We start from the raw sequence: 72089 nt of genomic DNA, 5'->3' as shown, positions 1-72089 counted from the left end.
CTAGCCATATTATGTTATTTTGTGGGTAATAACATGGTTAACCTCAGGATAGCTTAACTAGCCATATTATGTTATTTTGTGGGTAATAACATGGTTATCCTCAGTACAGCTTAACTAGACATATTATGTTATTATGTGGGTAATATCATGGTTACCCTGGGACAGCTTAACTAGCCATATTATGTTATTTTGTGGGTAATAACATGGTTAACCTCAGGATAGCTTAACTAGCCATATTATGTTATTTTGTGGGTAATAACATGGTTAACCTCAGTACAGCTTAACTAGCCATATTATGTTATTTTGTGGGTAATAACATGGTTAACCTCGGGATAGCTTAACTAACCGTATAATGTTATTTTGTGGGTAATAACATGGTTAACCTCAGTACAGTTTAACTAGCTATATTATGTTATTTTGTAGGTAATAACATGGTTAACCTCAGGATAGCTTAACTAGCCATATTATGTTATTTTGTGGGTAATAACATGGTTAACCTCAGGATAGCTTAACTAGCCATATTATGTTATTTTGTGGGTAATAACATGGTTAACCTCAGTACAGTTTAACAAGCTATATTATGTTATTATGTGGGTAATATCATGGTTACCCGGGGACAGCTTAAAACCATATTATAACCATATATGGGTAATAACATGGTTACCCGGGGCAGCTTAACTAGCCGTATTATGTTATTTTGGGGGTAATAACATGGTTAACCTCAGGACAGCTTAATTAGCCATATTATGTTATTTTGTGGGTAATAACATGGTTAACCTCAGGATAGCTTAACTAGCCATATTATGTTATTTTGTGGGTAATAACATGGTTAACCTCAAGATAGCTTAACTAGCCATATTATGTTATTTTGTGGGTAATAACATGGTTAACCTCAGTACAGTTTAACTAGCTATATTATGTTATTTTGTGGGTAATAACATGGTTAACCTCAGGATAGCTTAACTAGCCATATTATGTTATTTTGTGGGAAATAACATGGTTAACCTCAGGATAGCTTAACTAGCCATATTATGTTATTTTGTGGGTAATAACATGGTTAACCTCATGATAGCTTAACTAGCCATATTATGTTATTTTGTGGGTAATAACATGGTTAACCTCAGTACAGTTTAACAAGCTATATTATGTTATTTTGTGGGTAATAACATGGTTAACCTCAGGATAGCTTAACTAGCCATATTATGTTATTTTGTGGGTAATAACATAGTTAAGCTCAGTACAGCTTAACTAGCCATATTATGTTATTTTGTGGGTAATATCATGGTTAACCTCATGATAGCTTAACTAGCCATATTATGTTATTTTGTGGGTAATAACATGGTTAACCTCAGTACAGCTTAACTAGCCATATTATGTTATTTTGTGGGTAATAACATGGTTAACCTCGGGATAGCTTAACTAACCGCATAATGTTATTTTGTGGGTAATAACATGGTTAACCTCAGTACAGCTTAACTAACCATATTATGATATTTTGTGGGTAATAACATGGTTAACCTCAGTACAGCTTAACTAGCCATATTATATTATTTTGTGGGTAATAACATGGTTAACCTCAGTACAGCTTAACTAGCCATATTATGTTTTTTTGTGGGTAATAACATGGTTAACCTCAGTACAGCTTAACTAGCCATATTATTTTATTTTGTGGGTAATAACATGGTTAACCTCAGGATAGCTTAACTAGCCATATTATGTTATTTTGTGGGTAATAACATGGTTAACCTCAGTACAGCTTAACTAACCATATTATGTTATTTTGTGGGTAATAACATGGTTAAACTCAGTACAGCTTAACTAGCCATATTATTTTATTATTATGGGTAATATCATGGTTAACCTCAGTACAGCTTAACTAGCCATATTATTTTATTTTGTGGGTAATAACATGGTTAACCTCAGGATAGCTTAACTAACCATATTATGTTATTTTATGGGTAATAACATGGTTAACCTCAGTACAGCTTAACTAACCATATTATGTTATTCTGTGGGTAATAACATGGTTAAACTCAGTACAGCTTAACTAGCCATATTATTTTATTATTACGGGTAATATCATGGTTAACCTCAGTACAGCTTAACTAGCCGTATTATGTTATTTTGTGGGTAATAACATGGTTAACCTCAGTACAGCTTAACTAGTCATATTATGTTATTATGTGGGTAATATCATGGTTACCCGGGGACAGCTTAAAACCATATAATAAACATATATGGGTAATAACATGGTTTCCCGGGGCAGCTTAACTAGCCGTATTATGTTATTTTGTGGGTAATAACATGGTTAACCTCAGGATAGCTTAACTAGCCATATTATGTTATTTTGTGGGTAATAACATAGTTAACCTTAGTACAGCTTAACTAGTCGTATTACGTTATTTTGTGGGTAATAACATGGTTAACCTCAGGAGAGCTTTACTAGCCATATTATGTTATTATGTGGGTAATAACATGGTTACCCGGGTACAGCTTAAAACCATATTATAACCATATATATGTTAGTACAGCTTAACTAGCCATATTATGTTATTTTGTGGGTAATAACATGGTTTACCTCAGTACAGCTTAACTAGCCATATTATGTTATTTTGTGGGTAATAACATGGTTAACCTCAGTACAGCTTAACTAACCATACTATGTTATTTTGTGGGTAATAACATGGTTAACCTCAGTACAGCTTAACTAGCCATATTATATTATTTTGTGGGTAATAACATGGTTAACCTCAGTACAGCTTAACCCACCATATTATGTTATTTTGTGGGTAATAACATGGTTAACCTCAGTACAGCTTAACTAGCCATATTATGTTATTTTGTGGGTAATAACATGGTTAACCTCACGATAGCTTAACTAGCCATATTATGTTATTTTGTGGGCAATAACATGGTTAACCTCAGTACAGCTTAACTAACCATATTATGTTATTTTGTGAGTAATAACATGGTTAAACTCAGTACAGCTTAACTAGCCATATTATTTTATTATTATGGGTAATATCATGGTTAACCTCAGTACAGCTTAACTAGCCGTATTATGTTATTTTGTGGGTAATAACATGGTTAACCTCAGTACAGCTTAACTAGTCATATTATGTTATTATGTGGGTAATATCATGGTTACCCGGGGACAGCTTAAAACCATATAATAAACATATATGGGTAATAACATGGTTTCCCGGGGCAGCTTAACTAGCCGTATGATGTTATTTTGTGGGTAATAACATGGTTAACCTCAGGATAGCTTAACTAGCCATATTATGTTATTTTGTGGGTAATAACATGGTTAACCTCAGTACAGCTTAACTAGCCATATTATGTTATTTTGTGGGTAATAACATGGTTAACCTCAGTACAGCTTAACTAGCCATATTATGTTATATTGTGGGTAATAACATGGTTAAACTCAGGATAGCTTAACTAGCCGTATTATGTTATTTTTTAGGAAATAACATGGTTAACCTCAGTACAGCTTAACTAGCCGTATTATGTTATTTTGTGGGTAATAACATGGTTAACCTCAGTACAGCTTAACTAGCCATATTATGTTATTTTGTGGGTAATAACATGGTTAACCTCAGGATAGCTTAACTAGCCATATTATGTTATTTTGTGGGTAATAACATAGTTAACCTTAGTACAGCTTAACTAGTCGTATTATGTTATTTTGTGGGTAATAACATGGTTAACCTCAGGAGAGCTTTACTAGCCATATTATGTTATTATGTGGGTAATAACATGGTTACCCGGGTACAGCTTAAAACCATATTATAACCATATATAGGTAATAACTTGGTTACCCGGGGCAGCTTAACTAGCCGTATTATGTTATTATGTGGGTAATAACATGGTTATCCTGGGACAGCTTAACTAGCCATATTATGTTATTTTGTGGGTAATAACATGGTTAACCTCAGGATAGCTTAACTAGCCATATTATGTTATTTTGTGGGTAATAACATGGTTAACCTCAGTACAGCTTAACTAACCATATTATGTTATTTTGTGGGTAATAACATGGTTAAACTCAGTACAGCTTAACTAGCCATATTATTTTATTATTATGGGTAATATCATGGTTAACCTCAGTACAGCTTAACTAGCCGTATTATGTTATTTTGTGGGTAATAACATGGTTAACCTCAGTACAGCTTAACTAGTCATATTATGTTATTATGTGGGTAATATCATGATTACCCGGGGACAGCTTAAAACCATATAATAAACATATATGGGTAATAACATGGTTTCCCGGGGCAGCTTAACTAGCCGTATTATGTTATTTTGTGGGTAATAACATGGTTAACCTCAGGATAGCTTAACTAGCCATATTATGTTATTTTGTGGGTAATAACATGGTTAACCTCAGTACAGCTTAACTAGCCATATTATGTTATTTTGTGGGTAATAACATGGTTAACCTCAGTACAGCTTAACTAGCCATATTATGTTATATTGTGGGTAATAACATGGTTAACCTCAGGATAGCTTAACTAGCCGTATTATGTTATTTTTTAGGAAATAACATGGTTAACCTCAGTACAGCTTAACTAGCCGTATTATGTTATTTTGTGGGTAATAACATGGTTAACCTCAGTACAGCTTAACTAGCCATATTATGTTATTTTGTGGGTAATAACATGATTAACCTCAGGATAGCTTAACTAGCCATATTATGTTATTTTGTGGGTAATAACATAGTTAACCTTAGTACAGCTTAACTAGTCGTATTATGTTATTTTGTGGGTAATAACATGGTTAACCTCAGGAGAGCTTTACTAGCCATATTATGTTATTATGTGGGTAATAACATGGTTACCTGGGTACAGCTTAAAACCATATTATAACCATATATAGGTAATAACTTGGTTACCCGGGGCAGCTTAACTAGCCGTATTATGTTATTATGTGGGTAATAACATGGTTATCCTGGGACAGCTTAACTAGCCATATTATGTTATTTTGTGGGTAATAACATGGTTAACCTCAGGATAGCTTAACTAGCCATATTATGTTGTTTTGTGGGTAATAACATGGTTATCCTCAGTACAGCTTAACTAGACATATTATGTTATTATGTGGGTAATATCATGGTTACCCTGGGACAGCTTAACTAGCCATATTATGTTATTTTGTGGGTAATAACATGGTTAACCTCAGGATAGCTTAACTAGCCATATTATGTTATTTTGTGGGTAATAACATGGTTAACCTCAGTACAGCTTAACTAGCCATATTATGTTATTTTGTGGGTAATAACATGGTTAACCTCGGGATAGCTTAACTAACCGTATAATGTTATTTTGTGGGTAATAACATGGTTAACCTCAGTACAGTTTAACTAGCTATATTATGTTATTTTGTGGGTAATAACATGGTTAACCTCAGGATAGCTTAACTAGCCATATTATGTTATTTTGTGGGTAATAACATAGTTAAGCTCAGTACAGCTTAACTAGCCATATTATGTTATTTTGTGGGTAATATCATGGTTAACCTCATGATAGCTTAACTAGCCATATTATGTTATTTTGTGGGTAATAACATGGTTAACCTCAGTACAGCTTAACTAGCCATATTATGTTATTTTGTGGGTAATAACATGGTTAACCTCAGAATAGCTTAACTAGCCATATTATGTTATTTTGTGGGTAATAACATGGTTAACCTCATGATAGCTTAACTTGCCATATTATGTTATTTTGTGGGTAATAACATGGTTAACCTCATGATAGCTTAACTAGCCATATTATGCTATTTTGTGGGTAATAACATGGTTAACCTCAGTACAGCTTAACTAGCCATATTATGTTATTTTGTGGGTAATAACATGGTTATCCTGGGACAGCTTAACTAGCCATATTATGTTATTTTGTGGGTAATAACATGGTTAACCTCGGGATAGCTTAACTAGCCATATTATGTTATTTTGTGGGTAATAACATGGTTAACCTCAGTACAGCTTAACTAGCCACATTATGTTATTTTGTGGGTAATAACATGGTTAACCTCAGTACAGATTAACTAGCCATATTATGTTATTTTGTGGGTAATAACATGGTTAACCTCAGTACAGCTTAACTAGCCATATTATGTTATTTTGTGGGTAATAACATGGTTAACCTCAGTACAGCTTAACTAGCCATATTATGTTATTTTGTGGGTAATAATATGGTTAAACTCAGTACAGCTTAACTAGCCATATTATGTTATTTTGTGGGTAATAACATGGTTAACATCAGTACAGCTTAACTTGCCATATTATGTTATTTTGTGGGTAATAACATGGTTAACCTCAGGATAGCTTAACTAGCCATATTATGTTATTTTGTGGGTAATAACATGGTTAACCTCAATACAGCTTAACTAGCCATATTATGTTATTTTGTGGGTAATAACGTGGTTAACCTCAGGATAGCTTAACTAGCCGTATTATGTTATTTTGTAGGTAATAACATGGTTAACCTCAGTACAGCTTAACTAGCCGTATTATGTTATTTTGTGGGTAATAACATGGTTAACCTCAGTACAGCTTAACTATCCATATTATGTTATTTTGTGGGTAATAACATGGTTAACCTCAGTACAGCTTAACTAGCCATATTATGTTATTATGCAGGCAATATCATGGTTATCCGGGTACAGCTTAAAACCATATTATAACCATATATGGGTAATAACATGGTTACCCGGGGCAGCTTAACTAGCCGTATTATGTTATTATGTGGGTAATAACATGGTTATCCTGGGACAGCTTAACTAGCCATATTATGTTATTATGCAGGTAATATCATGGTTATCCGGGGACAGCTTAAAACCATATTATGTTATTATGCAGGTAATATCATGGTTATCCGGGGATAGCTTAAAACCATATTATAACCATATATGTGTAATAACATGGTTACCCGGGGCAGCTTAACTAGCCGTATTATGTTATTTTGTGGGTAATAAATAACATGGTTAACCTCAGTACAGCTTAACTAGCCATATTATGTTATTTTGTGGGTAATAACATGTTTAACCTCAGGATAGCTTAACTAGCCATATTATGTTATTTTGTGGGTAATAACATGTTTAACCTCAGGATAGCTTAACTAGCCATATTATGTTATTTTGTGGGTAATAACATGGTTAACCTCAGTACAGCTTAACTAGCTATATTATGTTATTTTGTGGGTAATAACATGGTTATCCGGGGACAGCTTAACTAGCCATATTATGTTATTATGCAGGTAATATCATGGTTATCCAGGGACAGCTTAAAACCATATTATGTTATTATGCGGGTAATATCATGGTTATCCGGGGACAGCTTAAAACCATATTATAACCATATATGTGTAATAACATGGTTACCCGGGGCAGCTTAACTAGCCGTATTATGTTATTTTGTGGGTAATAAATAACATGGTTAACCTCAGTACAGCTTAACTAGCCATATTATGTTATTTTGTGGGTAATAACATGTTTAACCTCAGGATAGCTTAACTAGCCATATTATGTTATTTTGTGGGTAATAACATGTTTAACCTCAGGATAGCTTAACTAGCCGTATTATGTTATTTTGTGGGTAATAACATGGTTAACCTCAGTACAGCTTAACTAGCCATATTATGTTATTTTGTGGGTAATAACATGGTTAACCTCAGGACAGCTTAACTAGCTATATTATGTTATTTTGTGGGTAATAACATGGTTAACCTCAGTACAGCTTAACTAGCCATATTATGTTATTATGTGGGTATTATCATGGTTACCCGGGGACAGCTTAAAATCATATTATGTCATTGTGTAAGTAATAACATGGTTACCATGTGGACAGCGTAACTAGCCAAATTATGTAATTGTGTGGGTAAAAACACGGTTAACCTGTGGACAGCTAAACTAGATATATTTTGTTACCAAAAATAAGTTGTGTTTGGGTTTTTTTAAATGTTTTACTGTTTTACGTGAATAACTATCGGCTAGTTTCAGAAACAAGTAATGTGATTGATTTTTTTGTACTGAAACTAGTGCCTCTGCTGAACCGAAATACATATCCAACAAATAATTATGAGTAACTAATATATATAACTAATAGCTAATATATAACTGTAGTGGTCCAACTTTACCTTTAACGATCATGTATATATAGATGTATCGTATATGTATATTAGTCTATTAAAAAGTTCGTTATGTCTCGTCGCAAGTGTAATCAAACTGATATCTCAGACTTTGTTTTATAGCTATCGCATCTCATATTTTTTTATTCAGCACTCAGTACATTTTATAATTCTGAAATGAAAACATTTGATGGCATTAGTGAATACATTATACGCTAATCCACAAATAGGTCTTCGTATCAGTATCACCTTTCATTTATCAGGCTCTCTCATTGCTGACACTCCACTCCAGCTACCGTTTAGTTATCACAGCGCCATGAACGCTGGTATGTATTTTACACTCAACACTGCTAGTACGATGTGCTGAATTTTTAAATTCTAACGCACTTGTCACGAGTAGTTTGTATGACACTTTTTTGAAAACAATGTGTGCGCAATCGTGAAGAAGTGTCAGAAGCGGCGCCGCGAAATTTTGCATGAGGGGCGAGATCTGCTCACCAACCTCGACCTTAGAAGTCCGGGGCATGCTCCCCTTACAATTTTTAAAATCTAGACTCACTGAAACGCTATTTTCTGCATTTTGAAGGACACATTTTGATGGCACAAAGAGTTTCAGCTTGATTTTGAACATTTGAATAACATATTTTTCGAGTGTCCCCCCCTGTACCGCCGCCACTGAGGGTACAAACTTGCAAGGCGACTGTTGTCTGTTGCGCAGAACACATCATACAACGAACACTGATGGATACGTGGCACTATCGACGGTTGAGTTGATATGTGGTTAGAACCAGTGAGCACGTGGCATCTACGCTATACCATGAATCCAAAAAGATTCAGCACCGAACACAGAATCCTAAGAGCTCATTGTCTTTTAATGACGTCATTCATTGGCGTTCAGTGCCCATGGGAATGCGACAAATTCTACCTAGTATTGATAAACTGGTCACCGTGATTGGCAGGGGAATCGGGACCGTCCATTTGCTAGAATGATGAGAGTTGTACCGAGGACAACAACCCATATTACTTCTATGCAGTATGTAAACACCAATGATCTTTCTTTGGGAAACGTTTCTCAACAGAATCAAACTCTAAATAAAAGTGTAAGACTTGTGTTAGAATTATGTCCAAGAACTCAATGTCATACATTCATATACATACAGTGAGGCGTAATATAACATGCACTGGCATGGTGTCATATCTAATTCGCGTCTCACGTTGGGAGGAATTGGTCCCGGATGCAAATGCGAAGCAAATAGGTAAGAGAGATTCAACGATTGTATGAGCCGTAATACAAAGTGAGTGACTATGAAACAATCTTAATCTAAAGCATTTCTTGTAAACCAGTCGGAATATCTTGATTTCAGGATGTTTATTTAATTTCATTTCATTTATTTGCTCATTATGATATAAATAATGTAGAATGCCACGTTTACGTCACATAGCAATCCTCCAAATGTTGACCGACATTTATTTCAAAATGATACTGCACCAATAAGAGGATGTATGGAAATGAGGGCCACCCTAATGATTTGTATTCGATATTCCAGAGAGCAGACAAACTTAATGATCCCGACGAGACAGTTTGGATAATGAACACTCAATAGTGATGTGCAAGTCCCTATTAAAACTACGCAATGAACACACTCACCAGTTGTGAGTCACGTACATTGCACTCCAGTGGCACATTCCAAGCATATATAATTTCTATGTTAACTTCACAATTCTAGAGACGGGACACAAACATAAGCTTGAGATAACAACGGTATGCGGCCAATGTAGCACATGTGTAAATAGTTTCATTGACGGAAGTAACGTCGCATCTCACGACAACGAAAGGGGGGTCAGTAACCATCTTTATGTGTTGCTACCTGCTGTTGCACATCTGCATTGTACCCAACTTGGGCCTCTATCGCTCGACAGTTCTATATAATGATTGCAACTCTCAGTGTCAACAATCTTTCTAATCATCTAGTTGATCATCTGATCATCGTCAGCGTATTTTAAAAATGAAAATATATAATTGGTGAAAGTTACATTATATTTTGGGTACGAGTGACAGTGCTTACAGAGTTTGTTTCTTCAGATAGATATAATCACTGAATTATTTGGCACATCAAATAAAACTTGTACGTATCATATTGCATTGTGGGAGAATCCCAAATGCTTATGTACAGATAAAGTTGTATTTTCCATGTGGGTCGCAAAAATGTAATTTAAGAAATAGAAATCATTGCGCTGGATTATTGAGAAGAAGAAATTTGTTTGCGGCTGCTCACACATACATTCAAACGAACAAACAATTACAGAGACCAGTCACAATCTTTTTATAGTCATTTGTCGTAAAAAGTAAAGTAAAAAAAGTATCAATACGACGTAGGAAGAATTACGACTTTAACAATCCAACATTCTTCATCCATGTACTAAATTGAGTTGCTTCTCATTCTGTAATTAAGTCTAAGCCTTAAAGAAAAGAAAATAAACACTCGAATAATGCCAAGCATCCGCGAAAAAATATGAATGCAGCAGACACGTTTACAGCTTGATATTGCTTCAACCGAGTTCGTTTCTTCAGATATATATTTACTGAACTAATTGGACACTTCAAAACAAGTATGTATCTTATTGCATTGTGGGAGAAACCCAAACACATTATGCATAAAGAAAGTGAAATTACCTGTTTGGCTAGCAGAGAAGCATGCTGGGAAATTGTGATCTCGTCACCCTGGATACCTATTTAAATCTTTGTGATGAATGATTTAGGAAGAAAGTTTGTTTATGGCTGATAGACATTCAAGCGTCGTTTATTTATCTTACTAATCGCCCCAGCCGACAAACAAACAATTACATTTTTGTATAGTCTACAGGTGATATCCGCTATGTCCTGTTGTTTTAGTGGCGGCAATATTTAGCGGTATTCGATCCACACCACTCTATGTATTTTGACCCCGTGTTATTTTTCACATATGGCGCAACTACAACTGGGGAGATAACACCCATCTTTATGCAACCTAACCAGTGTTCAAGTCGTCACTCACACACTTACGTAATCATATTAATATTGACAGCGAAATTAAACTATTCCGACTCGCGATAACTTGTTTTCTTCAAAGAACCAATGTTAAAAGAAGAGTCGGTGAGATGACGTCTTGTTTACTTTAGAACGTTCTATGATATGAGTATTGCGACAAAGAAAGTCATTTGATATCTAACAGTAATCCTCACATTAAATAATTTCACGACAACACGTCCCAGAGTGCACGCACTGTGCTCCCCGGGCCGTCACAGATGTCCGCTGCTCTCATAGTAAGCGCTGGCAGCGCTGCTACTTTTCACGCTTATGTTCTCTTTCGGTCAGTATCGTGATTGTCATTTCGGTAAGTATCGTGATTGTCATTTCGGTCAGTATCGTGATTGTCATTTCGGTCAGTATCGTGATTGTCATTTCGGTCAGTATCGTGATTGTCATTTCGGTCAGTATCGTGATTGTCATGCGGGTCAGTATCGTGATTGTCATTTCGGTCAGTATCGTGATTGTCATGCGGGTCAGTATCGTGATTGTCATGCGGGTTCAGTTGCACATATGATAAAGATTTGCTGTAATGTTTGAAATATTAATATTTTCTCGTGATGCTTCGATAACATATCAACATTGCTCCTCGTAATACCCCCCCCCTACGTTATCTCCGATATTAGAAGTGAATAACCTCTTAACATCCGCAATGAATATTAATACAGCAGACATTATTAAAATTATGGGATGGTTTTTACAAAGGTGTATTCATGTGGGTGGATATCTGAACTCCACTTTAATCACTTACATTTGCACATATAGGTCACGTGGTCAATGACGTATGATGTAAAAGTTTTATTCTAGTATAACACATAAATAGTTCATCACATTGAATACACCGATAGTTAGAAGTAACAAACAATACATGTTGTATTATCACTTGAGAGTAATTGATGCCGCACATCCTGTCTGTAGTGGTATCTTGACTGCAGGTTTTCTTTTGTAACGGTTCGTGCAATAAGAGAATGAAATTGCATCAGTATATTGATTACTTGCCGATGCGTCAATAAACGTTTGTCAGTTTTGTGCATGCGACTAAGTCCGTTCTGATAGTGTTCACAATTTATACAGTATACGTCCCTCTGCGTTGCAAATCATTTTCACTATCTTCTCATTGGCGTCGACGACGAATAATATCATGTCGGATAATCTCGCGATAAAAAGGTGTACATGCAGGTGGTTAAGGAGGTTGAAAATGTTATTCTATGTTCACGGATGGGTGACATCTCCGCTGCCCAACGGTATCTGTAATCGTGCTTCGGATAACATCATCAACTGTCTACCGAGACGACAATTCGAATACACTGCGACAATGTACTGTCTGTATCCCGCCTGAGTTTGCAACCTATATTGCATATCGAGAGATGCGCTCGCGTAACAATTTAAAACTGACGCAAAATGTGATCGTAATATTAGAAGAGGTGTTGCACTATTACGGCAGAACTAGTCACACTTCGTGTGCCGTATGTTGACTCGTGGTGTTAACGCTTGTTGTAGACATGCTAGTTTAGGTTCAGTAATGAATACATATTATTCACATTCCATATCTGCAACATGATTTATGTATCTAATTTACCGAGATTCACGTAAATTTAGCGGGAAAAAACTACTTCTGGAGCTATTTGTGATTTAAGATTATTTACTCCCAAAGCATTCAACGAAGATATTAGCACCTCCGGATCTTTTCAATTGCTTTTAAATATTTTGCTTTGATTTTTCGACTAAGGTTTTTGAATCGTGTTCAAATCAAACGGGCACGGATTCACCATTGTTCCGATTAACTGCGGTCCCACTCATTCACTAGGTGCTACGCATGTGAAATTGACACTGAAGTTGACATGGTAGCCTAGCGACAGAATATCTGTAACCCGTCAGTAAAATAATTTGGGAGGAAATTGGTTTAAAGACGCTGAACTAAATAGAACCTTAGAATATTTAGCAATCTATATGGACATTATACGAGAGATGTAGTACATAACAAATCACGCCATGACACAGTCCCCGTTAATGAATAGTGTACAAAACCCAAATAAGTCAGTCATTTTGAATCAGCACTTAATATCAATATGTGACACAGTGCATGTCAATATGTGACACAATGTAGTATGTAGGTTTAGAGTTTGACTGCAATCGGTCAAGGCATGTCAATCGCTGAATCGGGGACAACATTCGTTAAAACTAAATGGCCCTCAGTCGGCGGCCATTTTGAATTCGATGTCAACAAAAATGACGTGCATCAAGGTCCCATAATGTTCAATGTACCAAGATTGACCAGGCTCCGAAATTGCAGAAATGGCAGATTGTGATGATTTTCATTTAGGCGGACGGACGAACGTACACAAGTTCGCTTTCGGACTTATTCCGAACAGGGTAAAATAAGTTAGCGTATTAGATGTAGTTTCTCATTTGGGCATGTTATTGAATGTTGTCGACACTAAGGAGTTTACATTAAAATGCCGACCGGAATTACAACACAACTAATTGAACAAAAATGCAAGTTATCAATCAACCATTATTTTGGCCGAAACGTTCTAGCCAAATGCATTGTATATTATTAGTAATGCGTGTACATACGCAAGATATAGCGGGAAATGATGTCTCGATATAACTGACATTCCTACGTATTTGACAGGCAAACTTAAAGGTCTCAGTATGGGTTGTGTCAACACATGACCTATACTCTAGTGTTAGAGGATTGCTCATCATTACCCATCCGATAAGGTCAGTCAGGTATATAGGTATTTAATTGAATTTGATGATTTACTAAAACAACTGTTTAATGATACGGCCGCTGGTAAATCAATACAAAATGGCAATATTATTTGTGCTGTATGTAGGCTGGTGGAAATAATTACACAACTCGGCTGTCGTCGACTAAAGCATATAAATGACGCCCCAGGACATTCAATTTTAATCAGAGACGCCAGAAAAATCTCATAATATTCATGGTAATTTGAGTTGAGCGGCTTGTCTGTTGTGGAAACACACGCGGCACATTACCGTGGCATCTTTATAAGCTAGTTTTGAAATTTAACACCGTTCTTTACACACGATAAATGAACTACATTCATTATTTTCTATTAACGCTCATTTTGAAAATAATACCGCGATCAGAAATGAACAATCTACTGTCGTTTATTGCTAAATGGTCCGAAGTTTCTTCCATATTCAGGGAAATAGAAAAACTATCCGGGATTTTAAAATGCAGGTTATGATATTTCGTTAAATGAAAAAGGCGAATACAAATATGCCAGGATTTCTTAATTTAACCTAAGCGTTAATATTCGAAAATTGGTGTGTGTAACAGCAGTCCATTTAATTGATATAAACTACTGGTCGTTGGTCTGTGTTGGAATTTGTGGCGTTCTATCACGAAATGTTGATATTTGGCGTCACATTGTGCATATATATTTCCAGTAAGAGTTTCCTGTGACACCCCTTCCAACGTGACGACGACGGCGTCTTGATTACGCAAAACCGTAGATACAAAATAAACAAGAACCACAACACGTACGATCCAAAAAACGCCCATGAGTAATCTGTGTTGTTTTGGACCTGCTTTTTAATTGGGCAACATGTAAAAAAATTATAACCGATTGATGCGCCGGATAATCGTTACAATAGATAACAGTTTAATATCGCATTCGCTTATTATGTTTATCACAACATTCCAATTAATAAACAATTGGTTTGTGTGAATAGCTCGTTTAATCCATGCTTTCAAACTCTAGTATACACGGCAACTAAAAATAGCTTTGAGTGTTCTAATCTAGTTGGTCACAGTGCCCCTGTGGCCTGTGGCGTAGATTGACTATTGCTTCGTTGTTGCCATGGTCTGCCGCTCATCATCGTCAAGTTTTAAGTTATATCGATATTCAAAAGTTGGAGTATTCTTATTCAAAACATGCGTGTTTGACACGGAATTGCTGTACAGATCACGGCTACTATTCGTATCAATCGGTTCATTTGGGACATTTCTTGTAATTACTTGCTCGGACGTCATGCTCTTTTTCGAATGGTCATTACTCAGAGCGACTGTATTGGAAGCATGCTTTACACTTAATGCTTGTGACAGTTTATTAAAACAATCTCTGGGACTAGATTTAATCGGTGGCAGGGGTATTTTTGCCACCGGGCATAATTTCCCTTTGTCAAAACACTTCTCGGCAGTAATTTTTTGATGAAGTCGACGAGGGTTTTCCATTGAGCGCAACCCTTTATTTGGAGCATGGGTTTTCTTCAACGGCAAAAGACCAGCGTTTTCAGTTACTGAAAGTTTCGGTTCAAACATGTCAATCTTGTTAGATATTCTTATATATTTTAACTGCTTCTCGAGCGAAACGTCCTTGGTCTTCCATTCCAGTGGCTTCAGATAGTAGGGTTTCGCATGTACCCGACTTTTTAATTTCAGCAGGTGCTGTGCCTGTAAACAAAAAAATAATGTATACCGTGACCAAGTGTCACGTAGCTACCTATGAGTCTGGCTGGCACAGCAAGAACGGGGTGCACTAACATAATGGAATCACATTCCTTCGTAACTATTTTCACATTCGAGGGCATATGAACATCAAAAGAATGATGACATGTGGCAATTCCGTTGGAAAGTTTTATAAATAACGCCTACTTGTTGGCTTTAACGTACAAAATACATAATTTACATGCACCATACTTGATAGTACATCATTAATATATCACCAGCAAACGAATTGTTGTAATCCCACATAGTGTCCCTGGCTAAATCAAATCACACTCAAGAGGATAATTCTCTGGATCGCCAACAATTTCCAATTAATATCCAGAAAGGGAGCCTCCGGACACGAGAGGCCTTGTACAGATGTACTTGTGACTCAACAGCTTACGATAAGACCAAGCGTGCCGGGGGCGTGTATTACATGGTGGTATATCTAGCAGACGAGGCCAATTACACAGTGGTGTGTCGAATACCTCAATCAGTTGTGTAAAGGAATGCATGCGCGAGTATGATCAACTGGTTAGTCAGCAATAGCAGAACCGATCAACACAGGAAATGTCAAGCAGGGTCAAACGTTAACACCTATATCTACTTAATAAATCACAACATGGTTTAGTCAATATATGAACAGGTCGCCACCTTACCCTACGCACGGTTTTCTTAGTATGTCGGTTATGTAACGGCCAATAGACTAACCCAGTTATGCCAGTCTCTTGCACAGGAGGTGGCAGTTCGATGCTCAGCTTGTCAGTTAGTTTCTTTCTGGTTTGTATTCTCTGCTTTGCCTGCAACGATACACTGACTCAGTACCGATGTATATATTCATTCCATTTAATCTGGTGTACATCATATTTGAGTCATCCTGACCCACAATAATATAAAAGGGAGACACCGCACACATCTCACTTAATATCTATCACCCTGGAATCAACAGACTGTAACAATGTTAAAAGTGTATCAAACTTTCATACTAGAAATTATTACCGATATTAGAGATTTTAAGATATAGTACCACTGGAATCAGATTGCATCAACACGCAAAATGCACCCAGCTTCGGTACTTAGTCTAGAAGATATTACCACAACTATCGAAGCGGTAAATGTATTGGGCTCCTTGGAAACAGCAGACTGTTAATTTTTAACACTTTTTATTAACTTTGAGAGTATACGTCTGCTGATAATATTGGAGACTCCAATAATATCCAAAATTGAATATTATATACACTGTGTTCGATGTGTAATCATGAAAAACAGCAATGCACACTGTGGTGTTACCTCTCTATACGGGTATATGTCGTGGACACAAGTGCAAATAAATAACATAAATAACAAAAAGTATGATATAATTTACAAGGTATCGCATATCATCTTACCCTGCGTTTAAAAAAGTCCGTGTACGAAGTCAAAACGGTTGACGTCAGCCTTCCTTCCATTGATCGATCTACAGTGTACATACACAGAATAAAATGGATGTGTCACTGGTTATGAACATATAAAAATGAAATAACCATAACCGGAGCACAATGCAACGCGTCTGGTTTGTTGAGTGCACTGCTCTATTATGGTAACTATAACCAGATGTGTTCCTAGTAGGCCGTCATAATCAGAGACGACAATATCACAGCAACACAGCTAATTGCCTGTAACCCGGCATGGATTAATACCAGACCTAAGGCAACACGATTAATGGCAATCCGAAAATAAGGTTAATAAGTGTTGTTATAAGAGGTTTCTTTCAAACCCTTGATTCACAAGTCATTGAATAGAAAATAATGTTTGCTCAACAAACAACTGTATAAAAACCATGAACAGCAGCATATTAGATATTGATAAACGCCTTTCAATTTCAACAAAAATGGAACCGAATGACCGCATTGAGTTGTTTTTGATCATTATATGCTACAAATAATATCGATTCATCAGCAAGAGTATAAATCCCGAAATCCATAGCTGCCCAATGAATCGGTGTGGGTATACATATCAATCTGTTGTCAAAACAGGTCAGTGTAAACACCGTCCGTCAACACCTCAGCGACAGATGCATAAACAAATCATTACCCCGGTAAACAAGTGACACCTGGCGTACAAAAGATTTAAACGCTCGGTTTGTTATAATTCCGCCCAATAGGCATAAATATTTAGTCAAGAAGCTTTGTTGCCAGATCTGCGACAATCAACAGAAACCCGAAAAAGAAGAAAAGCATATATCAGCGAGTATACCATTAACTGCATTTTAAACTTGCACCCACAGGAAATAATAAGCATGTTGTTAAGCGGCATGCGACCCCTAGTGAACGTTATACAGTGTGTAGTTATATTTCAACAGGATGAGATGCCATAACATCAAGTGAAATGCACAATGTTGACACGCACGACCCTTTACTGCAGTTATCATAACAATTAATAATGAAACAAAAACAGTAAGGACTTGTTATTAGAATTGTCTGCATTGCTGTCACATCGCATGACTATCACAGCCATTGACGTATAAGTTCAAATACACTCACAGTGAAGCCCGCGTGTATATAATGACGTACTTATATTATTAAGTATAAGTTTCACCGTTCCCAAAGTATTGTTTGTTGTAGGGTTTCAGAATTAATAATTACGGTTCATAAACATACAATAAGTGATATAATAACAACTTTCCTTCAAGACCTGCCGGTATGGTGTACTACTACATAAAGCTTACATATATTAAAGATGAAATCAATATCGAAAAAATCAAGTACCAAGAGACCAGGTCTAACATTTGGAGGAGGGAGAGCTTACTATTAAGCTATGCTACCCGGAAAGCATATTGTGAATAGCTCGTTATAAGTGACTAATACAATGAAAAAAAGGGAATTCCGCCAGCTGCTTACTGCTAGTTTTGTCATTGATTTGATGTGACGTTCTTCTTCCGATCAATAACGCTTCACGCATGCTCGTGGGAACGGAACTAAGATGCCAATACATAAGAGTACGATGAATCAGCGCCCTGCTGGGACAAATTAATGGTTAAAAGAAATACCATTTACGTCTTATTGTGAAGGTTGTTTATGGTTATTCACAAATTAGTTTACTCCAGAACACAATTTCAATTATGTATGGTTCCATCAAAGTAAATTCTATCATAAGCAGTGCAAGCAGTCAAAGAAAACACACTACTGAAACTATTCAGACTCTGTAAACATATATGTATCTGATGAGATAATTTAACAAATGGAATTTCTTAATTAATACTCGTTGGAAAACATATTATTACACCCGTCACAACCATTAACCATTTGTCACGAGACAAATCGATTGTCAATTGTAGTCGGCCTCTGCTTCGTCCCACCGGCAATCAATATTGTATTTGCTTTACGTACTTAATGGAAAGTTGTTATGTCAATGCTGTCAAAGTGAGTCACTCATACTGCTTCTGTTCCTCGCTAACTTGATACGAACAAATATTATGGAGATAAAGAAAGAAAGTTGACATTAAATCTATTCATTACTATATCATTTATTTGATCAAGAATTATGGCATACTTAAATAATTTAATTAATAATCTAATTACTGCCACTGTGAGGTGTTTAATTTAACGTGTTATCACGTGTTGACTAACAATCAGATTGCATGTCATTCATAGCTACCTTGTGTCAACAAAACGTCATCAATCACTTCCGATACGAAGACGCTTAGACTAGATCTACTGATACATTCTTCAATAATTGTGAATTCATAATTGATAAACTTTTAATGGTGTATATGTCTATTTCACTTTTCTATGTATCATATTTCAAAATAATAGAGCAGTATTCATATCAAATGTATGGTTTTGTTTTATGTTTCTCCATGTAAATGATAATTTTATTGATAATTTTCCTTGTATATTTCAGTAAGTACACACACTTTATATTAGCAATATCATTGAGTGGGCGGTTTTGACATGTGGGAAGGAATTTAGGGATCTTATAGGATAAATTTCTATAATAATTTGACACAAGTTCATATGAGAATTGTTGTTAGGGTAAAGGGGCACTTGTTATTTGTACTTTACTGAGTCAAGGAAGCCTTTCACATTGAATTGTAGAGTTAAAGTTGACTGTTTACCTATTTATCATCATAAAACAACTAAGTATGATTTCCAATTCTAACTATAATACAATTAATATGGCAGAGGCAGAGTGATCAACTTTCAGATCACCTCAACCTTTCAACAAAATAAACTTCAGAAATAATGACTTTTCATGGTTGTAGATCTTCAAATAAATATTTATTTTATTTAACACAAAATTTAGTATGAATGAAAAAAACAAAACAATAAATCAATGACCAAGAAAAACAAAAAAAATACTAGTAGTCTAAACTAAAGCTTTGAAATCAAATCAATAAATGTTTCCAAGCAGTTGACAATGAACCTATCTTCAGTGATGAGCAAGCACTTCAATTTCCCTAGAGCTGATAACTTGCAAATGCTTCCATAGTCTGTAAGTTTTTCAATTGGCAATATTTCTTACACACAACCAGCAATTACATGCATATTATCTTGATTCGTACCACATTCGATGGTTTGTTGGGTTCGCATTTATGGATTCTACCTATTTTGTGAATGGTAACCTGAATGGTGACGGGTGTTGTGCATGAGATACATGCATGAGTCCCATATTAACAAAAATGCATGTCGACTTTGATTATTGCACAGACCAACACATACAAATTGGAGAAGCTACCGATTTAGTTTTAACTAAAGGCAATTCCTGTGGTGGTTGTAATGTATTGAATGACTTTAAGCAGTCACTATTTATTGCACACCAGTTCAAAACTCACATCCATACTTGCCATTCTTAAACAACAAAATCTTGCATATGCATGGTTTGACAACCACTGCCCTTGAATGAACAATGCAATTTTTTATTTTTTTATTTTATTTAAAAGAGTATTTAGAAGTGAGTATGAGGTGTTCATCTTGACAAGTAGTGACATTAGGAGCTATGAAATGAGTTAAATTAAAGTTTTGGACAGTAATTTACATGTTTAACTTCTTACTCCTTTATATGATTTCGTAATTCAGCAATACTTGTTTCTAGCTCGCAGGCTTCTTCATTCCACTGTTTATTCCTAACCTGTGCTTCTTTCACTTGACGCTTCAGTCTAGTAAGTTGGGCCTGGTTTCTCTTCTGTGTGGAAAGAAAGAATTAAAAATAAACAACTTAATTTGCCCAATGTGTCAAATTATGTTTTGTCAATTGTTTTTTAAACTATGCATCCCTACAATTATTCAATGTGTTTAAAAAGTAAAAGTAAGAATCAACGAAGATTTAAAATGAAATGACATATGCACTGAAATATGGTAATGGTTTCTGAAACTAGCCTGTAATATGTCTATATCCTGTTTTATTTTTGCTTCTCTGTCTTGGGTGACTTTCAGCTACAACAACAACATGGTGATTAGTACTGATGCATGAATGATTCAAATGTGTTATCAATAAATGTATAAAATTAAAATGATTTGAAGGATAAAAAATACCAAAGCTTTATGAATGCTGTAATATTCATAATGCACAATAGCTATAATCAATAATTTCATGATTTCACACAGAAATTCACATATGTTAGTATGCAAAACACACTTTAATTACATTACTGTATGTATGATATACAGTACCTTATACAATTCCGATTCCATATATATTTTTAATAAACTTTTTTCCATTTAATTACTTTTACTTACCTTTTCTTTCTTCTGCACGATTTCTTTATTTACCCTAATTTCTTTGGCTTTGAGTGCATTAATTTCACTTTGCAATATTCTTTCTGATTCACCAGTCAACATTTTTTCCGTGTGCTCAGAGTTAGTCTTCAGTTCTTGCACTTTAACAAGTAAAGTTTAAGATAAAAAGTTTCATAATAATAATAATAAGTATGCACTTATATAGCGCCATATATCCAAAATAAATGTTCATAGGCGCTTTACAAGACAAAAAATAAATAAAAATATTAAATCATGAATAAAACATTAATAGCAACAACAAAGAAAAACTACTGAGTTTCAAAAGTCTGTTTAAAAAGATGAGTTTTAAGTTTCTTCTTAAAAATGTCAATATTGTCAGATAGTTTGATATGTAGAGGTAGTTCATTCCATAAGGCAGGTGCAGCATGGCAGATGGCGCGTTGACCGTAAGATTTAGTATTAATTTTCGGAACGTTCAGGAGAAGATTATTAGTGGAGCGTAGACTGCGGGTAGGTTTGTAAGATGCAAACAGTTCACAAATGTATGATGGTAGGGTGTTGTGAATTGCACGAAAGGCGATTAACATGATCTTGAAATTAATGCGTTGTTGAACAGGAAGCCAGTGTAAGTTGTAAAGAACTTCAGTGATATGGTCAAATTTCTTGGTCCTTGTGATGAGGCGTGCCGCAGTATTTTGAACGAGTTGGAGCTTACGAATGTTCGTCTGGGCAATACCGAAGAGGAGACTGTTTCCATGGTCAATCCTTGATGTAACAAATGAATGTACTAAATGTTTTGTGGTTACATTAGTTAGGTACTTCCTGATGGAACTAATATTGCGTATATGAAAGTATGATGATTTACAAATACTATTCACACGATTTTCCATGGTCATATGCTTGTCGAACTCAATGCCAAGATCACGAGCAGATGTTGTTGGCACAATGGTACAACCCTCAATCTGTATAGATGGTAGATTTAACTTGGCCAGATTTGGTCGAGATCCAAAAAGTAACAGTTCCGTCTTGTCCGAGTTGAGTTTTAAGAAATTCGATGTTAACCAATTATGAATATCCTTGATCGCACTTTCCATATGTTGAATGTTGATGTCAATATCTTTGGTCTTGAAACATAAATATAGTTGTGTGTCGTCAGCATAGAGAAGAAAGTTAATGTTGTGATGCCGGATTACGTCACCAAGTGGTGATGTGTATACAGTGAAAAGGATAGGACCCAGTACAGATCCTTGGGGCACGCCATACTTTAGCTTGTGTATTGATGATACTGATCCACGGATGCAAACCTTTTGTTATCGATCTGAGAGATATGATTCAAACCAGGATAGCGCAGTATCTGCCACACCCATACCACTTGACATACGTTCTAGAAGAAGCGAATGGTCAACCGTATCGAAAGCGGCAGATAAGTCCAATAAAACAAGCATCACAATTTTCTGTTGATCAAGTGCCATGAGTATGTCATTTTGAACGCGTATTAGAGCTGTTTCTGTGCTGTGCGATTGTTTGTATGCTGATTGCATAGATTCAATAAGACTGTTGGAATGCAAGTGAGAGATCAATCTTTTAGAGACAACTTTCTCTGTGACTTTTGAGAGAAATGTAAGGTTTGAGACAGGGCGATAGTTCTTGAAGACATCAGGATCAAGGTGTGACTTCTTGAGAAGAGGAGAAACAAGAGCTAGTTTAAAAAGGGCTGGAACGTGACCTGTAGAAAGCGATGAATTGACAATAGTAGTGATACTTGGCAGTAGTACATCCAGGGATTTCTTAACGAGAAAAGTTGGTATAGAATCAAGTCCACATGATTTATTAGGTGAATTATTTACAATATCTTTAACTTCATCTCTGGTAGCAGGCTGGAAAGTTTTTAGTGGGCTGATGATTGTTCTGCATTGTTCTTGTTGTCTATTGTTTGGCTGACTCTTTTGCAGGTCGGTCCATATTGCCTGGATCTTCTGAGCAAAAAATGTAGCAAACCTATTTGTAAGTTTGTTTCATAATAACAATCACCTCTTAATATCAATATTTAAACACATATTGGTTAAAAAAGTGAAACCTCACATACAGTGTAATGTGTGAAAAGTGTGAGCCAAGCATCTACCTCAAAAATCAATATTAAAATGATTTGAAAAATTTAAAATACTGAATTTTCATAAATGACATTATTTTGAACTTAAATAAAATAAAGGATGATAAATAGAATTGGAAAACTCACATTGTTTTCGAAGTAGTTCGACTTGTTTTAGTTTTGTTGTTACCGCTATGTTGATGCGATATGAAGCCTCAATGTCTGCCACAGCATGCATATGTTTACCCATCTTTTCTCGATATTCAACATAGACTCTAAGGAAAAGAAAATAAAGACATTTGGATTGAAAATAATATGTTACAGCCTCTCTTTACTTGTATTTAAATGATAAATGAAGTGTCAGCAATATCAATGTATATGTGTGTTGATTACATTTGCTGTTATGTCCTATGCACAACAAATAATGAGCTAAAGAAAGCCTTTTATTTTTATGCAAATATTTCCATTCCACTGACAACAATGGAGCAAAGTAGTGTGTGTATTTATTTTCCAATTTCATCAGATATTTGTAGTATAAGTTGTTGATCACACCATGCAGCCGTGCATATAATTGAACAGTGAATATGAGACATATATATGTATACATGTGGAATGTTGCAAAAAAATTGAAAAAAATGCAGACTTTGTGAATCTTCGTGATTGCCAGTTACCATATTAAATTTGATTGTGAGTTAAGTCAACTGCCATTAATGTGCAAGAACACAATAGTCAGGGTATCAAATAAGTTTAAACAAAAAGGACACTGAATTTGAAATATGAAAAGAATTGTGCAAAAACGGGTTAAAATTGGTAATTAATAAAAATTGCTAATAATCGGCCTTCTTGAATTAGATCAATCAATATAAGTTAATTCTATAAGCAGCAATCATGTGTCTTAATTTAACTTGTGAGAAACTATTCTATATGAGTCTGATATTGAAATAGACAATAAAATATATTCATTTTTAAGAAGTGCAATTAATATAGTAATTAGCATTTTCAGTTCAGTGCACAATTCAAGACGTCATATACTAACTGTATGTTGTACTTCTTGACCCACATAGAACTATGGAAATAAACAATTCACAAACAATAGTACCAATTTAAAAGTTAACTTTTATGACTGTTACTGTGAACACATTACAATACATTTGTATAACAATGACGGCAATTTCAAGTAATTTTTTTTTTAAATCATTAATGCTGAACAACACAATAACATATGACCCATAGCATGTGGCATGACATTTTCAATATGTCTATGCACTCAAGCTGTGTCATTTGACATGCATTGAAAAATCCAAGATTTCCTGTTTCTCAATGAACTGTCATATTTGTTTATGTATGCTGCTAGTTTTAAGGTCAAAGCTAGAATAATCATTAAGAAAGTTTGTACAAATATTCAACATTTATATATACAGATATGGTACACATAATCTGTATCCATATGCATGAATACTAAATCAAAGAAAGTTCTTGTGTGCAGGCAAGAGAATTAAAAAAAACAAGCTTTTAGAAATGCACATTTGAGATAAAGAATTGAAGATACTACAAAATGAATAAATCAGACAAACTTGTAGTACCTATATATATAATATCAAAACAATCAAACTTTCAGTTTTTAACAAGAAGTTGAAAATATAATTTTTTACCACCTGTAGTGTATATATATATATTATCTAAGCAATCAGACTTGTGGTTTTCAACAAGAAGTCAAAAATATCACTTTTTACCAAGAAATTACAAAAATATTCATCAAAATTAGAGAATTGGAGATATCATCACAAAATGAACAAATAAGAGAGAAGTCCACATGTAGTACCTAGATATGTAATATCAAAGCAACTGGACTTGCAGTTTTTAACAAGAAGTCAAAAATATCACTTTTTACCAAAAATTACAAAAATATTCATCAAAATTAAAGAATTAAAGATATCATCATGAATCGAATAAATCTAATTGAGATCTATGTGAGGTACATATACACCAAGTATCAAAGCAATCAGATTTGTAGTTTTCAAGTAGATGTCAAAAAAGTAAAAAGTTGACACAAACAACGACAGAAAAAATCCGACAGTCACTCATATGATAAGCTCCGCCTGAAAAAAGTACACCTTAAAAATACCTCCCTGTTTAATAACAACTAATTGCTTTACATAGTCTGTGAGTTCTCCAGTTTAAAAATATATATAGTTTAAACAGTCAAAAATTGTCAGAGATATGGCTCAAAACTGCATCCACTATACTTAATTGCCACCAGTTTATTTCGAGTCTCATAAAGTTCAATGTACATATACAAAGTTTGAACAAAAATTAACAACTGCAATTCGGCCATCTTGAATCGGACAACCAAATGAATAAATATGCACATGCAATTTCAAATCCAACTCAAAAAACAATCAGACGTGCAACAGGGTCCCATATTGTCCAATGTTTGTAGCAAGTTGAAACAAAACATCCATACGTGACCAACGTGTGGTTCCGAATGGCAAATATGCTTTATTTTGATGAATTTTTAACATGAAAATGGCCACCTTCAGCCATCTTGAATTAAATTGTCAAATGAATACATGTGCTAAATGATGTATGATGCATATCTAAATTTTGAAAATGATTGATCAAAGCATGTCAGACTTATTGCTCTAGAACAGTATTTATTAAAATGGCAGAAGCACAACATGAGTTGTGTTAAAGAGCTACATGTATATGTGCGAAAAAAAAAATTAATACTTCTAAAACAACAGAAAGTACCTTGAAGGACACCTTAAACATACAAAACATGCTATTTTCACTGTATTTTCTGAACTGAGTAAGGTGACGCCCATATATTAAATAATTCATTTTTATCATGCTTGTCACATGATATATGAAAAAATGGCCTGTTGCTCAACGGCTATTGTACAAAAGATTAGTGCTGTATATGGCAAATACCCCAAAAGGCAGAGAGTGAGACAATAAAACATAATGCTAAAAGTGGAATTTTTTACATAAATAAAAAAATAAAAATAATAAAAAATATTCAATAAAATTAGAATCAAAGAAAGCTTAAAAAGAACTCCAGTGTGTAACATAACATAGTATTTGCAATTATCTGAATTCATAATACATGTATATACCAAGTTTTGTTGAAATATGTTGAATGGTTCTTGAAATAGCACCCAAATAGCTTGAATTTCACTAGCTGATATGCAAATTATCTAATTTGCATAAATTTCCACCGAAAAATAAATATATCTGGAAACTGCCCCAACACATCTATGCACCAAGTTTTATTAAAACATATTAAATTATTCTCAAGATATCACCAAAATAGCCTAAATATTGGTATGTAAATTAGGCAATTTGCATAATTTTCCACCAAAATCAATCATGTCTATACACATTTAAATATCTTGAGTGGTTATGTTTTCATTACAATCACATGAACCAATCAAAGAAAACTATGTGCTATGTGAGAATGAGAAACAGTTGACAGAATAAATAGGAAACATTACATATCTCCCTGTGAGCATATAATTTCAATATGGCATCATTCTATAATCTTCCCAAGACAACTGTAGTGCATTAAGGAGAAGGTAATAACAAAAATCATGAATTTTTGATAAATTTGGACACTTTTAGTGACTGGGTGAAGTGTCATCCAAGCTACAAGTGTACCAAGTATCAAAGAATTTGGACTACTGGTTTTGAAGAACAAGTCAAAAGTACTATTTTTGATGAAAAATGACAAAATATTTGCTGAAAATAGAAAATCGAAAATGTCAACAATTTGTACTTTTAAATGAAATATCGCCAAACAACCACACAAAGTTGTCAATGGAATAATAAACACATGTATGCCTAACACCAAAGCATTGGAAATAGTGGTTTGTTGAAAATTCCATTTTTAACCAAAATTGACAAAAATATTTGCCAAAATTAGAGAATTAAAGATATGGCCAAATGAACAAATCTTGTAGATGTCAACACAAGGTACATACACACCAAGTATCAAAGCATTCAGGCTACCGGTTTTGAAGAAGAAGTCGAAAATAGAATGTTTGACCAAAAATGACCATTTTAAAATATTCGCCAAAATTATGAAATTGAAAATTTCCTTACCAAATTAACAAAACTGATAGGGGACAACTCAAGGCACATGCACTAACAATATCAGCACTGTAGACCACTTAGTGTCATAGTAGCATAGAAGAAATTTTTGAGTTTTTGGGGGCTAATTTGCATAATTTTTGGCAGATCGACTTCTCATGAACAAATTACCATCTACACTCATCAAGGCATCCACACACCAAAAATCGAGTCAAACGGTTCGGCGTTTTTTTGAGAAGAAGTCGTGCACAGACAGATAGACAGACGGACGACAGACGCAGGACAGAAACCCATCCCATATTGTCCGTTGAGCCAAAAATAAAAAAAATTACAATTATGCTTACGTCTGTGTTGCATTCTACCATAAAGATATCTCACAGCTGTAGCATAAGCTTTAATTGGCTTCTTTTTGCTACAGCATCGCTTCAGCTTCTTGTAAACAAAGGGCAGTTTTGCTACTATATGGCATATGGCAAAATTGACCTAATAAATCACACCACACTCTTGCACTCCACTGACGCCAATTCTGAGCCCTCATATCTTACTTGACCATCTTACTTGGACCATCAGTACGTGTATATCACCGCTTTCATAAAAGCTAATATATTTGTGCAGTCACATTACGAATACCTGCATAAAGTATTATTATAGTAATTATCAGAAGTAGGAATTAGAATACCAGCGACCAGGATGCTGCTGCCTTGACAGGTCTTGATGAGATTTCTGTCAACAATCAATTTCTGTCTACAACAGCAAGATATAGTTCTGAGCATAGGTAATCCAGACCATCAAGTCCCAGTACATTAAAACTCTCACTAAGATTGAAACAGAAGACTGCAGGTGGTGTGGAAAACGGTGAAGCCAAATCGACGTTCAATGTTATGCAAATGAGTATAGTCAGACTCAAACCCAACATTGTATAAATGCAATTTTTTATTGTTCAATCCACAAAAGGCATATAATAATACACAAACAAATGGATTTTACATCCACAGGATCTAAATTCCAGTATTTTGTGAATAATCTCATATTATAATGATCATCCCAATTTTTTTACAACAATATTTTTAAACAAATATTCATTTTCATATATCACACTTACTTCAACTCCTTTTTCCATTCATCTTGAATGGCTTTCATTTTCTGATTCACAGCTAAGTTATCTGACACCAGTGTATAAACACCTGAAAGTAAATGTTTCATTTCAGACAAGATTAATTTACCTAAAATTCGCAAATTTATTTGTTATGAACTACCTGTTTTATCTTGATTAGGGATCCAGTTTTAGGGGCAAAGTTAATAAAACTGTTTTAAACACACAGGGAATTAAGTGTATTGTTCAAAGGGCACCAAGGCAAACTATTTGTGGCTTGACGACAGAGCTGTATTATATCAGGAAGCAAGTTGGACAAGCAGGTTCAATTTGCGGATAGCGCAACATCTCGTAGTATATAAACTTACCAAACACTGTTTATTCTCAATGGGATAAAGCTTGGAACAATACAAGAAACAACACTCTTGAGCTTGTGAGCTCGTGAAAACTACAAAAAGGATGGCCACTGAACAGTCATAAAGTTGGCGCCCTTAACTGATAGGCAGCCTCTTTCTGGTACCAGTCTCTGATTGGCCAGAGAAAATATTTAAAAGTCATATTCATCAATAATATTTGGTGTTCTTGCTGCATTCAGCGACACTATTAATAGGTCATTTTTCTGAACAAAATCTTATGTTTTTTCAATTGCTCAAGTGACATTTTTGCTGAACATAACACTATTTTTAAGAAAATTAAGAAGAAAATTACAAATATAATTGAGCTTGCAGTGTATTATACCATTCAATGCATATGGCGCAATATGACACTAACAATTAACTTATATTATTCCAAAATAATTGCCCATATTTGGAAAGTGCATTTACAATATTGCTAAATATTATCATACAATAAAGTATTACTTTATTGCATTGACATTGCCCTGAACTTACAATAATGTAATTACATTTAATTCCACAATAAATATTATAATGAATAAAATTGGCTAATTATTTGCGAATTTAAATATTTTTTGCAAATATTAATTCAAATTAATCAGCTCTGTAATCTAATAGGCAGTTCTTAAAACTTGACTTTGTTATATGCAAATTGAATAAAATATATGCACAGATTTTAACTCATCCCTGTGGATCATGTATGTAATCATGAATTATAATTAATATGCAAAATACACTGACTTCAATAAAAAACTAATCAACACAAAGCACCCATATACAACATTTCATTGAAATCCATTGATTGGTTCTTGGTACGCACATATATAGGGTGTATATATTAATGGTTCAAAATCTAGTAAAATTAAGATACAGGTAATAGATGCTGAAAAAATATTGCATGTATGATGTAGCTATTCAAAGACATTTAGCTAAACACGTCATTGTCAATGATACATGTTTTTAGTGACTTTGTCAAACAATGAAAAACATAGTTCCAATATGTTAAAATATTGGGATAGTACATTTAGCATATTAACACAATGCTTGATCAATAATCAACATGCACACTGGTGCCATCAAGTTCACATTACTTTCACTGATTGGTTATTTAGGATTCATAGAACATGATACTTGATCAATCATCAACATGCACACTGTGGTGCCATCAAGTTTACATCACTTTCACTGATTGATTATTTAGAATTCATAGAACACAATGCTTAATCAATAATCAACATGCACACTGTTGTGCCATCAGGCGTGCCCTAAAAACATTGGTCACTTGTTCAAATTTTGCAATTTTATTCGTCTTTCATAAAAATAATTAAAAACAACATTCAACCCATTATATCTTTCCTTTATACCAAATTTAAACCCAATCTGTACAATCAATTCTGTAAAATTTGCAGAACACTCAAAAACACAAAATACCCACCAGTCGGCTATTTTGAATTGAATCATGAAAACAATGACGTGCATCTGTAACCCACGTACTATGACTGATGTCAATGCCAAGTTTGAATGAAATCGGTCAAGGCATGACCAAGAAACGGTGGATGACATGTTCAAATGTCGATTTTTGGTGTTTTTTGGGACAAAAATAGTCGCCAGTCTATCAAAGGTCAACCAATTAAAATAAAATTGATGTCTTCCCTTATGACCTGCTTTTTACTAGCTTTGAAGAAAATCTGTCCAGGCGTCTCTGAGAAATGACGAAACACACAACGTCAGTTCAACAGGGACTAAATAAGGATAATACTCTGAACTCTATACAGCTGTGCCAATTTCATTAAAACATATATGAACATGTCGTGATGTACAGTATATATAGCATATCAAATTTAGACACCCTGTTTATCATGTCTGTGTGTTAATAGCTAATGATAAATAGATAAATATGAATTATAATACACTGAAATAAAATTAAAGTTTACCATTCTCTAGTTCTATACATGATTTGGACTTCAATGCAGCTTTCCCTTGAGTTAAGCAGACCTTTCTATTGACCTTACCAATTTCCTCCTGAATACATTCTTTTTGTAGTTTACCTGAAAGATGTATTGATAGTTGTATTAGTGATTATCAAGTGCAGTAAATCAGAATACATATATGTGTGGTTAATGGCTAAGTCTTCCTTCCTGCTTCCTGGTTGCTATATTCTGAACATTTAAATTAATGAATGCGAAATGACCACATAATTTGAAATAAGCAAACAGTCTGCACATTTCAAGCCATTTTAAATCTAATTTTTCCACACATTTAATTTTAACAGATAGTGTGACTTTAAATGAACAATATGTAGACTTGCTGTTTTCAACAAGAATTAAAAAATATCACTTTTCACCAAAAATGACAAAAATATTCACCAAAAATAGAGAATTACAGATATCATTACAAAATGAGCAAATCTGAGAAAGGTCCACATGTAGTACCTATATATGTAATATCAAAGCAATTGGACTTGCGGTTTTTAACAAGAAGTCGAAAATATCACTTTTTACCAAAAATAACAAAATATTCACCAAAATCAAAGAATTAAAGATATCATTACAAAATGAACAAATCTGAGAGAGGTCCACTTGTAGTACCTATATATTTAATATCAAAGCAATTGGACTTGTGGTTTTTAACAAGAAGTCGAAAAATATCACTTTTTACCAAAAATGACAAAAATATTCACCAAAATTAGAGAATTGAAGAAATCATCATGAAATGAACAAATCTAAGAGAGGTCTATTCAAGGTACATATAAACCAAGTATCAAAGCATTCAGGCTTATAGTTTTCAAGAAGAAGTCGAAAAAGAAAAAACATTGACACGGACGACGATGGTCTATCACTCAATTTCAAACCATTTTGCTTTTTGTCAGTGAAAAAAATTCTAGCTAAAACAAAACAATTCCCCATCAACAGATTTTCAAAATGATTTTAATATGAGCTATATATAATTGTCAAATATTTCAATAAAAATAGGAAAATTATTCCATGAATGTCAAAAAAAGCTATAAATAAATATATTTTGTATTATTTAAAATTTTGTTTGTGAAATTTTTTTTTAATCAAGAGCAAGAATGGTGACAACACCAGCCAAGACAATTATCGCCCAATAGCAATAACATTAGCGTTTTATAAAGTCTTGGAGCGAGTACTGCTTGTGATGTATGAATCCTACATTGACACTCTAGATAACCAATTTGGAAGAAGAAACACTCAACTGATTAGTGTATTCTTGTTCTCAAAGAAATTATTTGTCATTATAACACCATGGGAAGTAATATGTCTGTGTGTTTCCTAGATGCTTCCAAGGCTTTCGATAGAGTAAACCATTGGATGTTATTCAAAAAAAAAGTGCATGGGAAAATCCCTCCATTCATTACTCAACACGAACATTACACAGTAAATGGGGAAACAACCTGTCGCGGTTCTGTGAGGTTACCAATGGAGTTGGTCAAGGTGGTATTATGTCCCTGGCTCTGTTCAACCTTTATGTAGGTGACTTAGGTTGTGAATTATTAAAAGCTTGTATATGTTTGTCAGGTTTGTATCAAAATTGTTAATAATTTAAGCTATGCAGATGTGTCTCATTGCCCCCTCTATCAAAGGCCTACGCAAACTTTTAATAAAGTACATGTGAGTTATATACTAATAATCATGATGTATGTATTTTCCTAGCCATTATAAACTGAGTCATATACCATCAGTTTATTTATGTTGAGTTATTTAACTATTTGGGTCACAAAATTACTTCTGATCTCAAAGATGATTTTGACATTGATCACCAGACGTTTGTTTTGTGTTTGTGCCAATCTGTTGCAGCGAAAATTTGTGAATTGTAGCACTGTTAAGCAATTATTATTTAGAACTTAATGTTTTTATTGTTGTCAATTATGTTCATTTCGAGAAGCTACACTTAATGCCATGAGGGTTTCATATAACAATGCTTTTAGGAATATTTTGAGGATATTCATTTGATTGCAGTGTCAGTACAATGTGTGTTGTTAATCAAATATACACATTCTCTTGTTTTAATAGAAGTTAGTAGCGATATTTACTGAACGCGTTTATACCTCTACTAATGACAATGTCTCTGTAATATATAATAGTGACATACATGTAGGTTGTTGTAAGTCACAGTTGGTGCAGCACTGGAATAACTTGATTTTTTGATTTTGTAGCAAAAACTTAATGATTGTACTTTTTTTCATTTTCTCTCATTGTTTTGCAAGTTATTTTATATGGACTTTGTAATAATACTAAGCTTCATTGAAATGCAGTGTTTATAACAGTGATATGAGTATTCCAGACTGGATAACAACAATTTAATGTATACATGTACACCTCTCACAAAAAATGTTTCAACTTTATATATTTGTCATAATCAACTCATGGCGTTGTATATACATGTCCATGCACAGATCGATATGTACGTCAATGTTTTATGGCTACTATGTTCTATGTTACACACCAGCTGGTGCAGCTGAAGGTTTTGGATGTCAAAAGAGGCCAAAATGGACGGTATTACATGTACCTATCACGTACACACTGATGATATATCAGAATTACAATAATGTTGTTACAGTTGATTCTACGCTAAATAATGTGCTCACCATAAAATATTAACCTGGAAAAATTGGCTAATTATTCGCAAATTTAAAAATTACTAAACAAATATTAATTTAAAATCAAACTATAATCAGGTCTGGAATATCCGAAGACAATCATGTACCAAACTTAACTGAAACCTCAGTTCTATTTGTTTGGTCAAAAAACACATATTTTGAAGCAAAGAGACCACTTTAATAGACATTGATTGTGTAATTATGTCCATCAACATTTGTAATCTATTATGTATTACATGTACCTACACATATGAAGTTTAAATGAAATTGGGCAATGCAAGACAGAGAAAAAGTAAAAAAATCATTTTCACCCAATTTTTCTCACCAAAAAATAAATATTTTGACTCATAAAGAAGTTATGTCTATCAATATATATGTAATGTATTGCGCAATAGCTATATTTTTACAAAAATGACATACTTTGACCCAAAGTTTCTGAAATAGGCAGATTGTGAATTGTGTATATCAATATGTTATGTGAAGTTTGAATTCATTTGGTTCATCATTGTCCAACTGATGCACAGAACAAAAGATTTTAAGCCATAATAAAGCTTTAAAAACAAGACATGCATCAAGGTCCCATAATGTTCAAAGTATGTACAAAGTTTGAGCAAAATTCATCTATACACAACCAAGATGGGTTCTGGTGAATTTTTAACATTATAATTATGGCTGTCATTTGGCCATATTAAATCTGATCAGCAAACAAATGCATGTGTATATATGACATAATGTGTGATGTATATTGAAGTTTGATGGATGGGTCAAGGCATGTCAAAGATATGGCTCTGAAATTAAAAACAAAATCTGGAAAAATATGTACCCGGTATATACTAATTTTGAATGAAATCCATCTATACATAACTGAGATCTGGTTCCGGGGAAAAAGATGCTTGTATTTGTTGAATTTTTGACATTCATCCATCTTGAATTTAATGACCAAACCAAAATATATGCATTATCATGTACAGTACCTACCGTACAACAGTCAAAGCAAAACTAACTTCCAAGCTGGCTATTCACTGACTTTGCCTTTTCACAAAAACTTGCAATTTTCAATGTAAGTATATGAATCATTCTCATCAATAACTTAAATTTATTCTTTGTACATGTACTGACATAATTCATATTTTATAGTCAGATTACTCTAACAGATTACAATTTACATTTATGGTGATTTTTGAAAGCTAAATCAAGTCAAGGCATGTCAAAGATAGAGCTCTGGAACAGCATATTCAAAACAAAATAGTTGGCTATTAATGTGAACTAAAAAAGTCATTGAAAATGACACAGTCCCCGTTAAAGTTCTCTTTGTGCTCGTCATATTAAAGCGAAGAAGTTGTCGCGAGCGTGTCCTTGAAACTTGAGTTCCAAGTGACGTATACAACAGATTGTTTATTTACATCAAAACATGTGTTTCGTGTAGTAGTAATATGGCCAAAAATTATAACAGTCGTTATTCGGCCATCTTTGATCTGATTATGAAACACACTGATATGTATGATGTATGTAACAAATTTGAATGAAAATGGTACATAAATTGTGGAAATATAGTAGTAAGGCCAAAAAGTCAATCAGCCATCCTTGACCAGATTTTGAAACATATTGTCATGGACATGCATCCTAACATGTATAAAGCACGTCAGATACCGCATAAAAAAAAAAAAAGATGCCTGCCAGTTAACCATCTCTGATCCAATTGCGAAATAAATCGTCATGGACATGTATCCTAACATTTATAATCTATGTACCAAGTTTGAATGACAACTGACAAAGCCTGTCCAAAATACAACATTTTCAAAAAACAAGATGGCTGCCAGTCAGCCATTTTGAATCAAATCGCTAAACCACTGCATGTGCATATGTCCCACATAAAGTACTAGACATATGCAAAAAATGAACGGATTCGGCCCAAGAGATTCTGAAAAATGATTCAGGACAGACTGACACACGGACGGACGGACACACGGACGGACGGACACACTAAGGAACTTGCGAACAGTCAGGGACATGTATCCTAATATGTATGATCTATGTACTAAATTTGAATGACAACTGACAAAGCATGTCCAAAATACAACATTTTCAAAAAACAAGATGGCTGCCAGTCGGCCATTTTGAATCAAATCGCTAAACCACTGCATGTGCATATGTCCCACATAAAGTACTAGACATATGCAAAAAATGAACGAATTCAGCCCAAGGGATTCTGAAATATGAGTCTGGACAGACTGACACACAGACGGACGGACACACGAACAGACGGACACACTAAGGAACTTGCGAACAGTCAGGGATATGTATCCTAACATGTATGATCTATGTACTAAATTTGATTGACAACTGACAAAGCATGTCCAAAATACAACATTTTCAAAAAACAAAATGCTGCCAGTCGGCCATTTTGAATCCAATCGCTAAACCACTGCATGTGCATATGTCCCACATAAAGTACTAGACATATGCAAAAAATGAACGGATTCGGCCAAAGGGATTCTGAGATATGACTCTGGATGGACGCACGGACGCATGGGCGGACGGAGACCGAATTATAAGTCCCCGTTTTCGGACTTCGTCCGAACGGGGACTAACAAGCCATTGACAAATGAAATGTTAGCATTTATATTCTCCTAGAAGTGCATGTTCTGTAAACAAACTGCCAACAGGTATTCTAAGTTTGAACTAAATTGGCCAGCGCAACTTGAAAATATACTATACACACATAAAATGGATCAAATGTATGTTTGGGTTAAAGGCCCAATTCACTTGCCCCGGGCAAGTGTGAATTGGAGGTGTGGCTATGCTAATGAGTGTTGTTAATCACTTGCATAGCCTATGACGCATCCTGTTTCAGCGGTCCAACATCACGTGACTTTGATTGACAGTAGTTAATTATTCAAGATTAGTAGCGCGTCCCTTTCCCCGGTTCATGTTTTTGACTTATATTCGCCAAAATCTCAGCTCGTACACTATTTATTGTCATAAATACTACACACAGTCACTGCTGTGATATTCATTGTCACATCCATCCACTTTGGCACAACATAATCAAGTTTGAGAAAACATGTCTTTACCGGAGCTTAGCTGGAGCTGTTTACTACAGCGTGACAAGCAAGGAAATAATCCCCAGTGTATTTATAGTATACCTGGGTCTTTAAATATGGCAATTTTAAATCTGAACACACAAAAAAATATGGAGCAAATGTATCATGCATAATATGTACTAAAGTTTGAACCAAATCCAACCATACATGACATAGATTTGTTTCTGGAATGCTAGAAAGGTTTGATTTTGATGATTTTTAAGCACAAAAATAGTTGCAATTTTGCCATATTGAATCAAATCATGAACCAAATAGACATGTTATGTTACGTGTGAATGTAATTAACCCAGTTATGTCCAAGATACTAGGTGGGGATGCACACATGCATGGACAGATGGTCAAAGAGGTCAATCAATAAGTTCCCGTTTACAGACTCTGTACAAACGGAAACTACAATGAAATCTGCCTGTTAGTGACATGTTAAAATTTGGTGATTTTATTTTTTTTTTATAAAAATGACCAGCATTCAGTTAAATTTTTTACCAAATCCTGTAAAAACTAAAGTGAACTTGCAACTCATTATGTCTTGCCTTTGTACCAAATTTAATCAAAATCCATAAAAGCTAGTGCAACTGAAAAATGGAAAGCTTCAATAAAAGATCCCGACTTTGTGGTTTTAAATTGAAAAGATGAACCTTCACTTTTAGATTAGGAAGTGGCCTTTATTATGTATTTTACAGTATGTGTAATATTCCTCAGTTAATTTATTGTTATTGAACTAAATCCGCCAAATCTTGCATATATATGTTCTATAATAACAAACTTGAATTACTCAGCTTTGAAGGATATTAAAGCCTATTATGCATGTAATAATTATTCTAATTGTAATATTTAGCACACTTATAAGTAATATAAGTAGCTTTCAGAAAGAAAATCCTCAGTTCAGGCCTCAAATTAATCACAATGCATATTTTGTAAGCATGGCAGCTACCGGTAGTTTATAGCAGGCCACACTGAACCACAATTTACGATTTGCGATTTACGATTCGCAATTTATGTTATGGTTGATTAAAACACAACTATAGGGTTACGATTTTAATTGGAGTTTAATTACACTCAATTAAATTCCAACACTATATACATGTATGGTTGTGTTTTAATTGACTTAAATTCAAAGTAGTAGAAATAACGTCATATAAATTGTAACTTGATTTATAATGGTTTGTGAAGCTTAGGGTTAGGTAAGGTTCCTTACACTTTTCTAAAATTTTACGCCATGCAAACTTGGATTATATATTTTAATAAATACCAGTTTAGTGGTGGGCATGTATAGACTATATCTCTATAAGGCTTCAGTAATATTAATGTGCTAACCATGTTAAAAATAGCACATAACAAAAAAAATCGCATGACCTAGAGAGGTTGTTCAAAAAGTTTATTACTTAATTACTGCACACTGGTAATTAATATCAATGACATATGTTCACAGCAAGGTAACAAGAAAGTCATTGTCAATGACACATCCCCGTTCCGTTCATATTTGAGTGACATATACATTCAAAGCAGATCATGACCGAAATCTCAGACCACTTTTAGTGGTCTGATCCGAAATGCACCTGCATATGTACAACACATTGTACTAAATCTGAACAAAATCCACCCATGCATGACTGAGATCCGGTTCCGGAATTGTGAAAATACGTGATTTTGATGCATTTTCGGCCTTAAAATGGCCATCATTCAGTTATTATTAAGCGGATCATGAAACAAATGCACATATCTATTTGTGACATGATGTACCATGTGTGTGTGAAGTTTGAACTTGATCAATCCAGACATGTCTCAGATACGGATCCAGAACTGAATTCTTTAAAACAAAATGGCCACCAGTCGGCTATTTCAAACCCGATCCCAAAAAAAATGACATGCATCAAGGTCCTATTATGTTTAATGTATGTACTAAATTTGAACAAAATCCGTCCATGCATAACTGAGATCCGGGTCCGGAATGGTGAAAATGTGCGATTTTGATGCATTTTTGGCCTTAAAATGGCCGCTATTCGGCTATCGTTAATTGGATCATGAAAAAAATGCATGTGCATATGTCCCATATAATGTGTGATGTATGAGTGAAGTTTGAACTTAATCGGTCCATGCATGTTCGAAATACAGGTGATCACGGACGCACAGATGCATGGACGCACGGACGCACACAGGGCAAAACATAAGTCCCCGTTTTCGGTCTACATCCGAACGGGGACTAAAAACTATTTGCATAGTGCACAATATGATTCTGAGAAACTTAACTTTGTTCACTATCTACTGCATGCTAGTTTACAGAAGCAAAAATACAAGTGATTATTATATATCTAGCAACAAAACAATAGAAGTTGCCATTTTGTAAAAAGCCATATCAGCACTCATTTCAACAAGTCATGCATGGCACAGTCCCCGTTAGTTATCAAATCTAAGATGTATAGTTTTGTTTATAGTAATATAGTTGGAACATAAACATGTCATGACTTCTGAAGATGATGCTTGATTATGATGATTTTTTATCATTAAAATGATTGACATCTTGTATCTGATCGTCAAACATGTACTTGTCCATATTGAGAAATATTGCTCAGCAAGAGCATTCATTTAAACAAAATAGCCATCAGTCAGCCATTTTCAATCCGATCTGAAAAATAAAATGACGTGTATCAGGAACCCATCTCTAATGTATATACCAAGTTTGAAAAAAATCCATCCATAAATGCCAAGATCAAGTTCTGGAATGCCAGAAATGCTTGATTTTTGATGATTTTTAGCACTAAAATGGCTTCCATTTGGCCATTTTGAATAAGATAGTCAAACCAATATATTTAAATCATGATGTATAATGAATATATAATATTTGATCATAATCAGTCAAAGCATGGCAGAGATATGGCACTAGAACTGCATTTATTAAAACAAAATAACTGCCAGTCGGCCATTTTAATTTGGATCTGAAAAATAAAATGATGTGCATCAAGGTCCCATAATGTCCAACATATGTAACAAGTTTGAACAAAATCCATTCATAAACACCAATATCCAGTTCTGGAATGCCAGAAATGCTTAATTTTTGATGATTTTTTAGCACAAAAATGGCCACCAATCTTGAATCAGAACATGAAACAAATTGATGAGCATATGTATAATATTATGTATGGTGTATGTGTGAAGTTTGATTGTGATTGGTCCAGGCATGTCTAATATGCACGCACACACGCACGGACACATGGAAGCACAGATGCATGGACACACAAAAGTCAAAGTCCCCGTTTTCGGACTGTGTCCGAAAGAGTACTAAAAACATATCAGCACTTATTCGAATACAGATTTCCCTTATGTAGGGTAAACTATATCACTGACACATTTGCTACACGTCTGTCAATACGATTACAGTCATGCCTTTGTGAATACTTTGCAGTATTCTCCTGATAACCATATATTATATAATTTGTAATAATTGAAAACTGCTATCCACATTTCTCTGATATTTAGGATGATCCTTAAATCCCTTCAGAATTTCAGATAATGAAATCAAATTCTAAATTCTGTAAATGAATTATAGATGAGACAGCTGAGTTGTCTCAACCTCAGGTCTCTCGTATAGATTCTTATTAACCCTTTTCAATTTTAAAGTCACCTTTCACAAAATAAACCATCATGATTGTTTACAAGACCTGTAGCCAATGGTGACAAAGTATGTACATTGGGCTCTATATTTAAAAATTTAGCATCAAAGTATTAATTGTGCATTTAGTTGTCAAGTCTAATTTTGTCTTAACAATCAAGACTTATTTCTCATTCAAATACCATATTTTTAAATTTATTTTGAAATTATACTACAATCAACCTATCAGACTTATACTTTTCTATATTTTATTTTAAATAAATGACTTACATTGTCCTACTAGTTGATGAATTTATTGTGAGTTATAAGTATGTGCATGTGCACGTTAGGGCTGGTGTGTGGCATATGCACCATTTATTAGTCATATCTCATACTATACATTCTAGCACTGGTAGTGCTTAATACATTACAGTTATGCATAGTAATTAGTTCACACAATCATATATGGTAATCTGATATGTTATTTATATCTTTTGTCTAATGCCTCCATTATAGCACCAGTTGTATGTCTAGTGTTTGAGATTGCACTTAATAATTGCATATTAACGAGGTCATCTGAACACTTATAAATATTGCAACCATTATACTAGCCTGACAAGGTCGCGTAAGTTGTGCCCTCTGAGGTGCTCCAAACCCAACACACGCCTGAAAGAACGTTGTAGTATTTTACTTCCCCAGTGCTTTTGTCAGTACCAATCAAATTGCAGCTTTGATTGACGGTGTTACCATAACCACCAAAATGAATATCCATTGAAACTCATTGCAAGAGGGCGTGAACTTTACAAATTGGTCTGATGCCGTTCAGCCGACGAGGGCACCACTCACGCCTACTTGTCAGTATCCCACGAACTAATCAGGTTTGCACATTATTCCAGACCATTTATGCATTAAGTTTCACTGAAATCTGTGAGTTTTTGATAAAAAAACTAGAAGGCTTAAAATTGGCTAATTAATATGCAAATTAGTTACTTAATATGAATAAATGTCACCAAAAAACAATCATGTCTGAGCATTATCCCAGAGCATATATGTACCAGGTTTTATTGAAATTTGATAATTGGTTCTTGAGATATCAGGAGAACAGGCACATACACTCAGACAATGTAGTAACCGCAACGACCCCTATTGTGTGTGAACTACACAGGAGTCAAAAACATTTCAAATGGTTTTCAATAAATTCAATATTCATGCATATAACACAAGGGGTAGTGCTACTATTTTTTGTATATCAAAAATTAGGAAGAATGCAGGCCATTCTTATGTAATGCCATATCTAAATGGAACAAACTATCTACACATTTAAAAAATGTATTTGACAAATCCCATTTTACAAAAGCTATAATAAAAAATTATAAAAAAGATAAAATTAATATATGATATTATGAACAATTTTAAATAATCCATAAATAGAAATATTTAATTTTTTAATTAATTGTACCTTATTGTGTAACGTGTAACAGCATGTGTATGTATAATATATTTGCTGGCTGTTTTAAAGTACCATAAATTCTCTAAATTTGTTCTAAAATAGACGTCATGAACTGCAAATATTTCATTTTTTAATTAATTTTACATTATTGTGTAATGTAATTTGTAATGTGTTACAGCATATGTGTATGAATAATATATTTGTTAGCTGTTTTAAAGTACCATAAATTCTCTAATTTTGTTGAAAAATTAGTCAAAAAAATGTTGGTATTTCCAAATGATAACAAAAAATACTCAGTGATTCTAATGTATTACCGGTATGCATTGGTTTAAATTTTTAATAAAGCAAGCACAAATCCATTGCTTGAATCACGGTAGCATAATCAGTCATGAAGTGTTTCACAAGGGAATAACTTACTTGATTCAAGGTGTTGCAATTGTTGATTATTACTCAGTAAAAATTATAATAACATACAAAAAAAAAATGCAATAGATGTCATGAAAAACGGCATGGCTTATTTCAAAATTAGTAATTTTCGAAAGATAAAACTGAGCACTGAAGAACAATTTAACACTTTTCACGTATATACTCACTCACAGTATTGTCACAATAAACATTGTACTGTTGATTAGTGACAACAGTCAGTGACTACAAAATATTGAAATGTTGAAAAATGAAGCCTAAATTAGCGAATTTAGAGTATGTGGCTTTTGAGAACCCCACTGGAAATAAGTTGCTATATGCAACTTTCATGAGTTATCCTCAGTAGGCATGACCATCACTGTATTGTAAATTGCTTTGTAATTCAAGTTATTTCTTGCCATGTGTATGTGTGTATTATCATAGTGAGAAAAAAAATGGATATACTTACATGCTAATAATACTTCCTGCATATGATAGGACAGCATAGAAATAAAAAATATGGAGAAAGTAAAGAAAAAGTTAATTTAATTATATACGGTTAGCAATTTTTTTCTTATTAATAAATTCACTGTTTTTTTTTCTTACAATGAAATTTATTGTTTCACTTTTATATACAATAAATTTTCAACTTGAAAACATAAAATGTATTTACAGATATACAGTGACTGCAATTAGATATAATAGTATTTTTTACCTTTGCTTTATTCAGAAGTGATTGTTGTTTATTTATCTCAGCTGTCAAACACTTGTGTTTCAAGGCAACCTCCCCAACCTCTTCTGGAAGGCTCAGCACATTTTTTATACATTGGTCAACAATAGCGCCCTCATAGGCCAAACTAGAAACACCTGTAATAAAATTTTCTGGTACTGTAAAATCAGTATTAGAAACCGCGGCTTCTATCTCATGAATGCCATAAAATCATCCAATCGCAAAAATTCTTAGCAGCTAAAATTAGGCAGTTTACAGTATTCTACTTAAACATAACATGCACAATAACATATTTACATAACATGCACAATAACATATTTCTTTTGCACAATGGTGTACCTACACTTTTTTGAAAATAATATCTCTGATATTACACATGAATAAAGGAAGCTCACAGACAAACAAATTTATGTAAAAAGTATATATTTATGATGAATAAATTGCATTTTTCATATTTCGTCACCCGGGCCACATAAGAAACAATGCAAGTCTGTGACATAACTAGTATAAGTGCAAATATATACTAAAAGCTAGGATGTACAGACGCAAAGATGTGTCAGCAACTTTTGGTACATGTATTTGTGAGATATTCGGCTCATAAGTTATTACCACATGTTTTTCTAATCAACACGATTAAAAGTACAAAATGAAGCACAGTAATAGTTAGCTTCCATTAGGAATGGTTTGCAATTTGAATATAGAATTTATATATGTACTTTTTCATTTAAGGCAATGGATAGGACAAAATTTCACCCAGAAAAGCTAAAAACTTTGCACATTGTGTAGAAATCACTCCTATGCTTTTATTAAGTTATTTATACATACCTGCAACAGGTACTGCAGCTTCTGGTGCTTCATCATGTTGTGCAGAAATCATACTCGGAACATGAAATTGTGAGAGTTGACAAGTAGTTGAAGTATGTGGAAATGGTTCTGATGCATGGTGTACAGCCAAAGGAGTCACTACAGCTTTTGTTCCTGATAAGGACACTGTTCTTAGAGGTTTTGGAGGACTGTACCCGGTAATGCAAACACAAATCAGCTGAATCACACACAATGCTTAAATGATTAATTAATATAAATAATATATTCAAGCAACACAAACACATGGTTCTGGTATCCCCACCTATGCTTATTTTCTACCACTGGGCCTACACTTTTGGGATGATAATTGCCAAAAAAGCGATGAAATTAAGTCACTAAAACAAAATCAAACTACTGTGTGTTGAGGGTATTGAAGGCATTATGAAGTACAAAAAGAGAATATTTATATCAATCAACTATAAATTCAAGATTAGCCTTTAAAAACACCTATTGGCTAATAAAGCTCATCTGATCTTTGAGATGAACAATGTGAAAGCAATCTGACCTACAGTATTGAAGTTTATAATAAAAAAAACTTATTGTACAGTTGGTTTGCATTGTGTGGTTTATTTTTGAAGAAGTATGTACCAATAGATACACATACCAAGTTCAATTTAAATCTGTGGGAATTGAGATATCATTATATTTTAAAATTGTTTAATTTATGAAAATTAGATAAATAACATGGTTTCATCTGTAAAGTAAACAGGTCTTTGGATGGCCACCAGTCCACCATGACATGCATCAGTAACCTGCATGCTCAACCATCATATAAAATCTGAGAAACATTTATCAATCAATCAATTCAATCAGTATGGTCAAAAAAAAGTTTGGTAAAGCACTGTTATTATGATTAATCGTCATTTTGTATTCAGCCATTTGATCAAAAAGGGAACAATATGATCAAAACAAAAAGCTATTTTTAATTGAAAAAAGGAACATACAGCATGTTCGACCAGCAAATTTGAAACAAATTGGACAATGCGTGTCTGAAACAAATTTGAAGCAATACTGACTGAGGAAATTTAACAATCCATAAGCATTCTTTTAAAACACTTATTTTATAAGTAAAAAGTTATTGTATTGTTGAAAACAAACTAGCCAGTACAATCTGTTTGAATCATAAGAGTGGTATACTTGGCAAAACATTGGTGAGCAGAATATAATATTTATAAATCGTGAAACATACATCGAGGGATGTCAAATTTTGCAACATATATATCTTATATTATTCAATATTCAATATATTATTCCATGATATATTTTACATAGAAATTTTAGACTGTTTTTAGTTTTAATCCAATTGGAGAGCTACTTGAATATAAACAACAAACATGCAAAATTTAGTTTATTATGCAATTAATCATTTAATATACAACAATTAAAACAAAAATGCTGTCAGTCACCTATATTGTATCAAATTGCTTTTAAAACATATATTCAATATTATACGTCCTGTCTCTGTACCAACATTGAGCAAAATAGACAAGTTTGAGAAATGGTGTCAAATTTACACACACACGGATACAACAGGGACTGAAATATTATTGTTGGAACAGACTATACTCATAATGCAATTATTAGTGTCATAATTTTACAGAGAATGGACAAATATTGAGTACTATATCGTGATTGATGGAAAAACTGAAAGCTACTTCTGTGGAGGGCATTTACTAGCAAGTAAAATATAAAAGGGGTCATTGATATCTTACGATAATTTGTGATTGACATTTCCTATGATTAGACATGTCAGTGGGGACTCTTGAAATGTTTGTAAATGAAAAACTTATAATTTTCAAGGGCAGATTTTTAAATGAAATAAATGTTTCTTGAGTGAAATGTTGAAGTCAACACCACCCAGGGAGTTCTAAAGCTGATTTTATTCAGGTGTGAAATTTTGGGTGCACCAATATTTTCTATAGTGGCATTTTACAGAAAAGACAAATATAGTCAATGTAAAATTTCCAAGGTTCTACGTGTCATATACAAACAATGCAACAAAATAGAATGGTGAGCACATATTAAGCTTGCATACATGTATGGAAAGCAGAGTTCATTTCAACAAAATAGAATGGTGAGCACATATTAAGCTTGCATACATGTATGGAAAGCAGAGTTCATTTCAACAAAATAGCAGTAACTATTTTAGTTAGCTAAGAGGTCAGCCTCGTTAAATTTCATTGACTTGTTTGATCAATTATAGCAAGCGCAGCAAGAGTTGTCAAAGGCCAGTTGCTAAACAAGCGATAACATGTATTAGCATAAGAGAAAGTACGGAAGAAATGAGTGCATCCTAAGAGTTTGAAAATAGTGCATTGTTGGGTGGCTTTATTTTGTTTGTAGTTTCGCAAATTATGCATTTTATAATAGCGAGACAGCTCATTCTTGATAACATAATCTTCTGAAATATTTTTCAATGGTATGGCAATCATATTCTGGCAATAAACTGAACATAGTTTTAGCAGTCATGACACATGAGTCGTGCCTGGCACCATCTTAAAATCTGCTCAATTCATGTGTAAAACAAGCATTGATAATGCATAGTCCCTGTTAAGTATTAGCTGTAGTCGATTTAAATGTTCAGTACATGTAGAAATGAAAGATCAATGTTTTTTTAACACTAACACAGATTATAGATTGTGTTACTGTCTAGTACCTACGTGGAAACTTTGAACTGAATTGGACTATATCTTACAGAGGAAATAGCATGAAAGACAAACGCAGCCAGTCGGGTATTGTATCTTCAAAAGTATCTCCAAAAGAAACATGTCTTGCACCGTAACCTAATACGTAAGGTCATCATACAAAGTTTGATTGAAAATGCCCTATTCAACTTTGAACTGAATCAGGCCATATTGTCCTGTTCAGCTCCAAGAAACAGTTACGGACATGTTACAGAATGATATTTTACGTTTTTTTTGACAAAATGGCCACCATTTCAACCAATTTGATCAAATCTCAAGACAAAACATGTTGTTGTGTTACCTTGCAGTACACTACCTATGTACAAACTTTCAAGTGAATCAAGCCATATCTTTCAGAGGAATCGGCATGAAAACAAAATGGCCGCCAGTCGGCCATCTTGGATTGAATCTCCGAAAAAAAATTGACGTGCATCTATAACCCAATATGCATGATCACCATACAAAGTTTGATTGAAATCGATCTGTTCAGCTCCGAGAAATAGTTACGAACACGTTTAAATATCAGAATTTAGCAAATTTGAGGGACAAAATGGCTGCCAGTCAGCCATATTTAATCAAATCAAATCATAACGAAAAATGACATGCATATGTAGGTCATCATACATTGTCTGTATACCAAGTTTGAACGAGATCGGTCAAAGGGTGTGTGAGAAATGGCTCTGGACGGACACACGGATGCACAGATGCACGGAGCCAAAATTAATAGTCCTTGTTTTCGGACTTCCTTAGCTGCAGTTCTGTAGCTCACTTGGTTTCGCTGTCGGTTATTTCGTTCGTCGTGGTGTTAACACGAAACCATGGAGCTACAGTTCCATCCTATGCGAGTTACCAGCCGTAACAGCCGTTTTTTTTTAATTATTTTCGCCTCAAGTTTCTACTTTTCTACTGTTGATTGGTCCCGAAACAGTTTCATCAATTATTTTGAAGGCGATGGTCCGAAATTGGTCGATTTCACGCCGAAAACTGCGGGAAAACTACAGCGAAATCCCCGCGTTTGCCGCCATCTTGAATAAGTTATCGTGACGTCACAAGGCGTCACAGTTTTCCCATTTCACGCGGTTTTCGTCGTGAAAACGACCAATTTCGGACCATCGCCCTCAAAATAATTGATGAAATAGTTTCGGGACCCATCGACAGTAGAAAAGTAGAAACTTGAGGCAAAAATAATGAAAAAAAAATGGCTGTTACGGCCCGACCTGATTTCAGTTCGGTAAAATAGGGTAACTCGCATAGGATGGAACTGTAGCTCCATGGTTTCGCGTTAACACCACGATGAACAAAATAACCGACAGCGAAACCAAGTGAGCTATAGAAGTGCAGCTGGGACTTCCTCCGAACGATGACTAATGACTAATATTCAACTCTCGTGAGCAACAAATGTGTGATACCGTGACTGCTGTAAGTGTTAACCCCGACACTGTAAGTAATATACTAGTTAAATCACGGTTACTTATACTGCACATCTGCGTGCCATCGCCATCAGTGACCAGGATTTAAATGTATCACGGCTGTCTTGAATTGGTGATATGTGTTGGCGCCAACCGAACTGTTGTTATGAATTTGCGTGCATATTCGGATTTGTCGATTCTTTAGTTGCATGTAACACGCCGTAACCAGGTGACGGAATATAACAACAGAAATTATAGAACGCCCATTTTCCAATTCAAGACAGCCGTGATTACAAATAATAAAGTTGTCGAGTCCCTAATGGTGTACAGAATATAAATGAACTCGGTAATCTAGTGATTTCGTACAAACAACAAATCACTACTCCCAACTTCCTACCTGTTGAGAAAACTGTCCATCACTACATACGAATAGTCACCCAAGCGTATCGTAAGTATGTCTTGGGCTATTTATCTTGAACTTTACTCAGCAGACGACAGTCATGTGCAGCCGCCATGTTGTATATGTTTGGCCACACCGAAGAGAGCGCTCGTCTAAATTCTAAACAGGCGGCGCTGTCCATGAATCTAATCCTCGGGGCGGACATCCGGGCATTTTCACCGCCTGGCAACCCGCGGCGGTGAAAACAAAGGCCCAAAACTCGCAGAAAACGGTACTTTGGGATGATTGTTGAGACTCATCTGAACAGTGTAACAAGATTAGCCCTACGTGTGTAACATATATAAATTTGGTTGTTTGGGATTACTTCAAAGTTGAGTTTGTGTTGTTTTCTCGAATTTTCACCGGCTCGACCAGCGTTCCACAGCAGCGCGCACGAAGCCCATAGAAATGCATGTACAGTGGTGCGCGTCGTAGCAACGTGGAACGTCTTGTGATGTAGCTCCCCCCCCCCCCGAGGATACAAGTATGCTTTATTGGTGAGATGGTTTCTCAGCATCGCTGCGCCTTACATTTTTTAAAATTTGCAATAACGTTTACAAGTGAAGTACGCCACATACGTTAGAATGTTTGTTTTCTGTTTCGGATAGTACTTCGTCGATTATTTGTCATGTTCGACGTACTTTCATTATTATGATTCATGCAATCGGGATGTCGCGAAAATTAATATAAAAAAATGAGGTCACAATGTAATCTTTACAGAGAATGAACATTTTTAATCCTGTTATCCGTAAAAAAAACGGCCCATGTGTTTAGACAATTTCTAGAGAATAGGGATCGTGAATCTTGCTACCTGATCAGCCATGATAGAAAGATTTAAAAGCGGCTTGCAGTCCAAACAGATTGCAGCCAGTTATCTGAAATTCGTAGCGAATTTGTTTGAACATCTTGACTAAAGAACGATGTAAAGCTGTTGATCTCATTAGTCATCTCATTTGTGTCCACCAGCATTCCTATATTTGACGCTCATGCTCTTAGACGAAACGTGTTTTTTTTTCACTCTATACGCGTCTAACTAAAAGTGATAATAGGATCGTTGCAGTGTTTTCATCTTCTAACACGCATTTATGTTCTGTTCGCCACAGCTACATGCACGCTCGAACAATGAATTTATAAGTCAAATATTGTTATATATTTGTTTTTTCTCTTAGTTTGTTTGTTTATATATATATATATGTTTATATATATTGTTGTTGTTTTTAATATGGGATGTACGAAATTTTCCATTTTATATCCTGCAATAAATATTTGAATGAATACATAACAAATAAAATAATAAATTACTACAATTTCGACAGAATACAGAAATATATTCAAGGCACAAATATTACCACATTCTTACATGTTCTGTTGGGAAAAAGGTTTTCTTTTGTTTTTTGTTAAATACTAATATAAAATATAAACGAGTTTGCAACATTCGGCGCGCCGTGGAAGGACAGTTATCGAGGAACGGTCTCAAAAAAGTCGGTTTAAAATAAAAAAAATAACTATCAAACACCAACGACGAACGACACCAATGTTCATTGTGATATTGAACATATCTATTTAATTAATTCCGAGCTTAGAATATTCTTTCAATTCCGTGTCATGAATAAAATCTGAATACAGATTGTTCGAACGTTACATGGGGCTTCATACAAAGTTCTTTATTTAGATTTCATTCACACCAAATACCGTCGATTTTGCTAGTGTCCCAGTTGTTGCGACTGTTGTATCACTCTACTCGAACACTAATATGCGCCCAGATCATAATGGTAGGTAGTGCATTACGCTGGTAGTGCATTGTGGGATGGCGGTGAGTTCTTGTAGCGGGCGTTATCTCAGATTACTACAGTAGTCTGAGGTGTTATCAATAACATTCAATGTGAGACATTTTTAAAAACGAAAATTGAGATGAAACACCAACGTGGCCTGACGAATGATACGAGTTTTGATACATCATGGTGATGTAAATGATATACATGTTTCAGAGCTATGCTCCTAGTACTCACATCCGTGCAAGGACAAACTCGCTGGCCGTAATTCTAGGTGCATCTGGACCATGATGTCTTCCAGGTAGCCTATCCACGTTTACTAAAATCTATTTGATTGACTTCGCTTACGAGCACGGAGCTCAATTTATTTTAAAAAAATCTTATATTTGTATTCAAACTTGTATCCAGAGTTTAGAAAGCTTATTTTTTATGGTGATACTTTTTATTATTTTGATTTTTTGTATATGAAAAATTAATTATAATTATTGGAAACAAATATACATAGGCGTGTATAATAATGAAAAAATATGAACGAATCATTATGCATATGTACAAGCCAGACAGTAATTGAATCACACAATTAATTGACTATGATCTACCATATAACATATGCCATAAATAGCAATGACAATGAAACATAGGTGAACGAGATAACTTTAGTATGGCCGAAAATGAAAATGGCTGCGTTGGCCATCTTTAAACTGGTTGTGAAACTAATTTTCACGTGTATCCTAGATGAAAAAACATGTCGAAGCTACATTTTAGTAAAAAACAAGATGGCTACCATTGGGTTATTTTAGGATCAGATCGCGAAACAAATTGTCCTGTAGATGTTATGTATCTCAACACGTATAATGTGTGTACCAACTTTCAATAAAAACCAACAAAATTATGATGGTTGCCAGTTGACCAGCATTGATGTGATTATGAATAGACATATACATGTATTCCAACATACATGATGCATGTGCTAAATATGAAATGAAATGAAAGTCTTGGAGATATAATAGTATGGCCGAAAAGCAAGATGGCCAATAGTCGTCTGTATTTTATTCGATTGTAAAACAAATTCTCATGAACATGTACCCTAACATGAATAATATATGTACTACAGATGAATAAAAATAATGACAAAACACATTCACAATACTTTATTATCAAATAACAAGATGGCTGCCAGTCGGCCATCTTTTATCCAATCGCGATCAAAGATCATGCTTACACACTGCCCATTATTTGACGTTGATGACTCTCAAACTTGAGTTACAATCTTGAGTTACCGTGATTTGATAACGGTCACACTGTGTAGTGACTTCAACGTATTTTATGCTTTACTGAATTGACAATAAAATACAACATATTAAATACAAATACATATAATTACAACAGTATATATGAGGCAATAAGGTATTCATTTATACACACATTGTGACAAACTGTTATCAATATATGCTCTATCTCTTACATCTAACACATGTTACAACTCCATCACAAGTATAGACAAAAATACTTGTATGTACATTTCCAACGTCTCTGAATGTCTATATATATATATGTGTGTTACCAGCTGTATAAGTCGAAATATCTGGTTCAGAGCGTAGGCCAAGAACGCGAAGCCAGCGATTATGAAATGAATTGAGTTCTACCACAACCGTACGAGCAATTTTTCTCTTTCCATATATTCTAAAAGTTTTTCCTCCATTAGATCGCTTTTCAGCAACTGCCCGACGCGGGAGTTCACTTCTGTATAGTATTGTACGCTTTCTGCATTTACCACCGGACCGTGTATTCGTATGTAGTCACATTCGTGTAGGGACAAGACAATTGTCGTCAGCGCTTTGGTTGGCATCGGAACGTCTTTTTCTAAGTACCTTGAAAAAATATACATAATATACGTGTGCAACTAAACAAAAAATACGGACAATAGCAAATGAATGAAATACCAATGAGATGTGGTCTAAATCAGATCGGTTAGAGACAATAATACAAACATAATCATTTATTTGTGTCGAATTTGAGGAAGCTTTGTACTCACATTTCATATAAATATCGAAGAAAGTCTGGATGAATTATTCGAACATCGGACAATTGTGGGGGTCTCTCTCCCAATTTCTTCATTCTGACAGAATTCGTAATCGATATATCGACAGGTAAGTTCTGTGTTTTGTGTACAATTCATGCAAACGTGAGTGGAGTAAAACGTTTACTTACTAAATGTATAATCCCATATACTGCTTCTATCTAACTAATTATAGCTGCTCCTTACGCGTGAACTTGAGCTATTTGACTTGTTATTGGGTCTGGATTTCATGGATTATTTGCTACTATCACGCGAGTAACTTACTCGTGGCGGCCTCAGAGAGAAATCCTCTGTGATATCACCACTCATACGCGATGTCATTAATCTGTGTACGTTGCCATGTACCAGGGATGTCTAGTTTTATGTGTGTTGTCATGTACCAGGGATATATGTAACTATGTGTGTTGTCATGTACCAGGGATATATGTAACTATGTGTGTTGTCATGAACCAGGGATATATGTAACTATGTGTGTTGTCATGTACCAGGGATTTATGTAACTATGTGTGTTGTCATGTACCAGGGATATATGTAACTATGTGTGTTGTCATGTACCAGGGATATATGTAACTATGTGTGTTGTCATGTACCAGGGATATGTGTAACTATGTGTGTTGTCATGTACCAGGGATATATGTAACTATGTGTGTTGTCATGTACCAGGGATATATGTAACTATGTGTGTTGTCATGCACCAGGAATATATGTAACTATGTGTGTTGTCATGTACCAGGGATATATGTAACTATGTGTGTTGTCATGTACCAGGGATATATGTAACTATGTGTGTTGTCATGTACCAGGGATATATGTAACTATGTGTGTTGTTATGTACCAGGGATGTGTTGTCATGTGCCAGGGATAAATGTAACTATGTGTGTTGTCATGTACCAGGGATATATGTAACTATGTGTGTTGTCATGTGCCAGGGATATATGTAACTATGTGTGTTGTCATGTACCAGGGATGTGTTGTCATGTGCCAGAGATATATGTAACTATGTGTGTTGTCATGTACCAGGGATATATGTAACTATGTGTGTTGTCATGAACCAGGGATATATGTAACTATGTGTGTTGTCATGTACCAGGGATTTATGTAACTATGTGTGTTGTCATGTACCAGGGATATATGTAACTATGTGTGTTGTCACGTACCAGGGATATATGTAACTATGTGTGTTGTCATGTACCAGGGATATATGTAACTATGTGTGTTGTCATGTACCAGGGATGTGTGTAACTATGTGTGTTGTCATGTAGCAGGGATATATGTAACTATGTATGTTGTCATGTACCAGGGATATATGTAACTATGTGTGTTGTCATGTACCAGGGATATATGTAACTATGTGTGTTGTCATGCTCCAGGAATATATGTAACTATGTGTGTTGTCATGTACCAGGGATATATGTAACTATGTGTGTTGTCATGTACCAGGGATATATGTAACTATGTGTGTTGTCATGTACCAGGGATATATGTAACTATGTGTGTTGTCATGTACCAGGGATGTGTTGTCATGTGCCAGGGATATATGTAACTATGTGTGTTGTCATGTACCAGGGATATATGTAACTATGTGTGTTGTCATGTGCCAGGGATATATGTAACTATGTGTGTTGTCATGCACCAGGGATGTGTTGTCATGCGCCAGAGATATATGTAACTATGTGTGTTGTCATGTACCAGGGATATATGTAACTATGTGTGTTGTCATGAACCAGGGATATATGTAACTATGTGTGTTGTCATGTACCAGGGATTTATGTAACTATGTGTGTTGTCATGTACCAGGGATATATGTAACTATGTGTGTTGTCATGTACCAGGGATTTGTGTAACTATGAGTGTTGTCATGTACCAGGGATATATGTAACTATGTGTGTTGTCATGTACCAGGGATATATGTAACTATGTGTGTTGTCATGTACCAGGGATATATGTAACTATGTGTGTTGTCATGTACCAGGGATATATGTAACTATGTGTGTTGTCATGCTCCAGGAATATATGTAACTATGTGTGTTGTCATGTACCAGGGATATATGTAACTATGTGTGTTGTCATGTACCAGGGATATATGTAACTATGTGTGTTGTCATGTACCAGGGATGTGCTGTCATGTGCCAGGGATATATGTAACTATGTGTGTTGTCATGTACCAGGGATATATGTAACTATGTGTGTTGTCATGTGCCAGGGATATATGTAACTATGTGTGTTGTCATGTACCAGGGATGTGTTGTCATGTGCCAGAGATATATGTAACTATGTGTGTTGTCATGTACCAGGGATATATGTAACTATGTGTGTTGTCATGTACCAGAGATATATGTAACTATGTGTGTTGTCATGTACCAGGGATATATGTAACTATGTGTGTTGTCATGTACCAGGGATTTATGTAACTATGTGTGTTGTCATGAACCAGGGATATATGTAACTATGTGTGTTGTCATGCACCAGGAATATATGTAACTATGTGTGTTGTCATGTACCAGGGATATGTGTAACTATGTGTTTTGTCATGTACCAGGGATATATGTAACTATGTGTGTTGTCATGTACCAGGGATATATGTAACTATATGTGTTGTCATGTACCAGGGATATATGTAACTATGTGTGTTGTCATGTACCAGGGATATGTGTAACTATGTATGTTGTCATGTACCAGGGATATATGTAACTATGTGTGTTGTCATGTACCACGTTTATATGTAACTAAGTGTGTTGTCATGTACCAGGGATATGTTGTCATGTGCCAGGGATATATGTAACTATGTGTGTTGTCATGTACCAGGGATATATGTAACTATGTGTGTTGTCATGTGCCAGGGGTATATGTAACTATGTGTGTTGTCATGTACCAGGGATATATGTAACTGTGTGTGTTGTCATGTACCAGGGATGTGTGTAACTATGTGTGTTGTCATGTACCAGGGATATATGTAACTATGTGTGTTGTCATGTACCAGGAATATATGTAACTATGTGTGTTGTCATGTACCAGGGATATATGTAACTATGTGTGTTGTCATGTACCAGGGATATATGTAACTATATGTGTTGTCATGTACCAGGGATATATGTAACTATGTGGGTTGCCATGTACCAGGGATATATGTAACTATGTGTGTTGTCATGTACCAGGGATGTGTTGTCATGTGCCAGAGATATATGTAACTATGTGTGTTGTCATGAACCAGGGATATATGTAACTATGTGTGTTGTCATGTACCAGGGATTTATGTAACTATGTGTGTTGTCATGTACCAGGGATATATGTAACTATGTGTGTTGTCATGTACCAGGGATATATGTAACTACGTGTGTTGTCATGTACCAGGGATATATGTAACTATGTGTGTTGTCATGTACCAGGGATGTATGTAACTATGTGTGTTGTCATGTACCAGGGATATATGTAACTATGTGTGTTGTCATGTACCAGGGATATATGTAACTATGTGTGTTGTCATGCTCCAGTAATATATGTAACTATGTGTTGTCATGTACCAGGGATATATGTAACTATGTGTGTTGTCATGTACCAGGGATATATGTAACTATGTGTGTTGTCATGTACCAGGGATTTATGTAACTATGTGTGTTGTCATGAACCAGGGATATATGTAACTATGTGTGTTGTCATGCACCAGGAATATATGTAACTATGTGTGTTGTCATGTACCAGGGATATGTGTAACTATGTGTTTTGTCATGTACCAGGGATATATGTAACTATGTGTGTTGTCATGTACCAGGGATATATGTAACTATATGTGTTGTCATGTACCACGGATATATGTAACTATGTGTGTTGTCATGTACCAGGGATATGTGTAACTATGTATGTTGTCATGTACCAGGGATATATGTAACTATGTGTGTTGTCATGTACCACGTTTATATGTAACTAAGTGTGTTGTCATGTACCAGGGATATGTTGTCATGTGCCAGGGATATATATAACTATGTGTGTTGTCATGTACCAGGGATATATGTAACTATGTGTGTTGTCATGTGCCAGGGGTATATGTAACTATGTGTGTTGTCATGTACCAGGGATATATGTAACTGTGTGTGTTGTCATGTACCAGGGATGTGTGTAACTATGTGTGTTGTCATGTACCAGGGATATATGTAACTATGTGTGTTGTCATGTACCAGGAATATATGTAACTATGTGTGTTGTCATGTACCAGGGATATATGTAACTATGTGTGTTGTCATGTACCAGGGATATATGTAACTATATGTGTTGTCATGTACCAGGGATATATGTAACTATGTGTGTTGCCATGTACCAGGGATATATGTAACTATGTGTGTTGTCATGTACCAGGGATGTGTTGTCATGTGCCAGAGATATATGTAACTATGTGTGTTGTCATGAACCAGGGATATATGTAACTATGTGTGTTGTCATGTACCAGGGATTTATGTAACTATGTGTGTTGTCATGTACCAGGGATATATGTAACTATGTGTGTTGTCATGTACCAGGGATATATGTAACTATGTGTGTTGTCATGTACCAGGGATATATGTAACTATGTGTGTTGTCATGTACCAGGGATGTATGTAACTATGTGTGTTGTCATGTACCAGGGATATATGTAACTATGTGTGTTGTCATGTACCAGGGATATATGTAACTATGTGTGTTGTCATGCTCCAGGAATATATGTAACTATGTGTGTTGTCATGTACCAGGGATATATGTAACTATGTGTGTTGTCATGTACCAGGGATATATGTAACTATGTGTGTTGTCATGTACCAGGGATGTGTTGTCATGTGCCGGGGGATATATGTAACTATGTGTGTTGTCATGTACCAGGGATATATGTAACTATGTGTGTTGTCATGTGCCAGGGATATATGTAACTATTCGTGTTGTCATGTACCAGGGATGTGTTGTCATGTGCCAGATATATATGTAACTATGTGTGTTGTCATGTACCAGGGATATATGTAACTATGTGTGTTGTCATGTACCAGAGATATATGTAACTATGTGTGTTGTCATGTACCAGAGATATATGTAACTATGTATGTTGTCATGTACCAGGGATTTATGTAACTATGTGTGTTGTCATGAACCAGGGATATATGTAACTATGTGTGTTGTCATGCACCAGGAATATATGTAACTATGTGTGTTGTCATGTACCAGGGATATGTGTAACTATGTGTTTTGTCATGTACCAGGAATATATGTAACTATGTGTGTTGTCATGTACCAGGGATATATGTAACTATATGTGTTGTCATGTACCAGGGATATATGTAACTATGTGTGTTGTCATGTACCAGGGATATGTGTAACTATGTATGTTGTCATGTACCAGGGATATATGTAACTATGTGTGTTGTCATGTACCACGTTTATATGTAACTAAGTGTGTTGTCATGTACCAGGGATATGTTGTCATGTGCCAGGGATATATGTAACTATGTGTGTTGTCATGTACCAGGGATATATGTAACTATGTGTGTTGTCATGTGCCAGGGGTATATGTAACTATGTGTGTTGTCATGTACCAGGGATATATGTAACTGTGTGTGTTGTCATGTACCTGGGATGTGTGTAACTATGTGTGTTGTCATGTACCAGGGATATATGTAACTATGTGTGTTGTCATGTACCAGGAATATATGTAACTATGTGTGTTGTCATGTACCAGGGATATATGTAACTATGTGTGTTGTCATGTACCAGGGATATATGTAACTATATGTGTTGTCATGTACCAGGGATATATGTAACTATGTGTGTTGCCATGTACCAGGGATATATGTAACTATGTGTGTTGTCATGTACCAGGGATATATGTAACTATGTGTGTTGCCATGTGCCAGGGATATACGTAACTATGTGTGTTGTCATGTACCAGGGATGTGTTGTCATGTGCCAGAGATATATGTAACTATGTGTGTTGTCATGCACCAGAGATATATGTAACTACGTGTGTTGTCATGTACCAGGGATATATGTAACTATGTGTGTTGTCATGTACCAGGGATATATGTAACTATATGTGTTGTCATGTACCAGGGATATATGTAACTATGTGTGTTGTCATGTACCAGGGATATATGTAACTATGTGTGTTGTCATGTACCAGGGATTTGTGTAACTATGTGTATTGTCATGTACCAGGGATATATGTAACTATGTGTGTTGTCATGTACCAGGGATATATGTAACTATGTGTGTTGTCATGTACCAGGTATATATGTAACTATGTGTGTTGTCATGTACCAGTGATATATGTAACTATGTGTGTTGTCATGTACCAGGGATGTGTTGTCATGTGCCAGGGATATATGTAACTATGTGTGTTGTCATGTACCAGGTATGTGTTGTCATGTGCCAGAGATATATGTAACTATGTGTGTTGTCATGTACCAGGGATATATGTAACTGTGTGTGTTGTCATGTACCAGGGATGTGTGTAACTATGTGTGTTGTCATGTACCAGGGATATATGTAACTATGTGTGTTGTCATGTACCAGGAATATATGTAACTATGTGTGTTGTCATGTACCAGGGATATATGTAACTATGTGTGTTGTCATGTACCAGGGATATATGTAACTATATGTGTTGTCATGTACCAGGGATATATGTAACTATGTGTGTTGCCATGTACCAGGGATATATGTAACTATGTGTGTTGTCATGTACCAGGGATGTGTTGTCATGTGCCAGAGATATATGTAACTATGTGTGTTGTCATGAACCAGGGATATATGTAACTATGTGTGTTGTCATGTACCAGGGATTTATGTAACTATGTGTGTTGTCATGTACCAGGGATATATGTAACTATGTGTGTTGTCATGTACCAGGGATATATGTAACTATGTGTGTTGTCATGTACCAGGGATATATGTAACTATGTGTGTTGTCATGTACCAGGGATGTATGTAACTATGTGTGTTGTCATGTACCAGGGATATATGTAACTAAGTGTGTTGTCATGTACCAGGGATATATGTAACTATGTGTGTTGTCATGTACCAGGGATGTGTTGTCATGTGCCAGGGATATATGTAACTATGTGTGTTGTCATGTACCAGGGATATATGTAACTATGTGTGTTGTAATGTGCCAGGGATATATGTAACTATGTGTGTTGTCATGTACCAGGGATGTGTTGTCATGTGCCAGATATATATGTAACTATGTGTGTTGTCATGTACCAGGGATATATGTAACTATGTGTGTTGTCATGTACCAGAGATATATGTAACTATGTGTGTTGTCATGTACCAGAGATATATGTAACTATGTGTGTTGTCATGTACCAGGGATTTATGTAACTATGTGTGTTGTCATGAACCAGGGATATATGTAACTATGTGTGTTGTCATGCACCAGGAATATATGTAACTATGTGTGTTGTCATGTACCAGGGATATGTGTAACTATGTGTTTTGTCATGTACCAGGGATATATGTAACTATGTGTGTTGTCATGTACCAGGGATATATGTAACTATATGTGTTGTCATGTACCAGGGATATATGTAACTATGTATGTTGTCATGTACCAGGGATATGTGTAACTATGTATGTTGTCATGTACCAGGGATATATGTAACTATGTGTGTTGTCATGTACCACGTTTATATGTAACTAAGTGTGTTGTCATGTACCAGGGATATGTTGTCATGTGCCAGGGATATATGTAACTATGTGTGATGTCATGTACCAGGGATATATGTAACTATGTGTGTTGTCATGTGCCAGGGGTATATGTAACTATGTGTGTTGTCATGTACCAGGGATATATGTAACTGTGTGTGTTGTCATGTACCAGGGATGTGTGTAACTATGTGTGTTGTCATGTACCAGGGATATATGTAACTATGTGTGTTGTCATGTACCAGGAATATATGTAACTATGTGTGTTGTCATGTACCAGGGATATATGTAACTATGTGTGTTGTCATGTACCAGGGATATATGTAACTATATGTGTTGTCATGTACCAGGGATATATGTAACTATGTGTGTTGCCATGTACCAGGGATATATGTAACTATGTGTGTTGTCATGTACCAGGGATATATGTAACTATGTGTGTTGCCATGTGCCAGGGATATACGTAACTATGTGTGTTGTCATGTACCAGGGATGTGTTGTCATGTGCCAGAGATATATGTAACTATGTGTGTTGTCATGCACCAGAGATATATGTAACTATGTGTGTTGTCATGTACCAGGGATATATGTAACTATGTGTGTTGTCATGTACCAGGGATATATGTAACTATATGTGTTGTCATGTACCAGGGATATATGTAACTATGTGTGTTGTCATGTACCAGGGATATATGTAACTATGTGTGTTGTCATGTACCAGGGATTTATGTAACTATGTGTATTGTCATGTACCAGGGATATATGTAACTATGTGTGTTGTCATGTACCAGGGATATATATGTAACTATGTGTGTTGTCATGTACCAGGTATATATGTAACTATGTGTGTTGTCATGTACCAGTGATATATGTAACTATGTGTGTTGTCATGTACCAGCGATGTGTGTAACTATGTGTGTTGTCATGTACCAGGGATATATGTAACTATGTGTGTTGTCATGTACCAGGGATATATGTAACTATGTGTGTTGTCATGTACCAGGGATATATGTAACTATGTGTGTTGTCATGTACCAGGGATGTGTGTAACTATGTGTGTTGTCATGTACCAGGGATATATGTAACTATGTGTGTTGTCATGTACCAGGGATATATGTAACTATGTGTGTTGTCATGTACCAGGGATATATGTAACTATGTGTGTTGTCATGTATCAGGGATATATGTAACTATGTGTGTTGTCATGCTCCAGGAATATATGTAACTAAGTGCGTTGTCATGTACCAGGGATATATGTAACTATGTGTGTTGTCATGTACCAGGGATTTATGTAACTATGTGTGTTGTCATGTACCAGGGATATATGTAACTATGTGTGTAGTCATGTACCAGGGATGTGTTGTCATGTGCCAGGGATATATGTAACTATGTGTGTTGTCATGTACCAGGGATATATGTAACTATGTGTGTTGTCATGTGCCAGGGATATATGTAACTATGTGTTGTCATGTACCAGGGATGTGTTGTCATGTGCCAAAGATATATGTAACTATGTGTGTTGTCATGTACCAGGGATATATGTAACTATGTGTGTTGTCATGTACCAGGGATATATGTAACTATGTGTGTTGTCATGTACCACGGATATATGTAACTATGTGTGTTGTCATGTACCAGGGATTTATGTAACTATGTGTGTTGTCATGAACCAGGGATATATGTAACTATGTGTGTTGTCATACACCAGGAATATATGTAACTATGTGTGTTGTCATGTACCAGGGATATGTGTAACTATGTGTTTTGTCATGTACCAGGGATATATGTAACTATGTGTGTTGTCATGTACCAGGGATATATGTAACTATATGTGTTGTCATGTACCAGGGATATATGTAACTATGTGTGTTGTCATGTACCAGGGATATGTGTAACTATGTATATTGTCATGTACCAGGGATATATGTAACTATGTGTGTTGTCATGTACCACGTTTATATGTAACTAAGTGTGTTGTCATGTACCAGGGATATATGTAACTGTGTGTGTTGTCATGTACCAGGGATGTGTGTAACTATGTGTGTTGTCATGTACCAGGGATATATGTAACTATGTGTGTTGTCATGTACCAGGAATATATGTAACTATGTGTGTTGTCATGTACCAGGGATATATGTAACTATGTGTGTTGTCATGTACCAGGGATATATGTAACTATATGTGTTGTCATGTACCAGGGATATATGTAACTATGTGTGTTGCCATGTACCAGGGATATATGTAACTATGTGTGTTGTCATGTACCAGGGATGTGTTGTCATGTGCCAGAGATATATGTAACTATGTGTGTTGTCATGAACCAGGGATATATGTAACTATGTGTGTTGTCATGTACCAGGGATTTATGTAACTATGTGTGTTGTCATGTACCAGGGATATATGTAACTATGTGTGTTGTCATGTACCAGGGATATATGTAACTATGTGTGTTGTCATGTACCAGGGATATATGTAACTATGTGTGTTGTCATGTACCAGGGATGTATGTAACTATGTGTGTTGTCATGTACCAGGGATATATGTAACTAAGTGTGTTGTCATGTACCAGGGATATATGTAACTATGTGTGTTGTCATGCTCCAGGAATATATGTAACTATGTGTGTTGTCATGTACCAGGGATATATGTAACTATGTGTGTTGTCATGTACCAGGGATATATGTAACTATGTGTGTTGTCATGTACCAGGGATGTGTTGTCATGTGCCAGGGATATATGTAACTATGTGTGTTGTCATGTACCAGGGATATATGTAACTATGTGTGTTGTCATGTGCCAGGGATATATGTAACTATGTGTGTTGTCATGTACCAGGGATGTGTTGTCATGTGCCAGATATATATGTAACTATGTGTGTTGTCATGTACCAGGGATATATGTAACTATGTGTGTTGTCATGTACCAGAGATATATGTAACTATGTGTGTTGTCATGTACCAGAGATATATGTAACTATGTGTGTTGTCATGTACCAGGGATTTATGTAACTATGTGTGTTGTCATGAACCAGGGATATATGTAACTATGTGTGTTGTCATGCACCAGGAATATATGTAACTATGTGTGTTGTCATGTACCAGGGATATGTGTAACTATGTGTTTTGTCATGTACCAGGGATATATGTAACTATGTGTGTTGTCATGTACCAGGGATATATGTAACTATATGTGTTGTCATGTACCAGGGATATATGTAACTATGTATGTTGTCATGTACCAGGGATATGTGTAACTATGTATGTTGTCATGTACCAGGGATATATGTAACTATGTGTGTTGTCATGTACCACGTTTATATGTAACTAAGTGTGTTGTCATGTACCAGGGATATGTTGTCATGTGCCAGGGATATATGTAACTATGTGTGTTGTCATTTACCAGGGATATATGTAACTATGTGTGTTGTCATGTGCCAGGGGTATATGTAACTATGTGTGTTGTCATGTACCAGGGATATATGAAACTGTGTGTGTTGTCATGTACCAGGGATGTGTGTAACTATATGTGTTGTCATGTACCAGGGATATATGTAACTATGTGTGTTGTCATGTACCAGGAATATATGTAACTATGTGTGTTGTCATGTACCAGGGATATATGTAACTATGTGTGTTGTCATGTACCAGGGATATATGTAACTATATGTGTTGTCATGTACCAGGGATATATGTAACTATGTGTGTTGCCATGTACCAGGGATATATGTAACTATGTGTGTTGTCATGTACCAGGGATATATGTAACTATGTGTGTTGCCATGTGCCAGGGATATACGTAACTATGTGTGTTGTCATGTACCAGGGATGTGTTGTCATGTGCCAGAGATATATGTAACTATGTGTGTTGTCATGCACCAGAGATATATGTAACTATGTGTGTTGTCATGTACCAGGGATATATGTAACTATGTGTGTTGTCATGTACCAGGGATATATGTAACTATATGTGTTGTCATGTACCAGGGATATATGTAACTATGTGTGTTGTCATGTACCAGGGATATATGTAACTATGTGTGTTGTCATGTACCAGGGATTTATGTAACTATGTGTATTGTCATGTACCAGGGATATATGTAACTATGTGTGTTGTCATGTACCAGGGATATATATGTAACTATGTGTGTTGTCATGTACCAGGTATATATGTAACTATGTGTGTTGTCATGTACCAGTGATATATGTAACTATGTGTGTTGTCATGTACCAGCGATGTGTGTAACTATGTGTGTTGTCATGTACCAGGGATATATGTAACTATGTGTGTTGTCATGTACCAGGGATATATGTAACTATGTGTGTTGTCATGTACCAGGGATATATGTAACTATGTGTGTTGTCATGTACCAGGGATGTGTGTAACTATGTGTGTTGTCATGTACCAGGGATATATGTAACTATGTGTGTTGTCATGTACCAGGGATATATGTAACTATGTGTGTTGTCATGTACCAGGGATATATGTAACTATGTGTGTTGTCATGTATCAGGGATATATGTAACTATGTGTGTTGTCATGCTCCAGGAATATATGTAACTAAGTGCGTTGTCATGTACCAGGGATATATGTAACTATGTGTGTTGTCATGTACCAGGGATTTATGTAACTATGTGTGTTGTCATGTACCAGGGATATATGTAACTATGTGTGTAGTCATGTACCAGGGATGTGTTGTCATGTGCCAGGGATATATGTAACTATGTGTGTTGTCATGTACCAGGGATATATGTAACTATGTGTGTTGTCATGTGCCAGGGATATATGTAACTATGTGTTGTCATGTACCAGGGATGTGTTGTCATGTGCCAAAGATATATGTAACTATGTGTGTTGTCATGTACCAGGGATATATGTAACTATGTGTGTTGTCATGTACCAGGGATATATGTAACTATGTGTGTTGTCATGTACCACGGATATATGTAACTATGTGTGTTGTCATGTACCAGGGATTTATGTAACTATGTGTGTTGTCATGAACCAGGGATATATGTAACTATGTGTGTTGTCATACACCAGGAATATATGTAACTATGTGTGTTGTCATGTACCAGGGATATGTGTAACTATGTGTTTTGTCATGTACCAGGGATATATGTAACTATGTGTGTTGTCATGTACCAGGGATATATGTAACTATATGTGTTGTCATGTACCAGGGATATATGTAACTATGTGTGTTGTCATGTACCAGGGATATGTGTAACTATGTATATTGTCATGTACCAGGGATATATGTAACTATGTGTGTTGTCATGTACCACGTTTATATGTAACTAAGTGTGTTGTCATGTACCAGGGATATATGTAACTATGTGTGTTGTCATGTACCAGGAATATATGTAACTATGTGTGTTGTCATGTACCAGGGATATATGTAACTATGTGTGTTGTCATGTACCAGGGATATATGTAACTATATGTGTTGTCATGTACCAGGGATATATGTAACTATGTGTGTTGCCATGTACCAGGGATATATGTAACTATGTGTGTTGTCATGTACCAGGGATATATGTAACTATGTGTGTTGCCATGTGCCAGGGATATACGTAACTATGTGTGTTGTCATGTACCAGGGATATATGTAACTATGTGTGTTGTCATGTACCAGGAATATATGTAACTATGTGTGTTGTCATGTACCAGGGATATATGTAACTATGTGTGTTGTCATGTACCAGGGATATATGTAACTATATTTGTTGTCATGTACCAGGGATATATGTAACTATGTGTGTTGCCATGTACCAGGGATATATGTAACTATGTGTGTTGTCATGTACCAGGGATATATGTAACTATGTGTGTTGCCATGAGCCAGGGATATACGTAACTATGTGTGTTGTCATGTACCAGGGATGTGTTGTCATGTGCCAGAGATATATGTAACTATGTGTGTTGTCATGCACCAGAGATATATGTAACTATGTGTGTTGTCATGTACCAGGGATATATGTAACTATGTGTGTTGTCATGTACCAGGGATATATGTAACTATATGTGTTGTCATGTACCAGGGATATATGTAACTATGTATGTTGTCATGTACCAGGGATATATGTAACTATGTGTGTTGTCATGTACCAGGGATTTATGTAACTATGTGTATTGTCATGTACCAGGGATATAGGTAACTATGTGTGTTGTCATGTACCAGGGATATATGTAACTATGTGTGTTGTCATGTACCAGGTATATATGTAACTATGTGTGTTGTCATGTACCAGTGATATATGTAACTATGTGTGTTGTCATGTACCAGCGATGTGTGTAACTATGTGTGTTGTCATGTACCAGGGATATATGTAACTATGTGTGTTGTCATGTACCAGGGATGTGTTGTCATGTGCCAGGGATATATGTAACTATGTGTGTTGTCATGTACCAGGGATATATGTAACTATGTGTGTTGTCATGTGCCAGGGATATATGTAACTATGTGTGTTGTCATGTACCAGGTATGTGTTGTCATGTGCCAGAGATATATGTAACTATGTGTGTTGTCATGTACCAGGGATATATGTAACTATGTGTGTTGTCATGAACCAGGGATATATGTAACTATGTGTGTTGTCATGTACCAGGGATTTATGTAACTATGTGTGTTGTCATGTACCAGGGATATATGTAACTATGTGTGTTGTCATGTACCAGGGATATATGTAACTATGTGTGTTGTCATGTACCAGGGATATATGTAACTATGTGTGTTGTCATGTACCAGGGATGTGTGTAACTATGTGTGTTGTCATGTACCAGGGATATATGTAACTATGTGTGTTGTCATGTACCAGGGATATATGTAACTATGTGTGTTGTCATGTACCAGGGATATATGTAACTATGTGTGTTGTCATGTATCAGGGATATATGTAACTATGTGTGTTGTCATGCTCCAGGAATATATGTAACTAAGTGCGTTGTCATGTACCAGGGATATATGTAACTATGTGTGTTGTCATGTACCAGGGATTTATGTAACTATGTGTGTTGTCATGTACCAGGGATATATGTAACTATGTGTGTAGTCATGTACCAGGGATGTGTTGTCATGTGCCAGGGATATATGTAACTATGTGTGTTGTCATGTACCAGGGATATATGTAACTATGTGTGTTGTCATGTGCCAGGGATATATGTAACTATGTGTTGTCATGTACCAGGGATGTGTTGTCATGTGCCAGAGATATATGTAACTATGTGTGTTGTCATGTACCAGGGATATATGTAACTATGTGTGTTGTCATGTACCAGGGATATATGTAACTATGTGTGTTGTCATGTACCACGGATATATGTAACTATGTGTATTGTCATGTACCAGGGATTTATGTAACTATGTGTGTTGTCATGAACCAGGGATATATGTAACTATGTGTGTTGTCATACACCAGGAATATATGTAACTATGTGTGTTGTCATGTACCAGGGATATGTGTAACTATGTGTTTTGTCATGTACCAGGGATATATGTAACTATGTGTGTTGTCATGTACCAGGGATATATGTAACTATATGTGTTGTCATGTACCAGGGATATATGTAACTATGTGTGTTGTCATGTACCAGGGATATGTGTAACTATGTATATTGTCATGTACCAGGGATATATGTAACTATGTGTGTTGTCATGTACCACGTTTATATGTAACTAAGTGTGTTGTCATGTACCAGGGATATGTTGTCATGTGCCAGGGATATATGTAACTATGTGTGTTGTCATGTACCAGGGATATATGTAACTATATGTGTTGTCATGTACCAGGGATATATGTAACTATGTGTGTTGTCATGTACCAGGGATATGTGTAACTATGTATGTTGTCATGTACCAGGGATATATGTAACTATGTGTGTTGTCATGTTCCAACGTTTATATGTAACTAAGTGTGTTGTCATGTACCAGGGATATGTTGTCATGTGCCAGGGATATATGTAACTATGTGTGTTGTCATGTACCAGGAATATATGTAACTATGTGTGTTGTCATGTACCAGGGATATATGTAACTATGTGTGTTGTCATGTACCAGGGATATATGTAACTATATGTGTTGTCATGTACCAGGGATATATGTAACTATGTGTGTTGCCATGTACCAGGGATATATGTAACTATGTGTGTTGTCATGTACCAGGGATGTGTTGTCATGTGCCAGAGATATATGTAACTATGTGTGTTGTCATGAACCAGGGATATATGTAACTATGTGTGTTGTCATGTACCAGGGATTTATGTAACTATGTGTGTTGCCATGTACCAGGGATATATGTAACTATGTGTGTTGTCATGTACCAGGGATATATGTAACTATGTGTGTTGTCATGTACCAGGGATATATGTAACTATGTGTGTTGTCATGTACCAGGGATGTATGTAACTATGTGTGTTGTCATGTACCAGGGATATATGTAACTATGTGTGTTGTCATGTACCAGGGATATATGTAACTATGTGTGTTGTCATGCTCCAGGAATATATGTAACTATGTGTGTTGTCATGTACCAGGGATATATGTAACTATGTGTGTTGTCATGTACCAGGGATATATGTAACTATGTGTGTTGTCATGTACCAGGGATATGTTGTCATGTGCCAGGGATATATGTAACTATGTGTGTTGTCATGTACCAGGGATATATGTAACTATGTGTGTTGTCATGTGCCAGGGATATATGTAACTATGTGTGTTGTCATGTACCAGGGATGTGTTGTCATGTGCCAGATATATATGTAACTATGTGTGTTGTCATGTACCAGGGATATATGTAACTATGTGTGTTGTCATGTACCAGAGATATATGTAAATATGTGTGTTGTCATGTACCAGAGATATATGTAACTATGTGTGTTGTCATGTACCAGGCATTTATGTAACTATGTGTGTTGTCATGAACCAGGGATATATGTAACTATGTGTGTTGTCATGCACCAGGAATATATGTAACTATGTGTGTTGTCATGTACCAGGGATATGTGTAACTATGTGTTTTGTCATGTACCAGGGATATATGTAACTATGTGTGTTGTCATGTACCAGGGATATATGTAACTATATGTGTTGTCATGTACCAGGGATATATGTAACTATGTGTGTTGTCATGTACCAGGGATATGTGTAACTATGTATGTTGTCATGTACCAGGGATATATGTAACTATGTGTGTTGTCATGTACCACGTTTATATGTAACTAAGTGTGTTGTCATGTACCAGGGATATGTTGTCATGTGCCAGGGATATATGTAACTATGTGTGTTGTCATGTACCAGGGATATATGTAACTATGTGTGTTGTCATGTACCAGGGATATATGTAACTATGTGTGTTGTCATGTACCAGGAATATATGTAACTATGTGTGTTGTCATGTACCAGGGATATATGTAACTATGTGTGTTGTCATGTACCAGGGATATATGTAACTATATGTGTTGTCATGTACCAGGGATATATGTAACTATGTGTGTTGCCATGTACCAGGGATATATGTAACTATGTGTGTTGTCATGTACCAGGGATATATGTAACTATGTGTGTTGCCATGTGCCAGGGATATACGTAACTATGTGTGTTGTCATGTACCAGGGATGTGTTGTCATGTGCCAGGGATATATGTAACTATGTGTGTTGTCATGCACCAGAGATATATGTAACTATGTGTGTTGTCATGTACCAGGGATATATGTAACTATGTGTGTTGTCATGTACCAGGGATATATGTAACTATATGTGTTGTCATGTACCAGGGATATATGTAACTATGTGTGTTGTCATGTACCAGGGATATATGTAACTATGTGTGTTGTCATGTACCAGGGATTTATGTAACTATGTGTATTGTCATGTACCAGGGATATATGTAACTATGTGTGTTGTCATGTACCAGGGATATATGTAACTATGTGTGTTGTCATGTACCAGGTATATATGTAACTATGTGTGTTGTCATGTACCAGTGATATATGTAACTATGTGTGTTGTCATGTACCAGCGATGTGTGTAACTATGTGTGTTGTCATGTACCAGGGATATATGTAACTATGTGTGTTGTCATGTACCAGGGATGTGTTGTCATGTGCCAGGGATATATGTAACTATGTGTGTTGTCATGTACCAGGGATATATGTAACTATGTGTGTTGTCATGTGCCAGGGATATATGTAACTATGTGTGTTGTCATGTACCAGGTATGTGTTGTCATGTGCCAGAGATATATGTAACTATGTGTGTTGTCATGTACCAGGGATATATGTAACTATGTGTGTTGTCATGAACCAGGGATATATGTAACTATGTGTGTTGTCATGTACCAGGGATTTATGTAACTATGTGTGTTGTCATGTACCAGGGATATATGTAACTATGTGTGTTGTCATGTACCCGGGATATATGTAACTATGTGTGTTGTCATGTACCAGGGATATATGTAACTATGTGTGTTGTCATGTACCAGGGATGTGTGTAACTATGTGTGTTGTCATGTACCAGGGATATATGTAACTATGTGTGTTGTCATGTACCAGGGATATATGTAACTATGTGTGTTGTCATGTACCAGGGATATATGTAACTATGTGTGTTGTCATGTATCAGGGATATATGTAACTATGTGTGTTGTCATGCTCCAGGAATATATGTAACTAAGTGCGTTGTCATGTACCAGGGATATATGTAACTATGTGTGTTGTCATGTACCAGGGATTTATGTAACTATGTGTGTTGTCATGTACCAGGGATATATGTAACTATGTGTGTAGTCATGTACCAGGGATGTGTTGTCATGTGCCAGGGATATATGTAACTATGTGTGTTGTCATGTACCAGGGATATATGTAACTATGTGTGTTGTCATGTGCCAGGGATATATGTAACTATGTGTTGTCATGTACCAGGGATGTGTTGTCATGTGCCAGAGATATATGTAACTATGTGTGTTGTCATGTACCAGGGATATATGTAACTATGTGTGTTGTCATGTACCAGGGATATATGTAACTATGTGTGTTGTCATGTACCACGGATATATGTAACTATGTGTGTTGTCATGTACCACGTTTATATGTAACTAAGTGTGTTGTCATGTACCAGGGATATGTTGTCATGTGCCAGGGATATATGTAACTATGTGTGTTGTCATGTACCAGGGATATATGTAACTATATGTGTTGTCATGTACCAGGGATATATGTAACTATGTGTGTTGTCATGTACCAGGGATATGTGTAACTATGTATGTTGTCATGTACCAGGGATATATGTAACTATGTGTGTTGTCATGTACCACGTTTATATGTAACTAAGTGTGTTGTCATGTACCAGGGATATGTTGTCATGTGCCAGGGATATATGTAACTATGTGTGTTGTCATGTACCAGGGATATATGTAACTATGTGTGTTGTCATGTGCCAGGGGTATCTGTAACTATGTGTGTTGTCATGTACCAGGGATATATGTAACTATGTGTGTTGTCATGTACCAGGGATATATGTAACTATGTGTTGTCATGTACCAGGGATGTGTTGTCATGTGCCAGAGATATATGTAACTATGTGTGTTGTCATGTACCAGGGATATATGTAACTATGTGTGTTGTCATGTACCAGGGATATATGTAACTATGTGTGTTGTCATGTACCAGGGATATATGTAACTATGTGTGTTGTCATGTACCAGGGATTTATGTAACTATGTGTGTTGTCATGAACCAGGGATATATGTAACTATGTGTGTTGTCATACACCAGGAATATATGTAACTATGTGTGTTGTCATGTACCAGGGATATGTGTAACTTTGTGTTTTGTCATGTACCAGGGATATATGTAACTATGTGTGTTGTCATGTACCAGGGATATATGTAACTATATGTGTTGTCATGTACCAGGGATATATGTAACTATGTGTGTTGTCATGTACCAGGGATATGTGTAACTATGTATGTTGTCATGTACCAGGGATATATGTAACTATGTGTGTTGTCATGTACCACGTTTATATGTAACTAAGTGTGTTGTCATGTACCAGGGATATGTTGTCATGTGCCAGGGATATATGTAACTATGTGTGTTGTCATGTACCAGGGATATATGTAACTATGTGTGTTGTCATGTACCAGGGATATATGTAACTATGTGTGTTGTCATGTATCAGGGATATATGTAACTATGTGTGTTGTCATGCTCCAGGAATATATGTAACTAAGTGTGTTGTCATGTACCAGGGATAT

General features: G+C 35.3%; 1 protein-coding gene and 1 long non-coding RNA gene across 2 annotated transcripts; both read right to left on the bottom strand.

Moving 5' to 3' along the window:
- Positions 1–20315: 20315 nt before the first annotated feature.
- LOC102808633 (coiled-coil domain-containing protein 122-like) lies at positions 20316–49147 on the bottom strand. The gene is made up of 9 exons (XM_085506833.1): positions 49136–49147; positions 43754–43970; positions 42907–43065; positions 30973–31095; positions 28653–28734; positions 23609–23736; positions 21373–21512; positions 21013–21069; positions 20316–20818 (listed from the first exon to the last, which is right to left on the bottom strand). Exons 1-9 carry the CDS (start codon positions 49145–49147, stop codon positions 20684–20686), a joined length of 1053 nt encoding a protein of 350 aa, XP_085362959.1. The 3' UTR covers positions 20316–20683.
- A 1959-nt stretch (positions 49148–51106) lies between these two features.
- On the bottom strand, positions 51107–52217 carry LOC146734933 (uncharacterized). Its single transcript, XR_014931286.1, has 2 exons — positions 52132–52217; positions 51107–51967 (listed from the first exon to the last, which is right to left on the bottom strand). It is a non-coding gene; the product is annotated as an uncharacterized LOC146734933 (long non-coding RNA).
- Positions 52218–72089: the final 19872 nt, after the last annotated feature.

Source organism: Saccoglossus kowalevskii, chromosome 13 (genome assembly GCF_978046115.1).
Source record: "Saccoglossus kowalevskii chromosome 13, keSacKowa6.1, whole genome shotgun sequence".
NCBI classification, from domain to species: Eukaryota; Metazoa; Hemichordata; class Enteropneusta; family Harrimaniidae; genus Saccoglossus; species Saccoglossus kowalevskii.
Note: the sequence above shows the minus strand (reverse complement) of the source record. Positions and strands in the feature narration are given on the sequence as shown.

Coding starts and splice junctions, on each gene's coding strand:
- LOC102808633 (XM_085506833.1), bottom strand. Junction 28,735..30,972: donor ATGTATAGAACTAGAGAATG/GTAAACTTTAAT, acceptor ATTTACTTTCAG/GTGTTTATACACTGGTGTCA. Junction 21,070..21,372: donor TCGTGCAGAAGAAAGAAAAG/GTAAGTAAAAGT, acceptor TTGTTGTTGTAG/CTGAAAGTCACCCAAGACAG.